Below are 72089 nucleotides of genomic sequence, written 5' to 3'. Positions count from 1 at the left end.
TTTACAATCAGAATTCCATTCTACTTGGGTTAACCTGCATTTAGCGTGAATGTGCACCTGGGCAAGTTAATGGCATTAGCGCTAATGCGAATTAGCGCAAATCCCGCCACCCATAAAGTGAAAAAATGGTTTGCAAGTCCACAGAATCCACAGAATCTCAAAAGCCAGTTTGCTGCAGAATCCGCAAGTCGGATTAATTAGAAATACAAACTCGTTTGAACCCATTGCCGGTTTCTCCGACTTCTCCAGTTCAAGGGGCATTTTTTGTTCCCCTTGAAAAGCCACCGTTTTGTACGGAAAATGTTCACTAGCAACCGATCAGTGCAGCATGCAGCTACTGCATGCTTAATTTGTGGAAGAGTCTGCTGGACCAAAAGAAAGAAAGAAAAAAAAAGAAGACCTTTGCTCTCCACAATATGCCTTTGCTTTACATGTCTTGCCCTCTAGCAAGACTCCAGTTGAGCAAAGCGCAAAGCAGATGCCAGCTGGAATGGTGTGTCCTGAAGTCCCCTTTGCAAATTGAGACGTGCAGGGAGGGGGGAGGGCCTGATCGCAAACAAACCACTCAATTGCAGGAAGTCAATAATTTTTATCCAATTAAGCATGACTAGAGGCCGGTGCCAACCTGCTCCAATCCAGCAGGTTAGGTGCAGCTGTAGCGGAACAATGGTGCTATTTCTTCCGCCAGCAGTCTTTCGATGAAACACAGCCCTGCCTGGAGGCCTGACACTGCCAGAGATATTGTTATTCCCCTGCCCAGTAGAGAGAAGAGAGATGTCCTCAGTTCCTTGGCTGATTCAAAATGATTTGATTTCTGCTTTGAAAATGGAAATGCCTTTGGATGTCCTCATGTTTGCTGGGGGGGAAATTAAAGGGGTCCACAGCTAGGGATGTCACGGGTGCCCGGAAATTACTCATTTCCCTCGTTGCATAAACGGAGGCGACGGAAATAGCGCATTTCTAGGGATGTGCTCCGCTTCTAATCGGACCGGAGAAGCAGGAGCGGAGCGGGGGGCTTCGCCTGCCCTTAAGGCGGAGGCGAAGAGGATTGGGGAGCCGGCGGAGCGTGGCGGAGAGGATCGAGGTGAAGACGGATCCTTCGCCTCGATCCGGAGCTCTGCTGGAAAGGTAAGTGGGGTTTATTGGGCCCTGCCACTGTCGCTGTCGCCCATGCGGCGACAGCGGCAGGGCCCGGTAACCCCCCACCCTCCTCTCCCTTATCTGCCTCCGTCCGCGGTCTGTCAGCGTCTTCAATTGAGCCCGTGGTTCCACCAGGAAGTCTGGGCGGCCCAGACTTCCTGGTGGAACCGCGGGCTCAATTGAAGACGGCGACGGACCGCGGACGGAGGCAGGTAAGGTCCGCCTCTCCCTTGGTCCTTTACTGGGCTCTGCCGCCGTCGCCACATGGGCGGCGATGGCGGCAGGGCCCGGTAACCCCCCCTATGGGGGGGGAACGGAGCTCCGATCCGGATCCGGAGCTCCGAGCGGAGTGGGCACAGGTGGAGTGGGGGCGGGACGGAGCGGCCCGATCCGAAAATGGCGGATCTGAAAGTGAAGCGGAGTGGGGGGTCCGTGCACACCCCTACGCATTTCCCCCTTTGCATAAATGGCAGCCATAAAGGCCCCATTTATGCAAGCGTAAAAGTACGAATGGAGCGTTTGTACTTTTATTCTTGCGTAAATGGGGCCTTTACAGCAATCATTAACACAACGGCGGGGGGGAAATATGTAATTTCTGGAGTGGGGTGGCTGGCTGTTGAGCACTTGTCTGGCCTCGCTGAGCCTCAAAAGAAGCCCACATAGCCCATTGAATAGGGGTGGATAGTGGCAGCAATGGGGTGAGCATATGTCGAATTGGATGGGGGTGAGTTTGCCTGTCCCCAGCCACAGGAGTCTAAAATCCCACCCCCAAATGATAAGTGAAAATATAAGTGAAAATTTGTCATATTGATTTTATTAATTCAAAATAATTAACTGCACTCCTACAAACTTACTCTTGGGCTGTTTCTACACCAGCCCGAAAATCTGGGCTGGTCATGGCCAAGTCCCTGTGCATTCAAATGACCCACAGGGACTCCCGGGAGGAAGGAGGGACAAGAACGGGTTTCCCCAGTGATAAGTACTCCCTGAGAAAGCCCGATTCTTCCCACAGTCTCAGGATCATCCCAAAACCACGAGAGGTGTGGCCACTGATCCCAGCTTCTTCCCTCCTCCCTGCAAGTAGCAGGGATCAGTAAAGGGAAGGAACCAGGCCAGGGGTGGGGAAAGCAGGGTCAGTTTTTTTTTTTAAAAAAAAACCTGTTATGTTTAGTTGGAGCGCATGTGCGCTCATCTCCTTTAAAAGAAATGGCAGGCGCGACACCGTCGTTCCTCCTGGGATGTCACGCTCACATGAGGACTAAGGGGAGGATCTCGTGATCAGGATCTCGTGAGATCCTCCCCCTCCCTCCCTCTACACCGTTATGGTGTAGAAAGGGCCTTTGATGCATGGCTACAACTGAAACAAGAGCTTACAATCCTGCCTCCACGAAGCAGGGTTTTCAGACATGCAAGAATTCTTGGACATGGCTGAGATGTCAGGGGAATGGGCTGGAAGAGGCATGACAGCTTTTGCATCCTTATCTGCAAATACATGAGTGGTGTGATTAGGAAGTTGATTGGTGGGAGATTCAGAAGAGAGAAAAGGAAGGACTTCACTCACTCTCCCACCCATGTTCCCAAGCAACTGATCTACATAGGCATACTGCCTCTAATACTGGAGACATTAGGACTAGTAATACTGGAGACATTAGTCATTAGGACATAGAGATATTAGGACTAGCAGCCATTGATAGCTTTCTCCTCCAGGAATCTATCTAACCCCCCTTTAAAACCATCCAAATAATTGACCATCACCACATCTTGTGGTAGCAAATTCTATAGTTTAACTATGTGCTGTGTGAAGAAGTATTATGAGAGAGGGAGGAAAGATCATTATGTTCACCCGGGGAGGGCAATGCTTCATAACCAACATGTGCAGGTGCCCATGTTGGAGCACATAATAGAATCATAGAATAGCAGAGTTGGAAGGGGCCTACAAGGCCATCGAGTCCAACCCCCTGCTCAATGCAGGAATCCACTCTAAAGCATCCCCGAAAGATGCTTGTCCAGCTGCCTCTTGAAGGCCTCTAGTGTGGGAGAGCCCACAACCTCCCTAGGTAACTGATTCCATTGTCGCACTGCTCTAACAGTCAGGAAGTTTTTCTTGATGTCCAGCTGGAATCTGGCTTCCTTTAACTTGAGCCCATTATTCCGTGTCCTGCACTCTGGGAGAATCAAGAAGAGATCCTGGCCCTCCTCTGTGTGACAACCTTTTAAGTATTTGAAGAGTGCTATCATGTCTCCCCTCCATCTTCTCTTCTCCAGGCTAAACATGCCCAGTTCTTTCAGTCTCTCTTCATAGGGCTTTCTCCGCTGTGGCACCCCGGTTGTGGAATGAGCTCCCCAGAGAGGTCCGCCTGGCGCCTACATTGTACTCCTTTCGTCGCCAGCTGAAGACCTTTTTATTCACTCAGTATTTTAACACTTAATTTTAACTTAAATTTAAATTATACTGTTTTAACTCTGTATTTTAACCTTATATCAATTTTGCTGCATGGTTTTATCCTGGTTGTGCTTTTTATACTGTATTTTGTATTTGTGTTTTTAACCTGTTGGTTGTTTTATGATGGTTTTAATTTTTGTGAACCACCCAGAGAGCTTCGGCTATTGGGCGGTATAAAAATGTAATAAAATAAATAAATAAATAAATAAATAAATAAATAAATAAATAGGGCTTTGTTTCCAGACCTCTGATCATCCTGGTTGCCCTCCTCTGAACACGCTCCAGCTTGTCTGCGTCCTTCTTGAATTGTGGAGCCCAGAACTGGACGCAATACTCTAGATGAGACCTAACCAGGGCCGAATAGAGAGGAACCAGTACCTCCCGTGATTTGAAAGCTATACTTCTATTAATGCAGCCCAAAATAGCATTTGCTTTTCTTGCAGCCATATCGCACTGTTGGCTCATATTCAGCTTGCGATCTACAACAATTCCAAGATCCTTCTCATTTGTAGTATTGCTGAGCCAAGTATCCCCCATCTTGTAACTGTGCCTTTATCCCTATTAAATTTCATTCTGTTGTTTTCAGCCCAGCATTCTAGCCTATCAAGATCACTTTGAAGTTTGTTTCTGTCTTCCAGGGTATTAGCTATCCCACCCAATTTTGTGTCATCCGCAAATTTGATCAGCGTTCCCTGCACCTCCTCGTCCAAATCATTAATAAAAATGTTGAAGAGCACTGGGCCCAGGACTGAGCCCTGCGGCACCCCACTCGTTGCCTCTCCCCAGTTTGAGAAGGTTCCATTAATAAGTACTCTTTGAGTCCGATTCTGTAGCCAACTGTGAATCCACCTAATAGTTGTTCCATCTAGCCCACTTTTAGCTAGTTTGTTAATCAGAATGTCATGTGGCACTTTGTCAAAAGCTTTGCTGAAGTCAAGATATATGACGTCCACAGCATTCCCACAGTCCACAAGGGAGGTTATCCTATCAAAAAATGAGATCAAATTAGTCTGACAGGATTTGTTCCTGACAAATCTATGTTGGCTTCTAGTAATCACTGCATTGATTTCAAGGTGTTTACAGATTGACTTCTTTAATATCTGCTCCAAAATTTTCCCAGGGATGGATGTCAGACTGACTGGTCTGTAGTTCCCAGGTTCCTCCTTTTTGCCCTTTTTGAAGATAGGGACAAACGTTAGCCCTCCTCCAGTCGTCCGGCACCTCACCCGTCTTCCACAGATAAACCTTAGGTCTAGCTAATAGGGATGTGCTCCGCTTCTAATCGGACAGGAGAAGCAGTAGCGGAGCGGGGGGCTTCGCCTGCCCTTAAGGCGGAGGCGAAGAGGATCGAGGTGAAGGTGGATCCTTCGCCTCGATCCGGAGCTCCGCCGGAAAGGTAAGTGGGGTTTACCGGGCCCTGTCGCTGTCGCTGTCGCCCATGCGGCGACAGCAGCAGGGCCCGGTAACGCCCCCCGCCCTCCTCTCCCTTACCTGCCTCCGTCCGCAGTCCGTCAGCGTCTCCAATTGAGCCCGTGGTTCCAGCAGGAAGTCTGGGCCGCACTTGCGGCCCAGACTTCCTGGTGGAACCACGGGCTCAAATGAAGACGGCGACGAACACGGACGGAGGCAGGTAAGGCCCCCCTCCTCCTTACCGGGCTCTGCCGCTGTCGCTGCATGGGGGGCGATGGCGGCAGGGCCCGGAACCCCCCCTATGGGGGGGGGGACCGGAGCTCCGATCCGGATCCGGAGCTCCGAGCGGAGCGGAGTGGGCACAGGCGGAGTGGGGGCGGGGCGGAGCGGGCCGATCCGAAAATGGCAGATCTTAAAGTGAAGCGGAGTGGGGGGGGCGTGCACACCCCTACTAGCTAAGGCCTTAGTCTAGGCACTGATCCAGGGCTTGCAGAGCCTCAGATGTCACAGAGAGATACGGCCAGGTGTCTTCAGCATTCTGGTGACACCCAGCTCCAAACTTCAACCCCCCGCCCCCCGTGAAGGCTGGTTAGAAGAAAGCAAGGCCAAAGGAGTGATTCATGCAGAGATGCAGCAGGGAGCCTCTTTTGTCAGCTGCTCCACAGTGTAGGTGCCACAGCAGAAATGGCCCGGCTAGGTAAGTTTACCCAGGGTTTAAAATGGTTGACTTTCTGTTAAAGGCGGACTTCATATACAATGAAATAGATACAATGAAAATGAACAGAAAGGGATAGAAAGAACATGATGCTGAAGGGGAGGGAAATGCATTATGGTAGAAACACTTTCCCTTCTCATGGCCTCTGAGCTCACAGGAGATGTCATTTAAAAAGCAATAATAATGTTGGGGCACCTTTAGCAGTTCTATCACTGCCAGGATGGCCATATGGAAAGGAGGACAGGGGCTCCTGCATCTTTAATTTTAGGATGCTTTTAAGATGCTTTTAGGGTTTTTTTTAGATTGTTTTAACAATGACTGTGTTTTTAATCAGTATTTTATGTATTTTATACTTATTGTTGTTCCCCACCTCGATCTAAATGGAGAGGCGGGTGAGAAATAAATGTGTTGTTGTTGTTGTTGTTGTTGTTAACAGTTGCATATAAAAAGGGAATTTCAGCAGGTGTCATTTGGATGCCTGCAGCACCAGGGGAAATTCCCTCTTCATCACAACGGTACTGCAAAAGCTGTACTAGAGTGACCAGGTACAAAAGAAGGCAGGGCTCCTGCAGCTTTAACTGTTCTGATGAAGAGGGGATTTCACCAGGTGCTCCAGGCATACAAATGGCACCTGCTGAGAGCCCGTTTTCTACACCACTGTTGAAGATACAGGAGCCCTGTCCTCCTTTCCATATGGTCACCCTAAATTCACTGCACATTCATGGACATGCTGGGTGGAGAATAATGGCCTTTGCAGTCTGACGCATTTGGAGGGTGTGTTTCCACAGCTGAGGAAAGGTGCCCTAGTGCAAAATTTGGGAATGATGAGTTCTCTATCATGCTAGTCCTGGCCATGCACAGGCCACACAATAAAACCAAGCTGCTATTGACAACAGAAAGGAATGGTTGTTTGGGCTCCATGGGCCGGTGATTATACATTCCTGCTCTGCCAAACATGGCCCTTTCTATTTCTAATCATCCTAGATGGGCCTCAAAAAACCAATCCTGGCCACCCCTGCAGCTCCTTTATTAGGCTCTGCTTGCCTCTGGCCTAATGGCTACATTCAGCCCTGGCCAGATGGTTTTGAAAAAGGCATTACCGGACAGTTCTCTCCTGCCTCCGGGCCTGAATGGTGCACCTATTCATGTTCTAATCCTTGCGCTCATTGTCATTTTCCTCAGCCTCATTATCCTTCATTTAGCCACCTTAGTTTACTTGTCGGTCCATTTTGTCCCAGTCTCAGGGCGCTGCGTTTTTCTCGGTGGGAAACATCCAACTATGGTCAGCTCAAAAGGAACATGGAGATTTTGCTAGGTTGGAGGAGAAGGAAATGATGGGCAGTTCGAGGAGGCCTTAAAAACACACACAACCGTATTGCTACCTAACAAGCCTGGAAATAAAACCCCTATGAGCTACTGCAGCATGCAAACTACAGGATCTCAAGAGGTCCCAAAAGCACTGAGACTGAACCACCGTGCTGCCCAGCATCTGTACCACAGGATGGGTGGGATAGCTAATACCCTGGAAGACAGAAACAAACTTCAAAGTAATCTTGATAGGCTGGAGTGCTGGGCTGAAAAGAACAGGATGAAATTTAATAGGCATAAATGCCAAGTTCTACATTTAGGAAATAGAAACCAAAGGCACAGTTACAAGATGGGGGATACTTGGCTCAGCAATACTACAAACGAGAAGGATCTTGGAATTGTTGTAGATCGCAAGCTGAATATGAGCCAACAGTGCGATATGGCTGCAAGAAAGGCAAATGCTATTTTGGGCTGCATTAATAGAAGTATAGCTTTCAAATCACGGGAGGTACTGGTTCCTCTCTATTCGGCCCTGGTTAAGTCTCATCTAGAGTATTGCGTCCAGTTCTGGGCTCAGGGGTCTGGAAACAAAGCCCTATGAAGAGAGACTGAAAGAACTGGGCATGTTTAGCCTGGAGAAGAGAAGATTGAGGGGAGATAGGATAGCACTCTTCAAATACTTAAAAGGTTGTCACACAGAGGAGGGCCAGGATCTCTTCTTGATCCTCCCAGAGTGCAGGACACGGAATAACGGGCTCAAGTTAAAGGAAGCCAGATTCTGGCTGGACATCAGGAAAAACTTCCTGACTGTTAAAGCAGTGCGACGGTGGAATCAGTTACCTAGGGAGGTTGTGGGCTCTCCCACACTAGAGGCATTCAAGAGGCAGCTGGACAACCATCTGTCAGGGATGCTTTAGGGTGGATTCCTGCATTGAGCAGGGGGTTGGACTTGATGGCCTTGTAGGCCCCTTCCAACTCTGCTATTCTATGATTCTATGATTCTATGATCCCGGGGTCGTCCCTGCCTGCTCCCGGAATATCCTGTGTGTCATGGGGGTGCTCTTGGATCCAGAACTGTCACTTGAGGCACAGGTGAACTCAGTGGCAAAGAGCACCTTTTATCAGCTTAGGCTGATATACCAACTGCGCCCTTATCTGGACAGAGATAGCCTAGCTACAGTGATCCATGCTCTGATAACCTCTCGTTTGGATTACTGCAATGCGTTATACGTGGGGCTACCTTTGAAAATGGTCCAGAAACTTCAACTGGTACAAAACAGGGCAGCACGTTTACTAACAGGGACTGGACAAGGAGACCACATCACGCCAGTCCATTTCCAGCTTCATTGGCTGCCAGTCCAACCTGATTCAAAGTGCTGGTATTAACATTTAAAGGCCTAAACGGCTTGGGGCCAGGCTATCAGAAGGAACATCTCCTCCCATATGTACCTGCCTGGACTCTAAGGTCATCCTCAGGGGTCCTTCTCCGCGAGCCCCTGCCAAAGGAAGTGAGGCAGGTGGCTACTAGGAGGAGGGCCTTCTTTGCTGTGGCACCCCGGCTGTGGAATGAGCTCCCTAAGGAGGTTCGCTTGGCACCTACATTATATGCTTTTAGACGCCAGGTGAAGACCTTTTTATTCTCTCAGCATTTTAACAGTCTATGAATAAATTTTAACTTGGTGTTTTAAATCTGTAATTTTGCATTGCTGCTGTTTTTACCTGGTTGAGCTTTTATATTGTATTTTATATTATGGTTTTATACTGTTGTTTTATACTTTGAATGTTTTTAATTTTTGTGAACCGCCCAGAGAGCTCCGGCTATTGGGTGGTATAGAAGTGTAATAAATAAATAAATGAACACGGATGACCCCGGGACAATCCCGGGATAAACTTTAGGTCTAGCTAAGGCCTAAGTGATGGACTGAATGGGGGCCAATAAACTGAAGCTGAAGCCTGGCAAGAAAGAAGCTCTGTGGGAGTGAGGCTCATTGCCTGTTCTGAATGGGTTGAGTTCCCTTTGAAAAATCATGATCATGGCCTGGGGATACTCCTAATCCATCACTGTCACTGGATGCCAAGTGGCCATGGTAGCCCGGAATGCCTTTTACCAGCTTCAACTGGTTATGGCCTCTCCTAGGCAGGATCTACACTACTGCTTTATAATGGTATTGAAGTGCACTGATAACTGTTGGGGCCCATTGACACATACCATATACCGCTTTCAAACCACTTTCACCATGTTATATCCTGCTTGGTGTTGATAAGCCCCTGGCCTCAGAGGGATAACTTGGCCATCGTGGTAATGGCAGTAGTAACTTCAAACCTGGATTACTGCATTGCACTCTGTATGAGGCGGCCCTTACAAAAACTGCTCCAGAAGCTGGAGCTAGTGAAGAATGCAGCAGCTTGGCTGTTGTCAGGAGCTGGCCCTTTTCAACATGCAACACCTTTGCTGAGGGAACTGCACTGGCTGCCCATTGGCTACTGAGGCATGTTTAAACTATTTGTTTATATAGGGTGGCCATATGAAAAGGGGGACAGGGCTCCTGTATCTTTAACAGTTGCATAGAAAAGGGAATTTCAGCAGGTGTCATTTTGTATGCATGCAGCCCCTGGTGAAATTCCTCCTGCTGCTTTAACTGTTGTGATGAAAAGGGAATTTCACCAGGTTCATACGGGAGCCCTGTCCTCCTTTTCATACGGTCCCCCTATGTTTATAAAGCCCCAAACAATTTGAGAACAGGATACTTGAGGAACAGCCTTCTTCCTTATTAACCTGCCTGGTCACTGAGGTCATCAGAGGAAATGTTCCTGGTGGTTCCGCATGGACCTATGGTCCAATTGGAGTCCACCAGGAGAGGAACCTTCAACGTGGTGACTCCTTTCCAATGGAACTCCCTGCTTCTGGAGGTCAGGCAGGCACCAACACTGTTGTTTTTGGCACCACCTGAAGACATCTTTATTTCAAGAAGCCTTCCTTGATTGACAAGTGATGTTTTTGTTTTAATATCTGCTTATTCTGTTTTTTTTAAAAAAAACCCAAAAACTTTTAATATGGTCTTTTATTCCTTTTATCTTTTATTGTTCACCACTCCAGAATCTTTTTAGATGTGGAGCAATATATATAACCATTGTAGATTAAATAAATAAGTAAGTAAGCATTGATCCTCTACATTTATTAGTTGCTTGCTCTGTCCCTGGAGACGGTCCAGAAAATCCAGTTAGTACAAAGTATGACGGATAGGGAGTCAATTGGAACTGAGCATTATGGTAGCATTATGGTAGTATTGTATCATCTTCACTGGCTCTCAGTTTATTTCCAAGACCAATTCAAAGTGCTGGTACTAACCTATAAAGCCCTCCAGAGTTTGGGGCCCCAGTATATGAAGGAGTATCACTTCCTGTATATTCCTACCTGAGCCCTGAAATGGTCATTTCTCTGAGACCCCTCAAATATAGGTGGCTACTCAGGAGTGGACTTTTTCAGTGGTAGCCCCCACCTCACCCACCTCACCCACCCAAGCTAACAAACACCCTTCCCAGAGAGGTCTACCGGGTGCCAATGGTGCTATCCCTTCAGCAGCAAGCAGAGACCTTCTTATTATCTCAGGCCTTTTCATCCTCTGTTTTTGCTGCTACGTTGTGGTTTTAAGTAGTTTTCTCTTTGATGATTTTAGTAGTTCTTGTGCTGCTGCCCTGTTTTTAGCCTCTGCTGCTTTCAATTGATTACTGTATTCTACTGTTTCTGCTTTTGTGTGTGTGTGTGCATTTGAGATTTTATTATATATTTTTATTGTCCTGCCCCCTCAGAGCCATCAGGTGTAGAATCTTAGAAACAACTAACAACATAAGTCCTGCTAACAACAACAACAAAAGTTAATGACAAATGAAAGTGTGGATTGGTAGTCAATCCACACAGATGTATATCCAAACTTGTGTTGAGGCCAGAACAATCGCTCTTTCTTGTGGTCAGGCATGTCTGCGCACCGCTATTCCCAAGCAATTCAGAGGAAATTCACACCAGATCATGCCAAAGTGATTAAAATGTTCTCTGGAATTAGAATGCTTTTCATTTGCAGGTAGAAAGTGTTACAGAGGGGCCAGGTGGACTTTCCTGCAGATCAATGTAAGTTCCTCGGTATGGGTGTCACCACAAAAAAGGCTCTGCAAAGTTAAGATTTTTAATTTGTTATATCCTGTTACACGCTACATACCTTTAGGAAAGGTGGGCTGGAAGTAGAATATAATTAATAAATTAAATGTGAGTAGCTAGTGAGAGAAAGGGTATGTTACCGGATGGGTGGAAAATGCATTAGGGTAGAAAGTAAAACGTCTTCTGTTCCCAAGTGGTACAGAGGAAAATGACTAATTAAAGAATAATATTTCATTGGCTGCCAACTCAATCAAAGTTGAGATAGACAAACCAGCAATTACAGGAAGGAGATAATCAGTTATGCATTTGAAAGACTATCTGCCAAGCAACTTGTCCTTTAATTAGATGTGCAAATTTGAAAGGGGGGAAAATGGATTGTTCGGAAGTGAAGAAAAAGCAATAATCACATGGAGAGTGAAGTTTCAGTTGGGTTTATCTCCATCTAGCAGGATCCAATTAAAATAAAACAATAAATCACAATTGTTTAGATTGTATTCCGTGATTGCAATTAAAAACACCACATTAGCTACCCCAGATGGAGAAAGATGGCTGAGAAGGGGGAGGAGAGTTTTAAAAGTGAATAAATAAATAATACATATTAAAAATCCAGAGATGACTCAGGCCTGGTTTTCACTGATAAATTAGGTTCTGGGTTGTAGCATTGCAGCCTCCATAGAGGCAGGGCTTACAGGATTCAATGCTGCTCCATTACGGATTGGTGAGAAATGTGTTGGGCTTCCATTTTAATGGATGATTTAAATTTTAATGGATTACCCAATCATAGACTCATAGAATAGTAGAGTTGGAAGGGGCCTATCGAGTCCAACCCCTTGCTGAATGCAGGAATCTACCTTAAAGCATCCCTGACAGATGGCTGTCCAGCTGCCTTTTGAAGGCCTCTAGGGTGGGAGAGCCCATGACTTCCCTAGGGAATTGATACCATTGTCATACTGCTCTAACTGTCAGGAAGTTTTTCTTGATGTCCAGCCAGAATCTGGCTTCCTGTCCCTTGAGCCCATTATTCCGTGTCCTGCACTCTGGGAGGATCGAGAAGAGGTCCTGGCCCTCCTCTGTGTGAAAACCTTTCAAGAACTTGAGGAGTGCTATCATGTCTCCCCTCAGTTTTCTCTTTGTCAGGCTAAATATGCCCAGTTCTTTCAGTCTCTCTTCTTCACCTCCCAGAACAAAACATAATTTGTGGTTACAAATTTATACGTTTCTGAGTTTGCGATGCATTTCACACACACACACACACACACACACACACACACACACACACGCGAAATGAAATATTTGCTTTCTATCTGCCAATAAGTGAATTTTCCATCTTGTTTCTCTCCATTCCTGCATCTGACAAAGCAGGTTTAGCCCATGAAAGCTCATGCCTTAATAATGAAACACCATCAGTCTGTTTCACAGACTCTTTTTCTTTTCATGCTACAGACTAACACAGCTGCCCCATTTGAATCCATTTGAAAATATGTGCACATTTGAAAAATGTGCACAAACATGCTTTAATCAATGGACTCATGTATACAAAAATGTGTATGTTTAAATGCGTGCACCAAAAATATGCATTTTTTGTTTGTTTAATGAGAACAAAAAATATACAAAATTCTACGTGGGAGGAAAAATACAGCTTGTAATGTGATGCTCAATGAACGATCCAGAGTTGCAAAAATATGAACATTCATGAGATTAAGCTTGCGAGATTCACCCATCCCTATGCTCCATGCAATAAGAAAAAGTCCCTTTACATGGAAAACTAGTGTGTCGGGAAGAGAGTGAGGCTACAACTCTTCTGTCTCCTGATAACTACTTTTCTATGTGCAAGGGTTATTTTTCCCAGTGTGGAGAAATGTTCAGTCATATGAGCATCTACTTACAGTATGAAGTGGTAGACCTTCACTGATTTATCTCTTTAGTGTGAGAAGGAGGCCAAAGTTCTGTAAATAGCTGCCACTTAACAGTGTATGTGGAACTTCACATGAGAATTATCCTCACAACAACAGCAACAACCCTGTGAGGTAGGTTGGGCTGAGAGTCTGTGACTAGCCCAAAGTCACCCAGTGGGTTTCCATGGCTGAGTGAGGACTAGAACTCAGATTTCCGGACTCCCAGTCCAACACTTTAGCCACTATCTCCATTCTTGTGTTTCCTCTTTGCTCTGGCTCCCTTTCCCTAAACACATTCGCTTTAAATGTCCTTTTGTTTTTAGAAGTGTTTACAGTCCCTTGCACTTATTTACCTCTCTGCCTTTCTTTCTCTTTAGGCTTGTACTAAAGTAGCTATCTAGGACCTGAGCTCTTTCCGACTTTTTGAACCAAAGCGCTATTAGTAATCCTTGCCCCTTTTCTCTTGAAGCTCCTTTTTCCTTTTGCACGGCCCCTTTCTCTCCCTGAAAACTCATCTTTCACCCAGGTTTCTCCTTCTTAATTTGGCTCCCCTCTCTTCCACTTAAGAGCCTCGTGTGGCGCAGAGCGGTAAAGCAGCAGTTTCTGCAGCTGAAACTCTCCCCACGGCCTGAGTTCGATCCCAGCGGAAGCTGGTTTCAGGCAGCCGGCTTGGGTCGACTCAGCCTTCCATCCTTCCGAGGTCGGTGAAATGAGTACCCAGCTAGCTGGGGGAAAGGCAATAACGGCTGGGGAAGGCAACGGCAAACCACCCCGCTATAAGGCCTGCCAAGAAAACGTCAGTGAAAGCTGGCATCCCTCCAAGAGTCAGCAATGACTCAGTGCTTGCATGAGAGGTTCCTTTCCTTTCCTTCTCTTCCACTTTCCTTTCTCTTGCGTCTCCTCGCTCGCCACTTCCCTTCTTATCCACCCTTTAAGATGGTAATGCTGCAGGCAGCGGCTGTCTGCCCTTATTGATTTTTGCTCAGCGTTCTGATGCAGACAACATATTAGGCCTGCACAGCCTGTGACCTCTGAGGCAGGATGTAGCTCAACAACCCTTTGTGATGTCGCCCAGTTTCATATTTCCGAATCTCAGTAGCTTGTAATGCCGCAAATACAAAGTGAGTACCGGGGCACTGAACGTTTTCTTCTTCCTCTCTGGCTTGGAATTTAAATCTAACCCTGAAAAGCTCTCCCATCAACCTGCCTGCATTCAAATCTTTTCTCCCCATCGTTGCATATATTCCATGTCAAATAGGGTGACCATATGAAAAGGAGGACAGGGTTCCTGTATCTTTAAGTTGTATAGAAAAGGGAATTTCAGCAGGTGACATTTGTATGCAGTGTATGCATGCAGCAGCCGGTGAAATTCACTCTTTTTGGGATTAATCTTTTTTATTGTTTCCAAACACCAATAAATAAAAAAACACTACAACACCAAATATAATACATATAAGCACACATACACAAAAATCAAACAAAGCAAAAACAGACAAACAAACAAAAAACACAAAAATAAAATGTTCTTCCAATATTCCCCCAAGAAAGGATGTAACAACGCTGTTGTTATATTTTCTTACTCTATCACTGTCAAATCCAAATCTCTAATTTCTCTCTTAACATTTTCTACATTATTGGTTGAATGCACAGATGTACAAGTCATCTTTTTCTCATCCCTTCATAAAGGTTCCCATTCAGTTATAAATCTTAAAGTTGATTTTTCTCTCATAATTGCCGTGAGTTTCACCATCTCCGCTAGCTCAAACATCTTCAGTAGCCATTCCTCTGTTGTGGGCATTATTTTGCCCTTCCATCTTTGGGCATATAGTAATCTTGCTGCTGTCATCATATATAAAAATATAGTCCCATGGTTCTTTTTCATCTGCTCATCCATAAATCCCAAAAGAAAGTATTCTGGTTTCAGTTGGATATTAATTTTTAGGATTTTTTGGATTACCGAGTGAATATTGTGCTTGTCAATGAGGAATGACAAAATTACTTCATCTCAGATGAGATATGGCAAGCACTTGTTGTGGCTACTGCAGAGGATGAGGTATTGCTGAATTTTATAAATGCCATCACCTATGGTTGGCCAGTTCATTAGCTCCCTGCACCATATTATCAGTTCTTGGCAGAACTGTCAGTAATAGATGCATTTTGTTCAAGAGTCAGAGGAATGTGAACCCTACATCACTAAGAGCGGGTATGATTGAAAGAATACACAAAGGTCATCTGAGCATTGAAAAATGCAACAGGAGGGCTCAGGAGGTTTTATATTGGCCAGATCTGAGTACCGCAATAGAAAATAGTTCAGAAATGCAATACATGCCAGACATAGCCTAAGAACGAGAAGACGCCTATATAGATAGATGGTGAAATACAAGGGCCATGGTATATAGTGGGAACTGATTTATTTAAAATGGCAGGCAAAATCTATCTGTTAGTTCTAGATTACTTTTCACACTTCTCATAAATCACTTCATTGGATAGCACAGATACTTCTCAGGTTATTCAGCGCATTAAGTCATTTTTTTTTAATGTGAAAAGAAGGGAGAAACAAATTCTCAGGATGCTGAACTTCTTATTGTAGATTGTAAAGTCCGACGCATTTCAGCCTGTACCTTTTCAAGGCCTTCTTCAGGGGGCAGTAAACATTTAAAATACATACTTTAAAACATGGTAGGAACAACATGTAAGAAAAATATATTCTTATTGTAAAATTAGATTGACATATTGCCACAGGGGCCTATGTACATATATAAATTGTTTAAAGCATTCTTCAAATTAAAGCATTCTCCCCCTGCTTTTATCTTTTTTCTTTTAAGCAACATGGGATACCCCATATAGTTATTATGCCTAACAATGGCCTTTGTTTTTCAGGGCATGAATTTAAAACCTTTGGATTTTGGCACATAACATCTAGCCTAAGTTACCCACAGTCTAAGGGCATGTGGAAAATGGGGACAAAATCATAAAACAGCTATTGAAGAAAGCTAATGCCTCAGGTGGGGACCCCTATTTAGCCATTTTGAATTACAGATCAGCTCCGTTAGCCACCTGCTGAACTCTTGTTTAACCAAAAGCTACGAACTCGGTTAACAGTAGTGATAGAATCAGGTCAAGAGCACGATAGTGCTGTCTACAGATGTAAGAGAACGGACAGGGTTAAGCAAAAAAATATATGCTATAATAAAGGGTCCAGGCCATTGCAGGCATTGAACCCGAACGGTAATGTCCACATTTTCAGTGGTAACTCAGTGTGTGTGTGTGTGTGTGTGTGTGTGTGTGTAGGCTCTCTCTAGAGAAACTGCCCACCTGATAACTTACTTTGCAAGAGTCTCCTGCTTGTAAATGCAGTCTCCAGGGCCACCTTGCAATGCTTTATTTTGCAATCCTCAAAGCATTGCATTCAGGCCTGGTCATCTCTGGAAAGGTTGCCTGCTTGATCTCTTATTATGGTGTGTGTTTGTGTGTGTGTTAATGGTGGCACACATCCTTCTGCCTCAGGCAGCAGGACAACTTGTGTCAGCACTGGTATTATCCATATATTCTCTCTGGGATCTCATTTGAAATATGCAAACTTTCTGAGAGTGTTATCTTGTCACCTCACATTCCTATCCAAGGCCTAATCTATTCCCGCACCAATTAGCTGGAGAGTGGTGCTGGAATAGGTGAATAACCCGGGGAGAGGGGAGGGAGCCTGCAGGCCAGTCTGGCCATGGGAGCCTGCTGGACATGAAGGATGATAAGAGGGCCTCCTGTTCCAGTTAAGCCTTGCCTAAGCAACATAGTCATTCTGAGCTCTGTGTGTTTCCATATCCTTTGGTTGCCCTTTGGTCTGAACTTCTGGCTTGTTCCTGGCTTGTCCTTCAGTCCCTCTCCCTCTTGAATTGCTCATCAGTCCCAACTTCCGGTTCAACTCTTGACTCCAATTCCCTGGTAAAATTCCTGGCACATCTTAGACCCCTGTCTAAGTTGAAGAAAGATGCTATAGATAATACAAAGCTAGATGGACCAAATCATTATAACAGCCTCCTATCTTCAGACACTGCAGTAAGGGTGTTAGAGGAATCTATTTGGGAGGTGGAGCTCAACAAACTTTCATCATCTTGGCCCCCTAATTTTCATTCAGTTTTCTGCTAACTGGCCCAGCTTGGCCTGCAGCAAGTTGGGCCAGTTAGCAGATTTCCCATATTTTCCAACTTGTGCAAATTCCGACTGCTATTTGTGCAAATTTTGACTGCAATTTGCACAAAGTACGCAAATTGGCACAAATCTCAGCTGTAAATTGTGCAAATCTCTATTTGCCTCAATTGTGGCCCCCATCTCCACCGTACCCCACAAAGCCACAAATAGCCCAAAGAATTCAGAGCAAGCCCACGGTTCGGCTCGTAAATGTGAGCCAAGTCAGGTAGGTAGTGAAAATCCATCCAGCCCCATAGGGCTGGATTTCCAAATGACAGACATCCCTATGCTGCAGCTAGTGCAGAATACAGCAGCTAGGATGCTCAGTGGAACACCTAGACCTACTCATTTTACACTTGCGTTAAAAGAACTGCCTGGGCTGTCTATTAGCTACTGAGCCATGTTCAAGGTTTTGTTGCTGACATACAAAGCCCTAAACTACTTGGGACAAGGATTCCTGGCTGACCTTCTTCCCACATGTATATTCAGTTGACCACTAGGATCTTCTGAGGAACCTTCACTGGTCATCCTGTGGCCAGTGCAATGTCAGCAGTACATAAAGAGGTCTTCTCAGTGGTGGCTCACCCCCTTTGAAAGACTCACCTACGTGTGATCTGAGAGACAGAAACAGTGGCAAGTTTTGAACACCTCTTGAAAACTACTATTTACACAGGCTTTCCTTGACCAGTGAGATTCTGTTCCCAGCTTGTTTTAGTGTTATGAAGATGTCATGTTTTAAAATGCTCTCAACTGTCTGTTGTTGTAGTGGTGGTTATGGTGGTGGTAATTTTTGTTGTTACGTTGTATTTTAATGCAAAAATAGGCATTAATTTTAGGCATTATAGCATATTAAGCAGTACAGTATTGTAAATAAATTAATGTGTTCCTAAATTGTGCAAATCCAGACTATGTTTTTTGATGCTGCTACTAAAAAATCTTGGAAAATATAAATAAAAAAGAAGCTTGCACGAGGGAAAGCAAGCTGCAGCCAGAGAATTACTTAGGCATGTCAAAGTTGGTTTCATACAACCAGCCTTGCACCTTGTTGCTTCTTGGGTTGCGCTGAGCATCAATGCACAAAGGGGTATTTTTTTTGCTTCTACATGCAGCCTCCTCTATCCTGGCCAAAGACTGGGAGGATTGAGAGGAAAACAATGTATTTTGTCTCCGTATTCAAATATAGCTTGGTAATGTCTTTTCTGAGCTGAGCCTTTCATTTGGTTCAAAGCGGAAGAGCTTTATGCTTCACACCTCTAAAGGAATTTGCCTCCGGCAGGCCTTTTATTTTTCACATCATGTTTCTCAAACCATTCTATTCAAGGGAACCGATCACCTTGAAAGCATGTACACATGCATCCTCACTGCGTTACTACCAGAGCCTCAAGCCATGGGGAAATAATCACAAAAACGTTGAGGACCACTCCGAGTTTCCAGCTGGCAATTAGGCAAATAAATTAAATCTGGAAATGTTTTGATTGGGCTGGCGACGGGCGAAAGCGAAAAGTGAGAAAGTTCACACATCTTCGTCAGGTTCCAGGTCATCCCGTTGGTCTCACAACAGAATAATCAAAGTGCCCTGTGCTACTCCATGTAACTCCGGCTGATTATATGACAACACTTTAAATCCCATACAGTACAAGAGGGAAAAGAGAAACCCCTCCCCTCCCCCAGCCTGAGAAATGTGAGTTTTAAGCAGGGCATCAAATTCCACAATGCTTTCCTCCTCGAGTGTGAATTTTCTATGCCGCAGCTTCCTCTCAATTATATACCCCCCTTTTCCACTCTGCCAAGAAAATTGGCAGAAAGAAAGTCGCCTGCAGGATAGAAGAAGGGTATTTTTATCTGGCCTACCACTAGATGAGAAAAAAAAAAAAACCCACGCTTTATCTGAAATTCAGCAGAGGACTGGCCTAAATTAAATCCAATCTCCACTTAGCTTCCAGCCTCTATTAAAGCGACTTCTGAATGGAATTTTTAATTTTTTTAATTTGATGGTGGGGTGGTTTTTTTTGGTAAGTTTACACTTGCATAAACTGAGAGAGAAAGCGAGAATGAATGTGACAAAGAGGCAGCTGTATTAGTCTGTTACAAGTGCAACAGAGCCCTGTGGTATCTGGAAGGCTAATGCACTAACTAGAGGAAGCTGGTGTCTCTGATGTCAGTGGGGCAATGGATCTGCTCTGGGTTTCAGTTGGAACCAGGCAGAACCCTAAAAAACCTTTAGAGTTTTGACTGGTTCTGAATGAAACCCGGAGCGGATTTACTGCTCCGCTGATATCAGAGCCACCAGCCTCCTCTGGCACCAACTGATACCTATGGGAAACCCACAAGCAGGACATTAATGTGAGAGAGATACGACTATTGGGCGGTATAAAAATGTAATAAATAAATAATGGAATAACCCTCTCTTGCTGTTGTTCCCCAGTGACTGTGGTATTCAGATGCATGTTGGCTAGTAGCCATTGATAGCCTTATTTTCCATTTATGTGCCTAGTCCACTTTTAAAGTGATCTATTGTATGTATGTATGTATGTATGTAGGTGTAAGATATGCATTTATTACATTTCTATACTGCCTTATAGTTGAAGCTCTCTGAGTTGTTGGCTGTCGTGGGTCTCCTTCCCTCCGGCATTCACACATGCTGGTTAACTGACACAGAACACTCAATCAGTGAGACTTCTTTTATTCAGAGAAATCTCACGGTGAAAAGTGTAATGGTTACACACTTCCAAGAATACTTAAAGCTGATTGAGGGACAGAACGCTCTAGGCTTCAAGATAACATTCAGTCAAAATGCTGTAACAACCCACTTTTCCCAGTTGCCATCTCAACGGGAAACGGGTTCCAAACCTGACCAAGGGAAGGGAAAGATTCCTGATTCGCTCCTTCAGGCAATCTCAATGGGGAATTCTTGAAAGGCTTAAAAAACCATCCCAAGGGAGCGAGTTTAAATACGGCCACACGTCGGCAACTCAGGGAACATGGCTAAAGCCTAAACGAGATCTCGGGGTGGGTAAAAATCTCTTTCTCCACTATAACAATTTACTTGGGCCTCAGCTAGACCTAGCAGTCTAGCGGGATGGAGGGGTGAAAATATTGTGATATTTTTATCGCGAGATCTCCCCCTCTGTTTACGTGCGGCGTGCGCTGACCTCGGAGGGCGAGGATGTCGTGGCTGCCATTTTAATTTTTTTCTTGAAGAAGAGCACACGAACGCTCGTGCACAGAAAGGTAGGGTTTTTTTTAAATTTAAACTTAATTTCCCCCTCCCTTCACCCCACCCCCAATGGGAGTAGAGCTCCTGAGGAGCTCTGCGCCCCATGTGCGGGTCCTGGCTCCTCGCGAGGAACTGCAAGGGATCGGGAGAACCCGCAATGCCCATCCACACATTCTGTGGTCTCAGGATTGTCTTGAAACCGTGGAAAAAACAGGCTCAAAAGCGAGGGCGAGATCCTGGGGCAAGGGAGGGATCATCCCTCCCTGATCCTGGGATCCCCTGTGCGTCATGTGGATACATAGGGACAATCCCGGGGATCTCCCGGGGATTTCACAATGTCTAGCTAAAGCCTTGGTCATGCGTTAGACAAGCCTTCACCAACCTGGTAGTCTAATACAACCACATGTATTAGACTACAATGCCCATAATCCTATATGAGAGATATGTTGGGTACATCATATCTGGAGGGCACCAGGGTGGGTAAGGCTGCATTAGACCATTCCATTTTTCAAATGAGCCCCGCACAGAGCCCCGCACTACGGGGAACCTATTCTAATGCAAATCCCAGTAATGATTACCTCTGTGGCTGCATCCTCCATTTCCGTGAACGCCCTCTGTGCAGAGAAAGGAATATAAATAGCTACCTTCCTGTCTTGCGGGGGAGCCGGGTGGATTAATTAGTGTATGTTTGTACACTGCTTTGTGCCAAATTCAGTGCTGATTGGCTTCCTGCATTTGTCCAGGAGGCAACACGGGTAGTTCGCCAGGTCAGGCATCGGTCCTTTGATGGCCGAAGTGTGCTGCTTGCTGATGTTAATGTGCAATTTGTTTGTTCTGCTGTTTTCTGTTTTGCTATTCGGACTGCTAATCCCAAGCTTTGACTGCCCAAGCTTAGCTCAAACTGAGGAGGGGAACTAGTCAATGCTATAGCTAGAGGGCGATGAGAACCATGGGAGAAGGGCTATGAAGTTTGCACATAAGTGGGAAACATCAGGTCTCTTCCATGAATTTTCAGCCTACAAAAAATAAAAATGAGGTGTGTAGTCCTTTTACTTATGGCAGTGGTACAGATTATGTGGCCCTCCAGATACTCTTGGACTGCAACTCCCATCAGCCCTATTCAGCAAAGCTGACAGTCCAACAACAGCTGGAGGAACACACATTCCCCAGATCCTGACTTATGGAAAAGTCCAGAGGAGAGTAGTGATGCACAAACGTAGCTAGATCTGGAATTGGCTTTGTATTTATGATTTTACATAGGGACATAGGAACCTGCCTTATACTGGGGGCTCATCTACACCAAGCAGGATATTCCACTATGAAAGCAGTATGAAAGGGGTATATAAAAGGCAGGAGCCCCACGACTGCTTTATAGTGGTATTGAAGTGCTTTGACAACTGTTGGGGCCCATGACACATCTACACCAAGCAAGACAGTGGTATGAAAGCTATATATAGTCTGTGTCATGGGCCCCAACAATTGTCAGTGCACTTCAGTACCACTATAAAGCAGTAGTGTAGATCCTGCAGTGCGCTTCAATACTGCTATAAAGCAGTAGTGCGGCTCCTGCCTTTTATATACCGCTTTCATACCACTTTCATAGTGGAATATCCTGCTTGGTGTAGATGAGACCCAGGTCAGACCATTGGTCCATCAAGCCCAGTACTGCTGACACAGACTGGCAGCAGCTCTCTGGGGATTCAGGCAAGAGTTTTTCTTGCCGTATCTGGAGATGCCAGGGGTTGAACCTGGGACCTTCTGCAGGCAAAGCCGGTGCTCTACCACTGTGGTATGTCCCTCTCCCTTTGGGAAATGGTGCTTGATTCACAATACAGTCAAGATACATTTGTCTACTGAACAAGGTAATTATGGACTTTGGCACATCTCTAAGAAGAGCAACGAAAACAAATGCTCTCTGATGACGACGACAAACGATGATGATGATGATCAGAGGTCTAGAAACAAAGCCCTATGAAGAGAGACTGAAAGAACTGGGCATGTTTAGCCTGGAGAAGAGAAGATTGAGGGGAGACATGAGAGCACTCTTCAAATACCTAAAACGTTGTCACACAGAGGAGGGCCAGGATCTCTTCTCAATCCTCCCAGAGTGCAGGACACGGAATAACGGGCTCAAGTTAAAGGAAGCCAGATTCCGGCTGGACATCAGGAAAAACTTCCTGACTGTTAGAGCAGTGCAACGGTGGAATCAGCTACCTAGGGAGGTTGTGGGCTCTCCCACACTAGAGTCCTTCAAGAGGCAGCTGGACAAGCATCTGTCAGGGATGCTTTAGGGTGCATTGAGCAGGGGGTTGGACTCGATGGCCTTGTAGGCCCCTTCCAACTCTGCTATTCTATGATTCTATGATTCTATGATAATAATATAAGTACAGAATTAGTACATTAGGGAGCAGGCTGAGGTACATTTTTTCCTCTCAATCTGCTGGTTTTCTACTTTGTGGATTTTTTTTAAAAAAGTAGAGCATTAAAGATGGTATCCCCCCAACTGCAGGACGAAGGGGAATAGTCTATTCTACCACATGGCTTTACCTTGATATACTGTTGCATGTGTAGACAAGGCTTGTGGTAATGTTCATGAAGTGCTTTGATCCCTCAAAAAAGGGTGCTATTTAAATGGTAAGTTAAAAAACTAAGGAATTCACTACCACAAGACATAGTGATGGCCACCAATTTGGATGGCTTTAAAAGGGGGCTAGAAAAAATCATGGAGGAGAAGGCCATCAATGGCTACTAGTCCTGATGGCTATCAGCTACCTCCAGTATCAGAGGTGATATGCCTCTGTACACCAGTTGCTGGGGAACATGACCAGGAGGGGGGCTTTGTACTCATGTCCTGCTTGCAGGTTTCCCACAGGCAGCTAGTTGGTCACTGTGTGAAGAGAATGCTGGAGTCGATGGACTCTTGATCTGATCCAGCATGGCTCTCCTTATGTTCTTACGATTCTCCCCGCCTCTTACTGATTGTTTCCAACACAAAAAGGAAGTGCAATGGGCTGCCCCAGACTGAGATAAGTAAGTGCTTCTCACTCTATGGCTGTTGCTAGACCAGGGTTTAGCCCGGTGCGAGTCCCGGGCTCGCCCCTGTGCATCCAGATGACGCACAGGGGATCCCAGGCTCAGGCAGGGGTCAACCCTCCCTTGGTCTGGGGTAACCGGAAACGCTTGTGGCCAGCTATTTCCCGTGGTCTTGGGCCACGGGCATGTAGCCAGGTCCACCGTTGTTCCTAGCTACCGCAATTATTCACGAGTAGCCGGGAAAAGTGGCGGACAAGTCACTGGGCCCATTGGGGCAGGGGGAGAGATGGGGGGTGGGGAGATCGTGGGGGAAAGCGGAGATCGATGGGGGGAAGTGGAGATCGCTGGGGGAGTGGAGATTGCGGGGGGGAAAATGGAGATTGTGGGGGAGGAAGCGGAGATTGCGGGGGGGAAGTGGAGATGGGGGGAATCATGGCCAGGGTCAGGAAATCGGGGGCGGGGGGAGCGGGGAACCCTTTTTTTAAAAAACCCACATACTTACCTTTGTCGCTGGTGCACTCCTGCGCACCCGGCCCTTTAAGACAAAAAAAAAAAAAAAAAAAATGGCAGACGCGATGGGGCTTCCCTGTAGCCCGATGCATCTGATGTGTAGACTGGGGTGACGGCCCGTGCTACTTGTAGCGCGGGCTCGCCCCTCCTCCCACACGGATCACCAGGTAGGTCTAGCAATGGCCTATCTGACTAACTTGTTTCTCAAACCTGAATGCACGTATCTGAGATTCACCAGATCAAGAGAGAATACAACCGATCCTACTCAGTGATAGATTTATAAATCTTTACTAAGTGTTCCGGGCTTCAAGAATTAACGTATGGGTATTGGTGTCAGAAACATCTCTGAAGCCAGACAACACAAGTGAGGTATCAAATAGGGTGACCAACTATCAGGATTTCCCCAGATTAGTCCTGAATTTTGTTCTGTCCTGGGTGTCAGGCGGGATTTTCTGTAATTTTCTATAATGTCCTGAAATTACACGTTTTCTGGAGGTGCGTCATTTCCCCCCACTGGTCCAATCGGGGCCTTGAAGGGGAAAGTGTGTCGTTCCCAGACATTATAGAAAAGGGCCCAATTGGAGCACTGGGGGAGGGTCAGGAATGGCGCTTTACTTTAAGGCAGCCTTTCTCAACCTGGGGCGCTCCAGATGTGTTGGACTACAACTCCCAGAATGCCCCAGCCAGCGCAGTCCAACACATCTGGAGCGCCCCAGGTTGAGAAAGGCTGCTTTAAGGTAAGGTTGGCCCTGGGTTGTCTGTCTGCAATGATCTTCAAGTCTCGTTCCAAAAGTGCTGGTCTATTGCACTCTAACTTAGCGAAGCTATATTGAGAGAGCGGCAGCTAGATCATCAACTGCTGCAATTCAGTGATGATCCAATGAAATTATACTCATCAATTTACACTAGGTGAGGCTCAGGCCTGCATTTCCCGAACCGAAGGCTTTGTTTTAAGATGACAGAAATAAAAATGAGCATAATCTGTGGTTCCATTAGAGCCATGTTTCCTCTTAATGTACTGGAGGTGTTTGGATATGCTGTTCATATCGGCGGAGCAAAGCCACACATCCTTAGGGTAATGGAAAGAGAGCAGGGGAGAAATCTAATTTTGCCATTGTTCTTCAAAAGGCCCGTTCTCGGGTATAACAATTGCATTTGATGACATCAGAGCATATGGCAGCAGGGCTTGATTTGATCAAAGGTGGCATTAATGACGGTGCAAGCACTGTGCTATAGTGCAGGTGGACAGAAGATGCAATAAGAATTGTCCAGGAAACGAACCGAAACAGTTGCTTCAAATATAGCCTGTTTGATGCTCTACCTCTCTCTCTCATTTTCCTGCCTGAGCACTGGATCCCCTGTGTGTCACCTAGATGAACAGGTTTGACCCCTGGATGATCCAGGGATACACCTTAGGTCTAACTATGGCCCAAGTCTAGGCATGGTATGAACAGGTACTATGATGACAGCCATCATTCTTGCAATATCCAAAACTGAGGGACGAAGAGAGTTTCTAGGTTTCATGAATCCATCCCGTGGGCCAATTTAATTAGAATTATCCAGTCCACGTCAATCCAAAATCAATCTGATTTGACCCACATCCAGCAGAGTGCTGCCCCCCAGTACCCCTTCTCTGTCCCAAACTTATCTTGGCATGGAAGGGGGCATGGGAAGGCCTCCAGAATTCCATTGCAAGACTCCATTATGCCCTAGGTGGTGGCACAAGCATGAGTAGCAGCATCTAGCTAAGGTGGTAGCCATGGGAAATACAGTAGCATCCAGGGCCATCAATTCCCACCTAGTTCCTCATTTCTGTATTCTCTTGTGTTTGCTTGCAGCACTGTCCAGAGACACTAGGGCCATAGCTAGATGGGGTGAAATCCTGGGGCGATCCCCGGGATTGTCCGTGTGTGTCCACATGACACGCAGGGGATCCCAGGAGCAGGGAGGGATGATCCATCCCTTGCCCGGGATTTATTTATTTATTTATTTTAAAGGGAATCTTGCCTTCTCCTTTAAGCTCGCTTTTCCCACAGTTTCAGGATGATCCTGAGACCGTGGAATGTGTGTGCGGGCATTGCGGTTTGTACCAGTTCCTCGCGGTTCCTTGCGAGGAGCTGGGCCCGCTCACGGGGCGCAGAGCTCCTCAGGAGCTCTGTACCCATCGGGGTGCGGTGAGCAGGGAAAGTAATTTAAAATTTTAAAAACTCACCTTTTGTGCACAACCGTTCATGCGCTCTTCTTCTTTAATGAACAACAAAAAAAGGCGGCTACGATGTCCTCTCTCTCCGAGGTTGTTGCGCTCCACATGTAAACAGAGGGGGAGATCTCATGATAAAAATATCGCGAGATCTTCACCCCTCTGTCACGCTAGACCCGTAGGTCTAGCTGAGGCCTAGGAAACATGGGAACCACATCTTCCATGGTTCTCAGTATTTTCAGATGTTGGCACCCAAGGTTATGGGAGAGCCTTTGGGAATGAATACAGGCCTTACCATGGTTCCTGCTGCCATTGCCACAACTGAGTAAGTGAGGCAAGGAGGTGGAGCAGGGAAGGCTCACAGTGGGGTCCCACAATGAAGGTCCAATCCACAAAAGAACAGCTGGATCAGACCAAGGGTCCATCTCGTCCAGCGTTCTGTTCACACAGTGGCCAACCAGCTTCTGTAGGAAGCTCACAATGGGATTCTTCTGCTCATGTCCCCTAGAAACTGGTACATGGAGGCTTACTGCTCGTCAGGGCTCAAACGACTTTACTGAATATCTGGAAAGCAGTTGGAAAAATAATAATGGACCCCAAATTAATTTCAGTGCAGGCTTGAGGGTGGGTTTCAGCCCTTCACTACTCATGGAGTTGATTATATTTAATGCCTTCCAGCTAGATGTGTGAATTGTCTTGAATGTGTGATATGTGGTAATTGAAAACTAATGCATCTGAGGTAAAAGCAAGTGAAATGGAAGCTGGCTTATTCACACCTGAGTCGTCACTGATGTTGCAGGTCTGCTTTTGTGAAATGGTCCTTAGTTCTCCTGCCTCTTAGGATAGGAGGGCCAGATCTACACCAAGTAGTTTGAAAACTGTATCTGGAGTGCGTCCTGGGCCCCAACATTTGTCACTACGGTTATAAACCACTTTAAAGCAGTAGCGTATATCCTGCCATGGATGCAGCTTTCATTGCGCTGTCCTGTATTAAAGAAGGCAGGAGTCAGAAGGAATGAAGCAGTGGAGGCTGCTGACTCTGATGTCAGTGGGGTGGTGAATCCGCTCCAAGTTTCAGTCATAACCAGCCAGAACGCTAAAGGAGCTATCTAAGGTGCTTCTGCACCTTGGATAGTTCCTTCATTGTTCTGACTAGGGCCTTAGCTAGACCAGGCTTTATCTAGGGGCCAACCCTGGTATCGTCCCTGTACGTCCATATGACACACAGGGGATCCCGGGATCAGGGAGGGATGATCCCTCCTTTGCCCTGGGACAGAGCCCACCCCCTTTCGGCCCGGTTTTTCCATGGTCCCGGGCCGGGACCGCAGAATACGTGGCCTGTTGCTGCGGTTTGACCCGGCTCCGCATGATTCCTCGCGTGGAGCCAGGAGCCGCGCACGGGGCGCAATGCTCCTCGGGAGCACTGCGCCCATTGGGATTAGGGTGAGGGGAGTGGGAAAAGTAATTAAAATTAAAAAACCTTATCTTTAGTGCACGACTGTTCGATCGCTCCTTCCTCTTTAAGAAAAAAAATGGCAGGCACGATGCCTCTCCTCCTGAGGTCATCGCACCTCACGTGTAAATGGAGGAGGGATCTCGCGTTAAACACAATATGAGATCTTCCCTCCTCCGTCCTGGATTAAAAGGTAGGTCTAGCTAAGGTTTAGATCTGACTTAAATCTGGAGCAGATTTACTGAGGGTGATCATATGAAAAGGAGGACAGGGCTCCTGTATCTTTAACAGTTGCATAGAAAAGGGAATTTCAGCAGGTGTCATTAGTATGCATGCAGCACCTGGTGAAATTCCCTCTTCGTCACAACAGTTAAAGCTGCAGGAGCTACCGTATTTCTTCGATTGTAAGACGCCATCGATTGTAAGACGCACACTAATTTCAGCACCACCAACAGAAAAAAAAACCCTAAGACACACCCGCGATTCTAAGACGCACCCCATTTTTAGAGATGTTTATATGGGGAAAAAAGTGCGTCTTAGAATTGAAGAAATAGGGTATACTGCAGCTATACTGTGATCAGATTTAAAAAAGGGCAGGGCACCTGCAGCTTTAACTGTTGTGATGAAGAGGGAATTTCGCCAGGTTCTCCATATATACAAATGACACCTGCTGAAATTCCCTTTTCTATGCAACAGTTAATGATACAGGAGCCCTGTCCTCCTTTTCATATGGTCACCCTAATTTACTGCCTCACTGACATTAGAACCACCAGCTACAATTGGTTTGAAGAGCTTTTATCTTGAATGTTTTTAAATGATAAAAACGTTTTAGAAAAAAGAAAGGCCACTGCAGCAAGTGCTACAAATATATCTGGCTGGCTTATTTCCCCTTCTCTCAGCTTTATCTTATTTCATTGATATCCTACAGAGAGAGGTTCGGAATGGTTTCATTTGCAGGTTGTTCTTTCTGGGGGCCTCTGTTTGAGGGTGGACAGCAATGCAAACAAATCTGGAATAAATCATGGTTCTGCGTTCAGACATCATGACAAGACATAGTCAAAACAAGCCAGAGTTCATGGTCCAACAACAAACCATGGCTTCTACATCTGGTTTATAGATGGTTAACAAAACATGATGTGTTTGCAGTAGGGATGTCAGAGGAATCCGTCTGATGGGTGGAGCGTGCTGAGCTTTTATCAGTTTAGGAGGTAGCTAGACCTAAGGTTTATCCCAGGATTGTCCTGGGGTCAAACCTGTTCATCTTGCTAGACCTACCAGAAAATCCGTCTGGGAGGCGGGGCGACGGCGCACTACAGCTAGCGCGCGCCATTGCCCTTTTCCACACGTCAACACGCGACGGGGCGAGGGAAAGCCCCGTCACGTGCTCTGCTGTTTCCCCGCTTAAAGGGCCATGTGCGCAGGAGCGCACCGCCAGAAAGGTAAGTGCTTTTTTTAAAAAATAAAGGGTCCCCCACTCCCCCTGCCCCTGATTCCCCCCCCACAATGCCTGATGCCCCCCTGCCTGCTCGCTCAGCCATCCTCCCCCCGCTCGCCAGGCCCTGTCCCCGTCTGCCATGCCCATCCCCGTCCTTCTTCCCCCCCGTCCCCGATACCCGTCCCCGTCCTTCTCCCCCCCCTTCCCCGATACCCGTCCCCACTCGTCATGCCCTGTCTTCGTCCGCCAGGCTGGGCCCCGCTCGTCATGCCCTGTCCCCATCCCTGATGCCCGTCCTTCTCCCCCCCTCTCCTGCCGGGTCCGGTCTTTCCCCCGGCCCCCATCTCCTCCCCCCGTGATTCCCCCCCGGCCTGATGGGCACAGCGCTCCTATGGAGTGCTGTGCCCAGTTCGTGGCTCCTCCCGGCTACTCGCGAGTAAGCGAGCAGCCAGGAAAAGCCACAGAAGTCGCTAGACTTTCCGCAGCCCTGGCCTCAGACCGGGGCTGTGGAGAAACAGGGCCATAAGCGAATCCTCTTATCTCGGGTTAAGGGAGGCGTTAGCCTGGCCTGACCCCGGAATCCCCTGTGTGTCATCTGGATGCACAGGAGGGAGACTGGGCCTCACACCACGGTAACGCCTCATCTAGCAACGGCCTAAGTGCCACACAGGGCATCCAGCGCTCAGGCAGGGACGAACCCAGGATGATCTTGGGATAAACCTTAGGTCTAGCTACAGCCTGTGTCTCCCGGACTTTGGCTAACTTCCCAGGGAGCTGTACTGACTTGATCTGCATTGAGTTGGGCCGGCTTGTAGATTTTTTTTTGATATTTTTGGTGCAAATTGCAGCTGTAATTTGTGCAATTTGTGCAATTTGTGCAAATTGCTTCAACTACGCCTGGAATTTGAACAAATTATGCAAATTATGACAGGGATTTTTGCAAATTATGCCAATTGCAGCTGCAATTTGTGCAACTTTCTATTTACGAAGGAAAAAACATCCCAAAAAACATTGCCAGATTTTAGGAAAAGCCTGCAAATGCAAGCCGAGCCAGGCAGGCTGTGGGAGTTTGCCGGGCCCCAAAAGGCTGGATTTGAAAACAATGGACATCTCTAGTTTCTCCCTAGTTTATCTCTAGGGATATATTTGCTTTAAAGATGGGCGAATCAGTGAGGCTTAAGCTTGTTGAAGATCTGGGGGTTCCACCTTGAAGCTCAGTATGCCTCATGCCTCTTCCTGACTATACACCCCCCCCCTCCATTTGAATGGGAACAGTATGTATTTAGGTGGTGCCATAGCTCAGAGGTAGAGCATGCGGAAGGGTTGATCCCTGGGCATTTCCAGGTAAGGCTGGGAAAACCCCTGCATGAAACACTGGAAGGGTGCTGCCCACCAGTGCCAACACTAATGGGCTATATGGAACAATGGTCTGACTCAGTACAAGGCAGTTTCCTGCGCTCCTTAGTTACTATTTTCCTACGTTCCTAATTGCGTATTTTCGCTGCATTGTCTAAAGCAGTGGTTCCCAAACGTTTTCAGGTCACCGCCCACTTGGTTCCACAAACTCATGCCCAGCGCCCCCCTACCCTACACTATAAAAATCATTATTCAGAATAGCGGTTTTCAACGACCCACTAAGGAAGACAATAACAATAAAATTCAAAACAGTAACAATTAATTGAATATTTATTCAAAATCCAATTACAGTGTTTAGTTTATTCAATTAAACTTGATCCAGTGGTATCATCTTTTCACAGTCTGATAGTCATTTAGCAAGAATATTAGATATCACATTTAGTAACTAGGTAGAGTACCTCACTATTCTGTAAATTCTTAATGTGATGCATGGGCTTGATGAAGGGATACCAGTTTCCCAACGTCTGGTTTAAAGTCACTTGGGTCTTAAATCACCACGTTTAGTAATCTGGAGTCGATTTCTTTGCTTGGAGAGAAGTAGGCAGACCACACTAAAACCACATCCCACCAAATATGCAAACAGGAGCTTCTGAACCACTCTCCATAGTGCAGGATAGTGGGGCACACCAAGCAGGGTATGTCTCTTCATTAGCGTTTTGGTGGTTTTGAAATATTTCAATTCACCGTTAAAAGGACTCTTCCTAAACGGTATTAATGCATGCGTGGATTCTTCTCCTATGTGGCTTGGGACCAAACTACCTTCTCCCATAAAAATGTCCCTGGGTTTAAGACCTTCTGGAGAGGCACTTTTCAGAAGAGACCACCTCGAACGCCCCCCTGCTGCCCCTTTGCCTCTTAGTGCCCCCCTGCCACCCGCTTGCCTCTTAACGCCCCCCTATGCAATCCCACCGCCCCCAAGGGGGCAGTACCGCCCACTTTGGGAACCACTGGTCTAAAGCATGAAAATGCACATTATTTCCAAATGCGCATTTTGAAAGTGTACATTTTCCTGCAGTACACATTTAGTGACTGAGCATTGCAAAACTGGCAATGTGCAAGCTTTGCCTGCAAAAATAAGCACATGTTTGCATTTGGAGGTGCAACTGGGGTAAATTCTGTCCTTCAACAATTGGAAAACAAACTCTCAAACATCCCTAATTTAGATACTATGACAATCCAGATTTCAACAAACCACCCCGGAGTTTAGCAGTATCTGCGAAACAGGCCATTATGTTAAAAAATACATATTTTAATAAGTATTTATATATACATTTTCACGTTGTTGTTTTTAAAAACAGATTAATACAGAAACTAGATGGAATGAACCTATGAATAGAATCATAGAATCATAAAATAGTAGTTGGAAGGGCCTATAAGGCCATCGAGTCCAACCCCCTGCTCAATGCAAGAATCCACCCTAAAGATGACAGATGGTTGTCTAGCTGCCTTTTGAATACCTCTAGTGTGGGAGAGCCCACAACCTCCCTAGGTCATTGGTTCCTATGAAAATGACCCAGGCCAGAAGTAGAGTGTTCTGCTCATTCCTAGATGAGAGACAGAGATTGGTCCATATTCCCCCAGTGAGCTTAATGTCCAAGTCAGGATTTGAACTCAGGTCTCTGTAGTCCTCTATCCAGAATATAAGATTACAGTGTGCAGCCATGGAAGGCTCTCTCTCCATCCCCTTTCCAAGGACACACTTTGTATGGCAGAGTTGGGGAACCTCTTTCATTTCAGAGATGCTCTTGGGGGCTGCATTCTGGTGGAGGGCGTGGCCAAAGGAAAAAGAGGTGATGCCAAAATACAAACAGTACCAGCGTAGGTTAGCTTCAAGCTCTGACAGCCAGTAACTAAGGAAAGGCAGTTTAACCATATAGAACTGGAGAAAAAAATGTGCAAAAACTGGAGAACTACCAAATGATTGGCAGCCAGGAGAAAGGGTGCGTGGCCATGATTAGGATTCTGGGAGGTGTGGATTTGGCCCACGGGCTGGAGGTTGACCACCCCTGTTGTATGGAATGGCTCCCCTGCAGAACAAAGCCGGCTAAAATGCGTGCAGCATTGGCCTCTTATGCACTAGCCTTTTGTGTTCCATCTTAAGCACAGCAGAATGTTGTGCAGACTTCTACTGTTACTTTCTACTGTTAGTTTTTCCCTACCCTGTGCCTGCTTACCCTTCCCTGTACCTGTTGGCATTCTCTTCCCCTCCTTATTGTTTTACTATGATTTTATTAGATTGTAAGCCTATGCGGCAGAGTCTTGCTATTTACTGTTTTACTCTGTACAGCACCATGTACATTGATGGTGCTATATAAATAAATAAATAATAATAATAATAATAATGGAGGTAGGAAGTCAGAGGAAGATTTGTCTGTGCCAGTGATGGTAAATAGCCCTTAAATAAGAGATGTCTGATGCTGATCAGAGCCAGGTCCAAGGTTTCGCCGCTGCTGTACCTTTTAGACAATTCAAGGAGACAATTCAGTGCATGGCTTTTAGCACTGTCTGGCTTGTGTGCGGTTGACAGGTATCGTTCCTTGTGCTCAAGTGTCTGTGTGCCTTTCTTTCCAGTGCTCCCGGCAAGTCACAGCCGGTAAACGGTTAATTAAAACCCATCTTTCCGGGTACCTGGAGGGAGGGCACAGTGCTCTCCCAGAGCCGTAAGCAGCAGTTATGGATGCAAGTTGATGCATATTTCATTTTGCGCTTGAGGCTGTGCAGAGCGGCAGAGAAGGTTTGGAGAAATCGCTCGGGCTGGCCAGGTAGTCCCCAGCGGAGGCTGGTGGCTCCAATGTCAGTGGGGCAATGAATCTGCTCTGGGTTTTGGTCAGAAGCAGACTGGACTCTAAAGGAGCTACCCAACTCTGAAATGATTATGGTGTGGAGAAAGGGGCTAGGGAGACATTTTGCCTCCATCTCACATAATACTAGAACCCATTGAGTAAACGCTTGAAGCTGATTGGTGGGAGATTCACGACAGACAAATTGAAGTCTGGATAGTTACACTGGATAGTTAAACTATGGACTACACTACCACAAGATGCAGTCATGGCTGCTTTGATGCTCCTGTCTCTGGGCTATTCTTACTCCATTTCCATGTGCTAGAAACTGAAAACCCCAGTCATCTGCCCCTGCTCTGGCCAGTTGTCCACACTGAATTCCAAAGCTTCAAGGAGACACCCAATGGTTTAACTGGTTTCCTTCAACTGATATATGTGTAGTATCAGGAATGGCTTCACAGTATCAGGCAGCTTCAGTAGAACATAAGAACTATGCTGAATCAGGACATGAGTCCAATAGCAGCCTCCCACCCATGTCCCCCAGCAACTGGCATACATAGGCAGAGTACCTCTGATTCTGATGGTAACATATAGGGCATGTCTACACCAGCCATTAAATCTGGGCTTGACACACAGGGGATACCAGGGGCAAGCAGGACAGCCACGAGGTTTCCACGGGATGTTGGGAACCATGGAAAATCCTATGTTTCCACAGATTTTGTTTTTTGGTAGTGTTAAAAAAAGCCAAGCAGACATGTGGAACTTTTAGAAATAATAAAACAAATTAAGTTTTATTATATAGGAGAAAGAATATAGAGGTTATTATTCAATCATCTTATACTGAGCCTTATCCTTCCTCCCTCCTTCTAAAACCATCACCTCTACTGTTACTTTCTACTGTTAGTTTTTCCCTACCCTGTGCCTGCTTACCCTACCCTGTGCCTGTTTGCATTCTCTTCCCCTCCTTATTGTTTTACTATGATTTTATTAGATTGTAAGCCTATGCGGCAGGGTCTTGCTATTTACTGTTTTACTCTGTACAGCACCATGTACATTGATGGTGCTATATAAATAAATAAATAATAATAATAATAATAAAAGCCCCATCACCAGATATATCTTAGCTGAATCCCTAAACCCTATCCAACTGTTAAACTGTCCAAACTATTCTTTTTAAACCTATTAGAATCCTCCTAACTCACACGCCAACATTCCTTTAACTCTAATTTACCTGGATAAAATCCTACAATCCAAACACATAACATTTACATGAACATGAACATGTTGCAGCCACCAATTTGGATACCTTTAAAAGGGGTCTAGAAAAATTCATGGAGGAGAAGGCCATCAGTGGCTACTAATTGTGATGGCAATGGGCACATCTACACCTAAGGGTGTAGAGGGGGAGGGGGGAGGATCATGGACTTACCTGCTTCCACAATCCTCCCCACGATGTCGCGGCCACCATTTTGTTTAACGGGAGATGGAGAGCAATTGTGCACCACCAAAAAGTAAGTTAAAAAAACCCCGAACTTGCTCCCCCCCCCCCCATGGGCACAGAGCCTCCCCGGACAGCTCCGTGCCTATTTTCAGAACCCCACTACTCACAGGGAAGAAAAGAAGATGTGGGAGTGGCGGCCACACCACTTGTGGTCCTCAGGATGCTCCCGGGACTGTGGAAACATAGGATTTTCCATGGTTCCCAACATCCCGTGGAAACCTCGTGGCTGTCCTGCTTGCCCCTGGGATCCCCTGTGTGTCAAGCCCAGATTTAATGGCTGGTGTAGACATGCCCTATATGTTACCATCAGAATCAGAGGTACTCTGCCTATGTATGCCAGTTGCTGGGGAACATGGGTGGGAGGCTGCTATTGCACTCATGTCCTGATTCAGCATAGTTCTTATGTTCTACTGAAGCTGCCTGATACTGTGAAGCCGTTAAGAACATACGAAGCCCACTGCTGAATCAAACCCAACTCCTATCTTGTCCAGCATTCTGTTCACACAGTAGCCAACAGCTGCCTGTGGATAGCCATAGATAGGACACGAATACAATCACCCGGCTCTGATTGGCAGCCGCTCTCCAAGGCACAGGTGGCGATGTCTTTCCCAGCCCTGTTACCTGGCAAAGCCAGGGATCCGCTGTGATTGTGTCTGGGATGCGGCGAGAGGAGAGGTGGAACCTTCCGAGAAAACAGCAAGAACAGCTCCTTCGAAGTGGCCCAGGGGGACCGACGCCGAACCTGAACTCTTTGACCTGCGCCTGACGTGCCACTTTGAGATCTCAGCAGGCTCTTTGTCAGATGATTATCAAAGCCCTGCCGGGACTCTGGCAAGGGAAGCCAGGCATCTCCAAAGTGGTGCTTAGAATGAAGACGGGATGGTGATTTGTTTCTGAAAGTAGCTCTTCAAAACATGACGGTTTCCACCATTTAACTCCCACCTCAGCCTCCTTGCTGTTTCTAAATTACATGGATATTGTGCTGTACACAGTGGTGTAGTAATTTCCTCTCCCTAGAGAACAGTAGTTTTATTAGGGGCATGGTGGGGGGGGGGAAGAGGTAGGGGGTTTCTCACTGTGTTTCCTAGTAGAGGTCACTTTCTAGTGTGTTTCCTAGAAATCAAATCTAAAAGAGTTCCTTCAGAGTTGTCACCATTATTCTAGATCAGGCTTAGGGAACGTCTAGCCTGCAGCTGAACAAGCCCACAGGGGTCCCCATTTTACCTTGCCAAGCTTCTTCCCTAGGCCCTGCCCATTTCTCCTGCCCAACACAGAGAAAGGGGAAAGGGCTGAACTCCTATCTACTGCTGACGGCCCTGGTTAGGCCTCATCTAGAGTATTGCGTCCAGTTCTGGGCTCCACAATTCAAGAAGGACGCAGACAAGCTGGAGCGTGTTCAGAAGAAGGCAACCAGGATGATCAGAAGTCTGGAAACAAAGCCCTATGAAGAGAGACTGAAACAACTGGGCATGTTTAGCTTGGAGAAGAGATGATTGAGGGGAGACATTTTAGCACTCTTCAAATACTTCAAAGTAGGGGTGTGCACGGACCCCCCGCTCCGCTTCACTTGCAGATCCGCCATTTTCCGGATCGGGCCGCTCTGCCCCGCCCCCGCTCCGCCCACTTCCGCTCCGCTCCGCTCGGAGCTCCGGATCCGGATCCGGAGCTCCGTTTCCCCCCCCCCATAGGCTTGCATTGAAAGCTAAAAAATTATACAACTTTTTTTCTGTTCAAGTTAGAAACCTCACGTTTGGCACCATGACACCTCATGGGGGTATACACATGCACGCCAAATTTCAAAGCAATCCCATCATCCCCTGATTTTTGGGGAATTTTTGAAAATCGGGCACCCCATTCACACCCCTTTCCATAGCTCCGTCAATTTGCACGTTAGAAACCTCAAACACGCCACCATGAAAGCTTATCCAGGGATACATACGCACGCCCAGACTCAAGGCAGTCCCATCATCCCCTGATTTTTGGGGAATTTATGAAAATTCAACACCCCTTTCCATAGCTCCGTCAATTTTGCACGTTAAAAAAAAACCTCAAACTCACCACCATGACAGCTTATCCAGGGATACATACGCACGCCGAGACTCAAGGCAGTCCCATCATCCCCTGTTTTTTGGCGGGGCTTAAACCTGCAAAATTTGGAACTTCCAAAACTCCAAGAGAGCGCAGGAAGGACTTCTCCCCTGAGTCAAAGCCACACACACACAACATCCCTGCGAGGTGGGCAGGGGAGGAGGGAGGGAAGGCAGGCAGGCATGCAGCTGGCATTTCTGGGGGCATAAGGAAGTGAGCCAAGGATAAGCCAGTAATGCATATAAAATGGAATAAATCAATAAATAAACAAAGGAGGGGTGGAATTAAAAGCAGCAGTGTTGCTCAATAAACAGCAAGAAGAATTTTTTTAAAAAGGCTATATCTGTCTTTTACCAGCAATAGGGGGACGTGCCCGGGGGAGGGGGAAGTAGCTGCCAGTTCAACTCAAGACAGCCATTGCTTCACCACGAGAGCTCTAAGAAGCAAACGCTCACTTCAACTCATAACAGGCATCGTTCCACCACTAAGAAATGAACGCTCACTTCGACTCATGATAGGCATTGCTCCACCGTTTTACTCTCTTTGGAAGGCTCTAATGGCCTTCCAGTGCAGGAGAGAGTGGGGGCACGTCCACGATGAGATGCCCTAGGGGAGCTCATCCCCTTGCACCACATCTTTTCAGTTGTTCCCCAAAGTTAGGGTGGGGAGCAGTGCTGTGTTTCTATCTCTTATTCTTGGCTTAGTATATGATTTCAGGTTGTGTTTGTGCATTTGGTGGGGCTACTGTTTTAAAAAACACTGGGAAAAGCCCGTTCAGATGAAGAAAGAGAAGTTTCCCAGAATCCCAAGTTACCTGTTTTGCCTATGCCCTCCTCTAACTTTGGGATCATCATGACCGGGAGCTGACTCTGCCCCTCAGCCCTTTGAAAAAGGTATTTTTCCCGCCGATTTTTAAAAAACTTCTAGTGCGCGACCCGCATGACGCAGAAAGTTGAGAGTAGTCTCAAAATGACCCCCATCCACGACTCTCTGTGCACAAGAATTTTCGGAACGATAGCTTAAAAACCAACCCAGTTATGCCCGAGTCTTTCCCTCAATGCAATCCTATGGGCGAAAAGCCGAAAACGCCGTTTGAGCTGCGCGGTTGACCCGATTTTCAAACAAATATAGCACGCGACCCGCACGACGCAGAGAGGTGAGAGTGGTCTCAAAATGACCCCCATCCACGACTCTCTGAGCACAAGAATTTCCAGAACGATAGCTTCAAAAAGAACGTAGTTATCCGCGATTATTTGCCGCAATGCAATCCTATGGCGAAATGTTTTCAAGATGGCGACCGGAGCGCTCCGCCTGAACTAGGAGCTCCGAAAAATGGTCGCTTCTCTTCGCCTTGCTTCTAGGGGTCCGCGGTCTGCTCCTACTCCGCCTCTGGGTAAGGTGGAGCAGGCCAATCCGCTACTGCTTCTACGCTCCTAATCGGAGCGGATCACACCCCTACTTCAAAGGTTGTCACACAGAAGAGGGCCAGGATATCTTCTTGATCCTCCCAGAGTGCAGGACACGGAATAACAGGCCCAAGTTACAGGAAGCCAGATGCTGGCTGGACATCAGAAAAAACTTCCTGACTGTTAGAGCAGTACGACAATGGAACCAGTTACCTAGGGAGGTCGTGGGCTCTCCCACACTAGAGGCATTGAAGAGGCAGCTGGACAACCATCTGTCAGGGATGCTTTAGGGTGGATTCCTGCATTGAGCAGGGGGTTGGACTCAATGGCCTTGTAGGTCCCAACTCTACTATTCTATGATTCTATTAAGCCCCTTTCAATGCTCAGCGCTGAGAAAGGGAGCCTCTCTCAATACTGGGTAGGGAAAATGCCCCTCTTCCATTGATCTGTATGATTCAACTGAGCAAGTGGGGCTGGCAAGTGTGTGTGTGCATGAGTATAGGTACATGTTTGAATGGGGTGTATGTAAATGTGTATGGGGGTATTATTTAATTTATTTATTTTAAGCTTTTGTATCCCGCCCTATATCACTAGGATCTCAGGGCGGCGTACAGATAAAATCATACAATATAAAACAATAAATACACATAGCTAAAAACTGGCTCCACCCACATTGGGCAATGGCCTTGCCCACTTTGAATGGTGCCCCCACCCATTGCTGTCATGTGACCCCCCAACATCCCAATCTTGGATCAATTCAATCCCCAGGAAGATCAGGATTTGTGCAGAAGGTAGATCTTTAGAAGTTTTGGACTTCAGCTCCCAGCATTCGTGCACATTGGCCATGCTGGCAGGGGCTTCTGGGAGCTAAAGTCCAAAACATCTGGAGATCTACTTTCTGTTCACCACCACTCTAGATGGTGCTTGAAACAGGAAATCCCTTCCCATTGCTGCTACAGCAGAATTGCTGCCCACAGGAAAGAGCTGTTTAAGAAGACACCTGCCTGTGGTTCAGTACTGGCTACAGGATTTGGATGGCCCTTGGGCAAGATATCCTCAGTGGGCCCCTTCCTCCGTAAGCCTACCTTTTAACCACCATTTTCACCAGCTGCTATGGCTCTTCATCCTCTTTTTCATCATTGCTGCCACTGGGGTGATCGACAAGTAAACAGTGACATCTCCTGTTCCTCCTTCTCACTAGGGCGTTGCTCCACCCCGTTTCGGGTCGCGGGAGCGGAGCGACCTGCTTTGCCTCTCCTAAAGGTGGAAGCGAAGCGAGTTGGGGGGCCAGCAGAGTGATGCAGAGCGGCTCTTTCATTTGTGAAGCGCTCCGCGTGTTTTCGGGACTCTGCTCGCCACTTTGGAATTTTCCCCCCATAGGATTGCATTGGGCAAAAAAATCACCTATACCTTCTTTGCTTTTAAAGCTAGATCCCTGAAAATTACTGTGCTTAGACATTGATGGTTGGGGGTCATTTGTGTTGATTTTCAGAACTTTTCGTCATGCGGTTTGCTTGCAATTAATTTTTATTGAATGGGTAAAGCTGGAGCGGGGAACCTATTTTTTTAACGTTGATTGGCAGGTTCATTTCCCAATCATGATAAGTGATCACCTGATGTGAAGCATCCTCCAATCCCAATGTTGGGGGGGGGGAGGAATAAGCAAAATGGGATACTTAGGGCCTTGCTAGACCTGCCGGCTTACGCCGGCAGGGAGGCGGGGCTGAGGCGCGCTATCGTTAGCGCGCCTCCCCCAGGCTTACAGACGGCGGAGACGCAGGGAGGACGGAAGCCCTGCGTCGTCCGCCATTTTTTTTTATTTTAAAGGGGCCGGGTGCGGCCCGAAGACAGCGGACAAGGTAAGGGTTTTTTTAAAAAATATTTTTATGGGGGGGGGGCGAAGTCTGGCAGGGTGGGTGGCAGGGTGGGTGGCACGGGGGGAGGGCGGGTGCGATCGCGCCGCGTGCCACCCGAGCCCGGGCAATGCCACCCCATGCCAGGCATTGCCCGGGCAGCGCATGGCGCGATCGCACCCACCCTCCCCCCGTGCCACCCACCCTGCCACCCACCCTTCCAGCCTTCGCCCCCCCCCCGCCGATGGGCACAGCACTCCTATGAGTGCTGTGCCAGGTCCGCGGCTTTTCGCGGCTCCTCGCAAGTAAGCGAGGAGCCGCGAAAAGCTGCGGAAGTCCGTAGACGTTCCCCAGCTCCGGCCTGAGGCCGGAGCTGGGGAAAAGGCGCACCATAAGCGAATTCGCTTATGGCACGTTGGAGGAGGCCTCAGTGCGGCCTGTCTCCGGATTCCCCTGTGCGTCATCTGGACGCACAGCAGGTAAGCCGGGACAGAAGGCACGCTAAGGCCTCGTCTAGGAAGGCCCTTAGTAATTTTTCTTTCTTTGTCTTTAGCTTGGACTTTTTTCAGTTTGTAGTGGATTGGTGAAGTAGTAGCCCCAGCAAACTCTCACACACAAATAATATACAAAGTAAAATAACAGATAGGCAACACAGCACTGCAAGGTATCTACCATAACCTTGGTGAACAACTGAATAGATGTGGTGCTAGTGGATGATGTGCTGTACGGCATGTGGACGTGCCCAGTGCCCACTGTCCTTGAGGGTCTTCAGAACCCTCCAAAAGGGAACCAGTAGAAGGGAGCCAAGGATTTGTACAAGTTGATGTGTGATGCAGCTTCTCAAAGGCAGGTACCTAGACAGGACCGGCCGAATGACTGGTGGCACAGTCCACTGTTCAACTGGGGACATCCATTTCCCCCTTAAGGGGAATAAAGTCAGACAGTGTTTTTCTTCTAATTCTTCTTGTTGTGATTATTAGTATTATTATTGTTATTACAATTATTGGCTGGGCATACCCTGGAGTGTGTGAACTGTGATGGAGGGGTGTGTGTGTATGTGCATCTTGAAAAACCAACACATTATAGCACTTTGAAATGAGTGGATGGCATGAAAGAAATTAAGTTTTTAGAAGTATTGTGAACCAAACGTGGCAATGCAAGGTCTGAGTTGTTTATCCCATGAACAGCTATGTGCTGTACGCTCACCCAGTTTAATAATTTTCTATCAGATTTCCTTCAAAATGGGCATGAATAAGGATCAATGTGGAAGCTCTCCTGGTGCCCTGTTGCATGTGTGTATCTGGAAAAATGACGGAGACACATGCATTTCTGTAAATGGGGGGGATCTTTTAAAAATTCACCAAAAATCAGGGCATGATCTGATTTCCTTCAAAGTGGCCACACCTAAGGATCTATTTAGAAGTTCTCCTGGTGCCCATTTTCATGTTTCTAACTAGGACATAAAAAAGTTATAGGCATTTGACATTTTCAATGCAAGTCTATGGGGGGGGGGGGAAACGCAGAGCTCCGGATCCAGATCCACCGTGGAGCGGAGTGGACCAGAGGCAGATCATCCTAAAGCGGAGCGGACCCAAGCCAAAAGTTGCAGATCGGGATCCAGAGTTGATTGGAGGGGGTTGGTGCACAGCCCTACTTCTCACCACCACTGTTATCTGGGCCACAGCAAGGAGAAAATGAGAACACATGTTGCAGAGGTGAAGAGAAGGAGCAAGCTTACGGGGCAGTCTTGTTATTCAACCCCTGCTAGGTTGTGGGCCCTGGGAAGATGCCCAGCTGGGCCTAACCATGACAACACCCCTACTAGAGCCAGTGTGGCATAGTGGCTAAAGTGTTGGACTGGGAGTCGGGAGATCCAGGTTCTAGTCCCCACTCAGCCATGGAAACCCACTGGGTGACTTTGGGCCAATCGAAGACTCTCAGCCCAACCCACCTCACAGGGTTGTTGTTGTGAGGATAAAATGGAGAGGAGGAGGATTATGTATGCCGCCCTGGGTTCCTTGGAGGAAAAAAGGTGGAATATAAATGCAATAAATAAATAAATAAATAAATAAAATAAATACTACAGTCACACAGTGGTAAAGGCCTTCTCCATTCACAACATATACAGAACCTGTTGAAAGCATAAATGTCCTGTAATCTCTCGCTTAAGGGGGATGAAGGCCTCTTCTGCCCACTTTTGGAGTCATGACAACTCTGAAGACATATGGAAAGTGGGCAGTTATCAGACCAGCTCCATTTTCCTCATTTAATCTCTTAAGTACATTTACAGGCTTAAACATTTTGAGTTGCTGAATCCCCATCAGCAATTTTGAAAAGCAATTATTTTGAATCTGCTCCTATATATATATATATATATATATATATATATATATATAATCTTTATCCGCAAGTCTCTGCCTGGCAACTAGTGCAATATTAGAAATAGGATGAATCGTTCCAAAATAATAATTGATAAGATTTATGACCTTAAAAACATGATTAAGAAGCTTTTGGTAATGCAACCGCCATTTAATTCTGGCCATAGGGGACGTGGGGTTTTAATGAAAGGGTGTTAATTAGGAATTTGCTATCTCTAGGATGGTGGCTGAGGCTTTAGTCAAGGAAAAAATAGAAACCCTGGATGATCAGTTATGCATTTTGCCCTAGAACTACCCCAAAACTTGCTGTATGATTTATAATGCCGCACAAATCCCTTCTGAAAAGGCTTTTTTTTTTTTTTTTTTAGGGAAGTGCCCCTGTTTTCTTTTACAGCCACCATAGCAAAGGTATGAGTGACAGATCTATTTCCTCTGGTCTTCAAAATGCTGTCTCTCTCTTCTTCTTTTAAATAAAAAAAGAATAAACGATTGTCTGTAGCTACTGAATGACATTTAGGGAGAATATTCATCTGTAACGGGCCCTGCATGCAGCCAAATTTCAAAAAACATCCTTTCTGGTTATCTTGAAGGCAGGGATTAAGAAGAGCTGTTCTCCCCCATCAACTTGGCTCTTTAAATTCATCTCCTTTCAGGAGTAGCTAAACATTGCTCTGTTTTCAAGTGTTGGCCTGATTAGATTGTGTTCAGATGGACATAGGTGGGAAACGCAGGTGTTGAGAAGGCTATCTATGGATACTAGTCCTGATGGCTATCTATTACCTCTGGTATAAGATGCAGCATGCCTCTGTATACCAGTTGCTGGGGAAGATAACTGAAGAAAGAGCTATACAGGTGTGATTCCCATTGGCATCTGGTTGGCCACTGTATGAATGGAATGCTGAATGAGATGGACCCTTGGGCCATAGCTAGACCTAAAGTTTATCCCAGGATCATCCTGGGTTCGTCCCTGCCTGAGCGCTGGATGCCTTGTGTGGCACTTAGATGAACAGGTTTGACCCCAGGACAATCCTGGGCTAAACTTTAGGTCTAGCTACGGCCTTGGTCTGAATCAGCAGGGCTCTTCTTACGTTCTTATGGACAATAGCACTGCAGTTGCAGTAACAGCTGCTCTAGGCCCTTGAGTCAGAGGTCTTTCTTCTCATCTGTCCTTTTTAAGAAGACTGAACATGGGACAGTCAGTGCACAATGCACATACTCTACCAGTGACCTATAGGTCCTCCCTTTTCTAGTACAGAAGAACCCCCATTATGCAAATCTCCCAATTATGTTAATTCAGACACACATAAGGTTGGTGCTCCTATCAATTGGGATATGGCAAATGAGTTATTTGGTTTGTTGTTGTTTTTAAAAATTTTTTTATTGCTTTTCCACATTAATTAAACATACAATAAAACATTACAATAAAAGAAAACATCAAAACAACCACTACATACATGTTGAATAAATGTTGAATACATATATGTTGAATAGATATTAACTATAAAATATCATACCATACACAATCATTTTTAACATAAAAGTGCACCCCCCACCTCGGGAGCTATTCCTGATTCCAAAATCTTATCATTTCTTCTGCTGGCGGTTTCCCACTTCCCCTGGTAAACACAAATATTAGGAACTGTTTCCAGATTCCTTCAAACTCATTTATTTTGGTTATACCTTTTCTCCACTTAATATTACAAGTCAGTTTATCATTAATAGCTATATCCCATACTTCTTTATAACATTCTCCAATAGAGTAATCCCCTTGAATCTTCCAGTTCCTAGCTACCATCAATCGTGCTGCAGTCAGCAAACTCGATATCAGCTCTTTAGTTTCTTTTCCACATTTTAAATCTTCAAATAGTGACAGTAATGCAATCTTTGGTGTTTGTTCTATTTTCATTCCCACTATTTCTTCAATTTCAAAAAACACCATCTTCCATAATCTTTGCACATATTTGCATTCCCACCACATGTGTAAATACGTTCCTTTCTCCCCACAACCTCTCCAACAATTTGCTGAATGCTGCTCATTTATCTTATTCAATCTTATCGGGGTTAGGTATATTTGGTTTGTTGTGATTGCCCTTAAAATATGTCCCTAATCAGCTGAAAGGATGAGAGAAGATTGGGTGGTTTAAATGATGCAATGTGTGACTAGGGGAGAGAGGTTAAAAAGGTATTGAAAATTGTGACATACTTTATGGCCAATCCTCTTCGACACTAATGAGCCTAGGAATTTTTGCATACAACCTACATGGAGAGAGGTTTCAAGAGGCACGCAAGAGGTTCTGTGTTCTGCTCCTGGTCAATATATTACTAATTTGGTGATCTTATAATTAACTGGTTTTATTTGGCACTGTAACTAAGCACATCTAATGCTGTTAAAGGTTTATTTTATTTTATTGGGCATTAAAGAGAGAGGGCCTTTTCTGTGGTGGCCGCTCAATTGTGGAACAATCTCCCTGACGAGGCCTGCCTGGCGCTGACATTGTTATCTTTTTGGCACCAGGTCCAGTCTTTTCTCTTCTCCCAGGCATTTTTTTTTGCTGTTTATTCGTTCAGTCGCTTCCGACTCTTCGTGACTTCATGGACCAGCCCACGCCAGAGCTTTCTGTCGGCCGTCGCCACCCCCAGCTCCCCCAAGGTCAAGTCTGTCCCCTCCAGAATATCATCCATCCATCTTGCCCTTGGTCAGCCCCTCTTCCTTTTGCCTTCCACTTTCCCTAGCATCAGCAATATGTAATTAGCCTGGGTTTGTTTTTGTATATATTTTTTTGTTTTAAATTGTATTTTTTTTGTGATTTTAAATTTTTGTGTATTGTTTTTAAGTGTTTTTATCCTATGTAAACCACCCAGAGAGCCTCGGCTATAGGCCATTACACAAATCTAAATAATAATAATAATAATAATAATAATAATAATAATAATAATAATAATTTAAACAACCCGTTCTTCTTGTCAAAACACTGCTTTTGGTTGGTAATATGATTTTTTTTTTAAAAAAAAGTTTTTAAAGGGTTTCTATTTTGCGTGATTGTTTGAATCGGCTTTATACGCAATTGTAAAGGTTTCCCCAGAGTCACAAAAAATTAGCTTTGCATGTCCCATACCTAATTAATACTATGTACATTTCCTAACTCCTTATAATTTACTCTGGTGCGGCATGCATGAGAACTTGATTGGAAAAAAAAATAATGTAATCTCAGAATCAATTATATGAAAAATTACCACTTTTCTCTTTCTGAATATTACCAAACATTTTAAGCAAATGGTATTTTTATAGGCAGTACAGGTATAAGAGTAAGAAGGAGGGGGAGAAACTTGGGATGTGTAAATCATCAAAATTCATTTTTATCGAGATAGTCCAAATTCCATTTTGAAATTTATTTTGACTCCTGTCAGTATCAGGTTGTGAACTATGTTTCACTGAAAAATTCATCTGTATTTTTGTGCTCATTCCCCAAATGTACTCATCAATGTGCATATTTCAAATGGATGCATTGTTGTTGTTGTTTTTTTAAAAATAGGCATTTAAAATGGTTACTTTTTTCTCCCAATGTTTAATGGGTTTGTGAGCATTTTTCAAAAGTACACATTTTTTTCATTCACGATTTTTTCAAATACACACATTTGTTTTTTGTTCCCCTGCAAATCACATCACATTGCAAGCTCAGAATGTATATACTTTGGCTGCAGATTGCATTTGGGTCTGTGTTCAGTTCCAGGGGCTGCAAACTGGGCAAATTCAGATAAAAATGTACTAAAACAGATTTCTTATACATTGGTCCACCTAGTTCAGTATTGTTGACTGACATTTTTAGCGTGACCATATGAAAAGGAGGACAGGGCTCCTGTACCTTTAACAGTTGCATAGAAAAGGGAATTTCAGCAGGTGTCATTTGTAAATATAGAAAACCTGGTGAAATTCCCTCTTCATCACAGCACTTAAAGCTGCAGGAGCTATACTAGAGTGACCAAATGTAAAAGAGGGAAGGGCACCTGCAGCTTTAACTGTTGTGATGAAGAGGGAATTTTGCCAGGTGCTGCATGCCTACAAATGACACCTGCTGAAATTCCCTTTTCTATACAACTGTTAAAGATAGAGGAGCCCTGTCCTCCTTTTCATAGGGTCACCCTAGACATTTCCACTTGTACAGTATAGTGCCAGGTCATTCATTCCAAGACAAGTTCAAGTTCTCCACATCACTTCCAAGAATCTACAAGCTTGTTCATCTCCCAGGCCTCAATAATCAAATCATAGGATTTGAAGGTACCTTGAATTTATTTATTTATTTATTTATTTATTTTATTACATTTTTATACTGCCCAATAGCTGAAGCTCTCTGGGCGGTTCACAAAAATTAAAACCACAATAAAACAACCAACAGGTTAAAAGCACAATTACAAAATACAGTATAAAAAGCACAACCAGGATAAAACCACACAGCAAAATTGATATAAGATTAAAATACAGAGTTAAAACAGTAAGATTTAAATTTAAGTTAAAATTAAGTGTTAAAATATTGAGAGAATAAAAATTGAAGTCATCTCAGTGCAGGATGCAACGACAGCATACCTGCCAGGTGACCATCCAACCTCTGCCTAAATATGCCTACCATTGTTGTGCAATTTGCAAATCTGATAACCAGGTTGCGTCCAACTGGGATTATCAAAAAATCAACTGATCCATACGTCATTGTTAAAAGTATAGGAAATATAATTTTGAATACTTAGATATCAAATTTCAAATACATTCATATGGCATCTGATGAAGTAGTCCGTGGTCTGCTAAAGGTGATGCAATAATAAATGTGTTAGTCATCCAGATGCCACAAGCCTCTTTGCTGATTTAGATTTCCTGACTGTGATTGAACCTTAATCAATGGTGACATGCTGCTGATGGTGCATTGCTCTGTATCCCCTGGATGTACACGAAGACGGCTGACTTTAGACGTCTCCTGGAAAGAATCCTGAAGATTTCATAGCTCTCTAACCAACTCTTTTGGGAAGGGTTAGCCAGTTGAATCAATGGAATATAATCCAGAATGGAGTGGGAAATAGGAATATCTGTTGTACTAGTGGTTTCTGTCACCCTCTAGGTAAAAGGAGGCACATGTGTGAGAGCCTGTGTGGTGTAGTGGCTAGAGTGTCGGACTGGGAGTCGGGAGATCCAAGTTCTAGTCCCCACTTGGCCATGGAAACCCACTGGGTGACTTTGGGCCACTCACACACTCTCAGCCCAACCCACTTCACAGGGTTGTTGTTGTGAGGATAAAATGAGGAGGAGGAGGGTTATGTACACCACCTTGGGTTCCTTGCAGGAAAAAAAGGTGGGATATAAATGCAATAATAAATAATAAAAGAATAAAATGCGTGGAGTCAACAACTGGATTTTATTATCCCAGTTGTTTTTAATTTTATGTTGTGAGGACCTCTACCTCATTGGTAGAATCCAAGTTTTGCTTGCATCAGGTACAATTTTCCATACAATTTCTAACGTTGCCAGTTAAAGTCCTGCAGTAGAATGTGCAGAATGTGTTGCTCTCCAGAAGTTGTTGGACTGCAGCTCCCATCAGACCTAGCCAGCATAGCCAATACTGGGGATGATGGGAGTTCCAGTTGGGAGGGCCAAACATTCCCCATCTCTGGTTTTCAGGTAGCAAAGGTCATGGAAAGTCCCCTGGTCCAATTCATTATAAGGTTTTTCGTATGTCCAACAGCTGTCTTGCTAATAGACAACCAATGCTCCCCATAGCGTGGACCTCACCGGAACAAAGAATCCTTGATTACGTGAGCCACTTTACTCCACTTCAAGGGCTCAGAAAACCAGTATTGTGCACCATGTCGATTGACATCACTGCAAAGGTGAAATATGGTGCGTGGCTCTATTTTGTGCAAGGTATTTGGAGGAAAGACTGAGTTGGCCAGGAAAGGAATGAAAGCACAGGATAACCAAGTGAGAGAAGACTCCTGTAATATTGCTACCAAGTTGCAGGTATTAGACAAAATATAGCTATTGGTCTAGAAAATGTAGTGCATTTGCAATGTCTTGGACAACTTGAGAAATACAATGTTGAGAAGGGAGGCATCTCTGTGTTCCCAGGAAAGCTCTGTTAACTTTTGTCCTTCAAAAAAGAGGCAGTCTTCAACTGTCTTCCCTTCTAGTTTTAGTATCTACCCGCTTATGCTCTTTCTCTGTTCATCTTTGAACTTTCGTATATTGGCTAACAAGGCACTCCTTTCTAAAGCCTCCGATCTTCAATGCTCTTGCTTTGAATTTAGACGGTGCCTTTCCTCAAAAGGTCAACCCTCGCTTCCCACTTGGAGGTGTAGTGCAAGGCTGTCTAGAAGTTGGGAAAACCCTTCCTAATCCTGATTTGATGACAAAGAGATGTTTATTAATTGGGAAACACCTGCCTCCCATGTGGAAACATGGCGCCGTCTAAAACGGATTCACCAGGCAAGGGAGCTGAGAGGTTGCCTGTTGTTGATATGAATTCATCCCTTTTCATAAAAAGAAAAGATCAGTATCACACCAGATGTCAGGCTGCCACAATGAGACATGCTGCCTATTGCACGGGATACGCCGCTTGTCAAATCACATCACTCTTGCTCTAAACCCAAGTTGACAGCTCCTGAATCGAATACATCGGCGATTGAATTAAACTTGTCTCCGAGGAAATCATATCAGGATTAAGTCTAATATATAGGAATATACAAATTGCTTCACGAATCTCCGGGCTGATAAAATAAGGGGTGCCAAGGAGCATTAGCTGGGATTATAGAAAATGAGTGAAACGCTGAACGTTATGTTGAGTGTGTGTGTGTGCGTGTGTGTGCGGACTGAGGACAGTACAATGCGGAGATATGCCACGAGAGGCAGGTCGCAAAGTGCCCCGGATACGTTGGGTACCTGTCACTGAAGGCCAAACCGCCCATTCTTCAGGAGATGGGAGTGTTTTTCCCTCACTACAATGCTGCTTCCTAGTGCAACCCTAGATTTCCAATAGGAGTGAATGGGAGCCGTTCAATCCCTGTCTGTTGCCCATATCTGGGGAGGGCAATGTCAAGGCTTTATTTGCCCTCTGTGATGTCATCAGACAGCCAAGTTTCTGATCACATGGCACTGTGATTATTTATTTATTTACATTGTTGGACTGCAGCTCCCATCAGACCTAGCCAGCATAGCCAATAGCAGGGATGATAGGAGTTCTAGTTTGGAGGGCCACACTTTCCCGCATCTCTGGTTTTCATATGGCAAAGGCCATGGAAAGTCCTCTGGCTATAATGACATACATGGACCAATGATATTTTATCCCACCTCTGGGGATAAAGCTCTCCCAATGCATCTCTCCCCCCCTCTCTCTCACACACACTCAGTACAATACATATATCAAACAACAAGCTTTTAAAACAAGACCAATACATTAAGGTCATGAATACAGCCACAGTTAAATCACGAAAGCTGGCATAAAACCAGCAGTCAAATGGTAAGCAGAACACAAATCATCGGGGGGGGGGGGATATGGACTTCCCAATGCAGGGAGTTTCAAAAATGTGGGGCCACCATAAAAAAGACCTTGCTCTTTGTACCCACCTAACTGATTGTTCTTAATGGTGGGCCAGAGAACAGGGACTCTGAGGATGATCTCAGGACCCATTCAGTTCCGATGGGTGTAGGAGGTCCATCAAGTAAGTGGTTCCAAACTGCTTCTGTCAAGTCACTCATTCAAATAACCAGTTCTGTCAATTGGTTCCATAACTGGTCCCATCAAGTAACTGGTTTCATCAACTGGTTCCATCCAGTAACTGGTACTGTCAACTAGTTCTCTCAAGTAACTGGTTCTAAACTGTTTATGGCCTTAAAGGTCAAAGCTAGGAAACTAATAGGGAACCAATGAAACTGGTGCAAAATCCGTCTCACATGATCTGAATGCCTGGTCCCCACAAGCATCCTGGCAACCAATTTCTGTAGCAGCTGAAGTGTCTGATACGTCTTTCAAAGCAGCCTCACGCTATTATCATCGCTTTCACAGTGTGATCCCTGATTGGTTGGGAAACCAACCAACCAACCAACCAACCTGAAGAATATCAAAGAAGCAGCAGCATATTGGGGCTGCCAGGGGGCTGGAAACAAACAAACATGAAAGACCCCCAAATGGCAGAGGGTTTTGAGAGACCTTTTGCACTCTTCGAAAGCCCATGTTTCACTTGGGGGGAAAAAAGTGTTTGAGTGTGACCATTCAGCTCAGCATTGCTAATAACAACTATGCTTCTGTGCCGTTCCGGTTGATTTTCGTGGATCTTGTGCAAGGGCTGAATGCAGCGGATTGTGCCCTCTGACTTCTCAGAGCTTTCAGGATGAAAACATGGGGGGAGGTGAGGTGTTGAGGCCTACAAGAGCAGACTGTGACCTCTGCTCCCGACACCATTGCTCCTTGTTGAAATAGTAATGAATTTCTAGGGGAATATACAGGGGCACATGACAGGTTGCACGCTAGGGTGAGCTAAGACCTGTGGCGCTGAATAATTTAGAAGCCGTAGGCTCTTGTGTTTGTTCATTTCCAGATACCTCACAGGACAGAACATTTTTCTCCTCAGCTTGTCTCCCACATAAAAGGGCAGGAGTCCCAGTTGTCACATTTGCCGTTGCGTCTTCACAGCGCCGTGAGCGGGGGTAGGAAGACAACCCTTGTACAGCTAGAGAGGGGACTAGCATAGAAAACTCCCCTTTGAAGATGTTTCTGGCTGAAATGCTACTTTGGAATGTAAGGGTGACCTTGTTCGAGGATGCCAAAGGTCCATCTAGCACCACATCCTGCTGTTAACAGTGGCCAGCCAGGATATGTTTCTGGGAACTCACAAGCAGGGCATGAAGTTGAGAACATAAGAACAGCCACGCTGGATCAGGCTAAGGGTCCATCTAGTCCAGCACTCTGCTCACACAGTGGGTGACCAGCTGCTGACCAGGAACCCAACACCATCCTCCCACTCATGTTCCCCAGCAACTAGTGTATACAGGCTTCCTACCTCTGATACTGGAAATTGCACTTAGGCTTCAGGACTAGTATAGGGTGACCATATGAAAATGAGAACAGGGCTCCTGTATCTTTAACAGTTGCATAGAAAAGGGAACCTCAGCAGGTGTCATTTGTATATACGGAGAACCTGGTGAAATTCCCTCTTCATCACAACAGTTAAAGCTGCAGATGCCCTGCCCTCTTTTAAATCTGGTCACTCTAGTATAACTCCTGCACCTTTAACATATACAAATGGAAAGGAAAGGAAAGGAGGACAGAGCTCCTGTATCTTTAACAGTTATATAGAAAAGGGAATTTCATGCAGCACCTGGTGAAATTCGCTGTTCATTACAGCAGTTAAAGCTACAGGACTCTTGACCAGATACAAAAGAGGTGGAGTGAAAGCAGCAGGAAGAGGCAGAGCACTCAGAGAGGACATCTCATCCTAGGTCCCTTCAAACCATATGGTTGACCATATGAAAAGGAGGACAGGGCCTTTGTATTTTCAACAGTTGCATAGAAAAGGGAATTTCAGCAGGTGTCATTTGTATGCAAGTAGCACCTGGTAAAATCCCCTCTTCATCACAACAGTTAAAACTACAGGAGCCCTGCTCTCTTTTGTATCTGGTCACTCCAGCATAGCTCCTTCAGCTTTAACTGTTGGGATGAAGAGGCAATTTCACCAGGTACTGCATGCCTACAAATGACACCTGCTGAAATTCCCTTTTCTCTACAACTGTTAAAGGTACAGGAGCCCTGTCCTCCTTTTCATATGGTCACCCTGATGTAGTTATTATTCTAGTCAATCAACCATCAGTCAAATATCCAATGCCCCACCCCTTTCTCAATGGAATGTCCCAAATATACAACACCATTTTTTGACAAGGAGAAAAATAGGCATTACACTGAATGGGGGCAGTTTCACAGATATTCAACCAAAGCTCAATATGCAGTGAGTAACTTATATCTAGCTCTGAACAAGCTTTTTTTAAAAAATGAATTTCCATTGAGCATTGCTCCCCTTGAAAAAGAATGCCTTCAATGTTACACTTCAGTATTCCGATATTTATGAGGTTTCTTTTTTCTATTTTGTGCATGGCAATCATTTTATAACTTTACAAAACTGAAAAGAAATCAACTGAAGTTTTATCTCCCCCCCCACCACGCTAGTTTAGTGGTAAGTCTAACCGTAAGCTTTCCTGAGCTATAAAGGGATACAGGGAACGAGTATAAAAACTCTTTCTTCTCACCCAGAAAAAGATGGAGTGATATGAGCCATAGGAAATTAGGGGGAACTGAATAGGGGGAAATATTCCAACACTGTGGGGCGTCATGCTTGGAATACTCAGTGGTAATGAATACTTTACCTTTTGTTCGCTAGGACTGCCTGTTTTAACAATATCACCTTTCAAGCTAACTCTGTAAAAGCCATTTCAATGCTTAGCCCATGCGCCTGAGATCTTTAGAAGTGCGCTGACTTGCCCAGCGATGTGGAAGCACAAGCAACTCCTGTTGGGAGTAAATGCGGGTAAATGTTATTTGACCCTTCGCATTCGTGCCCAGACTTGAAATGACAGCCACAGTTTGCAGAAAAGAGAGCTATTTTATTTTATTTTTCCACTTTATTTCTCCACCCCCTCCAAAACAACTGACAAGGCAGCTTCTACCCCAGACTCTGTCCCACAGGATGGAGAGATGGGGGCATTGAACTTGCACTGATGGAGCCATTAGACGATGAGAACAAGGGTTGACCTATGGGCGAGTAAGCATTGAAAACTCACATCCGCTGGGCTTATTTGAAGCACAACCGCCGTTTTGGATCCCTAGAGCTGTACAGTTCAAAGCCAAGAATGAGACCCAGGACACGTGAGAAGGTGGTGGAGGGTGCAGGGCAGGGAAAGAGGAAAGGAAACGCCTTCAAGAAAGAGCCTCAATCCCAGCACCAGATGCAAACCGAATTGGTGTGCGGGATTGCAATGAGGCATATTCATTCCTGTGTTTTGAGAGGGGAAATCCATACAGACTGTTTCTCAACATAATAGGATATCCTGAAATATGCTTTAATGGGCGGCTGATGCTTTTTTGGGGGGTCCCGATAATGCAACACACTCCTCTGTTACAGAACCAGCTCTGTACGTTTTGTTTTCATTCTCTTCCACCTAATGGCTTTCTAATCTCAGGAGCAATTTTTAAAAGTGGCACCTTTTTTGCTGCTCAGCAGATGGGCTCTTTGATGCACTCATAACCACTTATTTTAGTGCCAGGGGAAACTTTTTCTTGTATCTTTTAAAAAATGTATTATTCCTTCAGCATGGGCCAAGCAAAATAAGAGTCCAGGAAACACGATGAGGGTTGTTTCTGCCATGCAACTTGCTATAATCCCCGACAGAAAGTGCTATAATCAACAATTTTTTAAATTAGATCCTAACTTTATCTCCGACCACACAGAAAAATAGACAGAGACATTGGAGGCACCTTGATTTCACTGTAAATTTCTACGGGAGGGCCTGCAGTGCAGTTGTAGAGCATTTGCTTTTCATACACAGAGTCCCTAGGTTCAATCCGTAGCATCTTCAGGTAAGGCTAGGAAAGAATCCCTCAATAATATAGCCAGCTCTTCTAATGGATCCTTTCGCTCCCCTCCCCATGGGAGCCTTGTACTGACATTTGTCTCCCACTCAATTTACAGATGTTTGCAACAATCTGAGTGATCTTTGGGAGGTAAAAAGCAAGGCCTCCATTCTACAGTGGCCGTGGCTCAGTGGTAGAGCACCTGCTTTGCATGCAGAAGGTCTCCGGTTCAATCCCCAGCATCTCCACGTAGGGCTAGGAATGAATTCTGGCCCAAACTCCAGAGGGCTGGTGCCAGTAGGGATGTCAGACAAATCCGCGATGGAACCAAATGAGTTTGGATTTTGCAGCAGACTGGCTTTTTGCCAGCTTGGTGGAGTCTGCGGATTTGCAGAGCATTTTTCTAACTTTCCAGAATTTTGCGCAGATTTAGTAATAGAAAATTACTCAAAATAATACACACAGCAGCTGAAAACATGCATTTCCCCCCCTAGGCTACAGCATTCACATTTATTTATTTATTTATTTATTTATTTATTTATTTATTTACTGCATTTCTATACAGCCCAATAGCTGAAGCTCTCTGGGCGGTTCACAAAATCACTTCCCCTATCCAATGCAACCCAGAATAAAACAACAGGTCAAGCTTGGCTGGCGATTCTTCTTCCTCCTCGGTCATCCCCTTCAACTGTCTACGGAAGAAACAGAGGAGATTTGGGGGAGATTTGTGCATTTCTGCGATCACAAATTTGCACAAGTGCGAATTTACATAAACTCGGAACATAAAAAATAATAATCTGATTCTGTCAACAGAATAAAAGGTGCCTGCTAAGTGATGAAACACAGATAAAATTAGTTTTACCCAATCCACGCATCCTTACCTCACAGTCAGTGTCAAACATAATGGGTTAGCTGGACCAAGGGGCTGACTCAGTAGAAAGCAGCTTCCTATGTTCCTAGGTTCTGTGCTATGCTGACACTACTTGTTACCCACTGCTCCAAAGATTGCCTGCCAGCCATGCATGGTGCCCTACGATATGCTTGAGACCTAGGCCTGTGCAAAATTGGTTTTTGTTTCATTACTCCATTGATTTTCAGCTTTTAAAGAGCACCTTTGTTTTCATATTCCTTTGGGCAAAACATAGTAATCTTTTTTTTAAAAAAGTAGTTTAAGTCTTTAGTGCTCTCTGTGTTTAGGGTACTTAAGTTCTGGGAAATTTGACGGTCAGTGTAGAGAGTGGTGTCTTTGGAGTGTGGTATGCACGTAGTTGATGTATATTAATCAATACTGATAATAAAGAAAGTTCTAGATTATTGATTGTGTGAGAAAAAGGGAAACTGCGTATGTGAATGAGTGAAAGGATTGGATGAAAAGTTTCAAAAAGGTTTTTAAATGTTTTATTTGAAACAAAGCTTGTGAACTTTTAAAATAAATTTTGATTATTATGTTTTTAACTACCACAAAAATCCCACGTGTCTGTTTGGCATTTATCATCTGAAGTTTACACATTTAGCACCCACTCTGACAATAATTCACCTCAGCACATATAACTCACAGTGTATTATTTTATATATATTGAAATCCTTCCCCATTTAAACCCCTTTCTCCACATAGTTTGGAGGAAGGTGGTTTTTATCCCTTGCCTCAGGCGTATCAAGTGGTGGTGCTTGGCTTGAGCAGGGAGTTGTTCAGAGCCTGTGTCATGGCATAGTAAGTGGTCCATGCTGGTCCATGAGAGACAGAGGGCTTGTCTATACGGCAGTTAAAGCTGCAGGAGCTGTGCTAGAGCGACCAGATACAAAAGAGGGCTTGCCATTATTTTAAATGAATGCGTTGACCCAGTCGGGCCAATACATGCCTTTGGACGTTCCTTGTGTCATATGCTAATCAAGGTTGATCGATGTGGAAGGTGTTTGCTTATGAAAAGGCCACATGGCCATGATCCAGGCAGCCGTGTTAGGCATGCCCAAACGCATGCCTGCACTCAGTGACATGTTTCTCTTTAATTTTCTTGGAACAGCATATCCTGCGCATAATGCCACATAACATGCTTTTGAAATCTCTCTGTGTTTCCTGTTGATAGACCGAAGGACAAAATTCTGTAAGGTATGTTGAACCAGAGGCACCAGTGCGGTAGCAGTTCACAGGAAATATATTTGTGGATGGGTGGGAGGGCGATATGTTCATGTCTAGCTCTTGGAGATATCCCATATTAAATTGCAAGAAGGAGCAGCATAATTTAAGACCATTGTTGTGCTTACTTTTTAGATCACATAGTAATTATAACACTGTTATCAACACAAATAAAACACTCATCTCTTCTAGGAGCTCAAGGGATTTGCACCTTTGATGCGCAGATCTACCTAGTAGATTAATTGGTTGTAATAGGATTGAGTAGAAATGGCTTATTCCATTTTCTGTTCATTTTTGTGAGTGTTGAAAAGTGCTTCGGCACCTATTGCAAGTGCATCACAATCCTACACTATTCTCCTTTGAGCCACTTCCTCCCTCCTCCTCCACCTCCTCCTCCAAATCTTTTGTCTCATTTAACCACCTCACCATTTAATCCTACAAGTGTCCTTGACCATTTCATCCTGGTACTAGCCCTATTTGGGCATTATGCACGAGTAGGGCCATATCTTGATGGCGGCACGTTGACCTACAAGCCCTGAAACCCCAGAGTTTGCACTCCTTCGCATTGTCCCCACACGGAGGAGCTAATATAGGGTTTACAGGGGAAGAGCAGGGAATCTTCACCACCTCCCTCCATTTTTTAAAAAAAGCCTTTGAGTTTAACTGCATTAATAGAAGTATAGCTTCCAAATCGCGCTAAGTACTGCTTCCCCTCTATTCGGCACTGGTTAGGCCTCATCTTGAGTATTGTGTCCAGTTCTGGGCTCCACAATTCAAGAAGGATGCAGACAAGCTGGAGCGTGTTCAGAGGAGGGCAACCAGGATGATCAGGGGTCTGGAAACAAAGCCCTATGAAGAGAGACTGAAAGAACTGGGCATGTTGAGCCTGGAGAAGAGAAGATTGAGGGGAGACATGATAGCACTCTTCAAACACTTAAAAGGTTGTCACACAGAGGAGGGCCAGGATCTCTTCTCCATCCTCCCAGAGTGCAGGACATGGAATCATGGGCTCAAGTGACAGGAAGCCAGTTTCCGGCTGGACATCAGGAAAAACTTCCTGACTGTTAGAGCAGTCTGACAATAGAACCAATGACCTAGGGAGGTTTTGGGCTCTTCCACACTAAAGGCCTTCAAGAGGCAGCTGGACAGCCATCTGTCAGGGATGCTTTAAGGTGGATTCCTGCATTAAGCAGGGGGTTGAACTCAATGGCTTATAGGCCCCTTCCAACTCTGCTATTCTATGAAAGCTTTGCAGTTAGAGGGAAGTGAGGAGGCGGATCCCCTTCTCCCCTCCCCCCTCCCCCATGCCCGACAGAGGCTCGCTGGATCGTCTCCCCCACTCCACTTTACTTTTTAAAAACATTTTTCTTTTAATGGGATGCTCTGGGTTGGCCTACTCGCTGGCCTGTCCCCTGTCCCTGTCCAGCTGATGCGACCAATCAGGGGTCAGCATCAGCTGAGGCACGCCCCTGATGCAGCTCCGGATCAAGGCGACAGACGGCAGATGCCGTCGTCACCTTGCTGCAGGCAGAAAAAGTCATGATAAGTAGCCAACCTTTTAAAACTGGAGCTTCAGGGGACGACTGTGTCATATAAACGACATGCCACTCGTGGATCTACCCCTGGGGATTTCCTCTTGTCAAGATCTACCCTAGGACACACTAATACAGGGAAGAAGGACTGGGCTGCACACATGAGTTCTACCCCTAATATCCCTGACATCCTCGCATCGACTGGGAAGATCTTTAGGGGGCTTCTGTTCTTCTTTGCTTGCCTCCAGGGAGATGGAGAACCTTGAGTACTATTTTTATTGGAAAGGTAAGATCTAAACGCAATCAGTCAACGATGCCTCCACACAACTAGGAACCTTGCTTTATCAGAGTTCCTTCGCTCGCCTTGTAGGGTCCTGTTCAAACATGCACGAGAAGCCTCCTCGCATACACTGGGGATTTGGAGTGCTTCTAGGGCAGGATCTACACTACTGCTTATAACGGTTTATAATGGTTATGACAACTGTTCAGGCCCAGGGCCGGATCTACACTACTGTTTTAAAGCGCTTTATAACAGTTTTATAGCGCTTTAAAGCAGTAATGTAGATCCGGCCCAGGACACTTTACAAATACCATTTTCATACCGTTTTTAAAGTGTTATATCCTGCTTGGTGTAGATCGGCCCCTGAGGCTTCTTATTGTGCAATCCCAGTGCCTCCTCCATGGAAATCATGGACAGACGGACAGTGGAGGCTGGTGGCTCCGATTTCTGTGGGTCTGTGTATCCATTCTGGGTATTAGTCAGAACCAACCAGAACTCTAAAGGAGCTATCCAAGGTGTTGAACTCTAACCTCCCCCCCCCCCAAAATACATCCTGCTCCTTCGATCGCTGCTTTACAATTCTGGCTGGTTCTGCCAAAAACCCAGAATGGGTTTGTAGCCCAGTGAAATCAGAGCCACCAGCCTCCACTGCAGGGGGCAAGCATTCAGATCGGGAGGGAGGGCTCTTGAAACATGTAATAGCCCTGCATGAAAGAAAAGCTGTGATCCTCTTTATGTTACTCTGGATCCATTCTTTTCTGCTTGCAAAGGTTGGGTGTACTGCCAGTGAAGTGGGGTTCACCATGTGGATTTTGCAATGACTAGATGGACGCTTGGGGTATGTCTACAGGGGGCGATATCCACATGATGCACAGGGGATCCCGGGAGCAGGGAGGGAAGATCCCTGCATTTCCCTGGGATATTGCCCTACACTTGTATCCCAATTTCCCCCGCGGTCTCAGGATCGTCCCAAGAGGTGTGAGCGGCCATCCCGGTTTTGTCCTGGCTCCTCACGAGTAAACGTGAGGGGCCAGGAACTGGGCATGCGGCACGGAGTACCTCAGGCTCTCCGTGCCCATCGTGGGTGGGGAGTGGAGTGGGAGTATTTTTTTAAATTTTATCTTTTTATTTTCACATTCTTTTTTTAAAAATGGCCACCGCAATGGGCGCGATGCCCGGGATGTTGCGCAGCTGCATGTGGACTGAGGGGGAGGATCTCGTGATCAGAATACCGTGAGATCCTCCCCCCTCCCTCCTGGAATTCCGGGAGGTCTAGACATGCCCTTGGTCTGATCCAGCATGGCTCTTCTTCTGTTCTTCGTACTCACAAAAGCCCTTGAAGGTTTTTTGTTTGTTTAGTTCTTAGTGTGTGCAATGAATGATCACAACCAGAGATGAGGGGTTTTTTTGTTTTGTTTTTACCAACTAGGAGATGTTCATCCATTCCTGGCCACAAATAAACAAAGCCACATAGGTCACCAGAAACAATAGAATTAAACACAGTGAAGGTGAATATGGTAGAGGATAGTGAAGGCTCATCTGGAGGATCATAGAATCATAGAATAGCAGAGTTGGAAGGGGCCTACAAGGCCATCGAGTCCAACCCCCCTGCTCAATGCAGGAATCCACCCTAAAGCATCCCTGACAGATGGTTGTCCAGCTGCCTCTTGAAGGCCTCTAGTGTGGGAGAGCCCACAACCTCCCTAGGTAACTGATTCCATTGTCGTACTGCTCTAACAGTCAGGAAGTTTTTCCTGATGTCCAGCCGGAATCTGGCTTCCTTTAACTTGAGCATGTTATTCCGTGTCCTGCACTCTGGGATGATGGAGAAGAGATCCTGGCCCTCCTCTGTGTGACAACCTTCCAAGTATTTGAAGAGTGCTATCATGTCTCCCCTCAATCTTCTCTTCTCCAGGCTAAACATGCCCAGTTCTTTCATAGAATCATAGAATAGCAGAGTTGGAAGGGGCCTACAAGGCCATCGAGTCCAACCCCCTGCTCAATGCAGGAATCCACCCTAAAGCATCAGTCTCTCTTTATTTATTTATTTATTTATTTATTTATTTATTTATTTATTTATTACATTTCTATACTGCCCAATAGCTGGAGCTCTCTGGGCGGTTCACAAAAATTAAAATCATAGTGAGAGTGGCTCCTAATATTGACTAAAAATGGATTAATTATTTGGTGCGGCATTTCTTCAGCTGCATTGAATGTACAACTTTCCCACTCCCCCCCCCCCCCAGCGTCTTTGTTATTCCAGTGAGTTTTTAGCACATTGGGCATTTAAGATGAGCCACATAATCACAGACCCGCTGCAGACAAAGGTATCACCATTCAAGGAAGCTTAATACTGAGGTTTTCTCTTTCTTCGCTCGCCTGGCAGGATGTTACCTCTCCCCGGAATTTCCAGACTGATAGCTACAAGCCGCAATTCATCACGGAATGAGAAAGGCAGAGTGGAACGTACCTGGAAAAGTGACACACACACACACAAATTGAGTCATCGCAGTGCTCCGTTGCCAGGACGGCAGCTACCGCAGATTGTGAATGATTTTGTTTTCAGATAGAAACATCGACCCTCATTCAGGTCGATGCTTTTAATAATTGCCGTTGCTTTGGCATGGAAAGCAATTTGCTCCCTCTCTCTGTGAGGTGTCATGGAGACACAGAATGTTCAAGGTATAGCAACAGGGTGAGCCCAAGGTGAGCGGATGAAGCTATATCCTGCCAGGTAACAGTATTGCTTACTAGCTACATGCAATTAAAGGAGGAATTTAAAGGAGGAATTTGTTTGCTTTGCATTGCAACGTGAACCTACATAATACGCGAACTGAAACTCAGTAATCCTTCAAAATTTCACATGCCTCTGAACATTGGAAGGGAGTCCTCTGATCAATTGTTTTTGGTATATTAGGGACAGTACACACAAAAATGCATTACGTTAGAAAAATCTCTTTAAAATGACAAAAGAAGAAGTGAATATTAGGTAAAGCTGTGAACAAAAATACATGCTTTGGGAGAAACGTGCAGAAAAATGAGCATAAAATCTCATGCAAACTTAAAAAAAAAATCTTCAACATTCGATATGAAACAAACTTAAGACTGGAAAAATCTCATACAGCACCATGTACATTGATGGTGCTATATAAATAAATAAATAAATAAATAATAATAATAATAATAATAATAAGAAGAAGAAGAAGAAGAAGAAGAAGAAGAAGAAGAAGAAGAAGTTTGGGACAAAATGAATTTAAGATTGACAAAAGGAGAAATTGAAATTGACTGAGAAATTACTCAACACTACCACCACCCAGAATGGAATACCAGCACATCGCATCACGCAATAACCACATCTTCTGTCGCCTGTGAGTTATTATTTGGGCTACTCCTTCCACGGAGCCAGATTTGTCTCTGGCCCTGCCAGTTGCTGATCTTAGAAACTTAGAATAATAGTGTTGGAAGGGGCCTATAAGGCTATCGAGTCCAACCCTATTCAGTGCATGAAACCACCTTAAAACATTCTTGACTTATGGCTGTCCAGCTGCCTCTTGGATGGGAGAGTCCACAACCTCCCTAGGTAACTGGTTCCATTATCGTACTGCTCTAACAGTCAGGAAGTTTTCCCTGATATCCAGCCAGAAGCTGGCTTCCTGGAACTTGAGCCCGTTATTCCATGTCCTGCACTCTGGTGTCTAGTGGTTCGAGTTTCCTCCACCGCCACTTATAGATCTCTGAGTTTCACTGCATTTCAATTCAAATTGCAAAAAGGCATTGGGATGACAAAAAAGAGGGAATTTTGGCTTGGTCCTACCAGTCAATGCTGCTGGTGGTAGAAGCTTAACACATGTCTAGGCTGAACACAGGTCTTCTCCCAGGCATTTAACAGCATATGTTGAGTTTTTTTTAACTGACCCAGAATAGTTGTTTTAAATGGATATTGTATGTAATCTGTTTTTATGCTTTTAAGTTTTGTATATCAGTTTTTAATATTCAGTGTTTTAATCTGTGTAAACCACCCAGGGCCTTGTTAGATGACGAGGTAGCCCGGTGCGAGTCCCAGCCCAGCCCTTGTGCATCCAGATGATGCACAGGGGATCCCGGGCTCAGGCAGAGGTAACCCTCCCTTGGCCTGGGATAACCGGCACTGGTTGTGGCCTGGTATTTCCCACGGTCTCGGACTGAGTCTGATACCGCGGGCGTGTAGCCCGTTCCGCTGCTTTTCCTGGCTACCGTATTTACTCGCGGTAGTGCTGCGGCCATCAGACCAGGGTGGGGAGATGGGGGAAAACGGAGCCGGGGGGGATGGGAGATCGCGGGCAGGGGGGGGAGATCGGATATTGCAGGGGGGGGAATCGGAGACCACAGGGGATGGGGGAATCGCGGTCAGGGTGGGGAAATCAGGGCCGGGGGGGGGCCAGGGAACCCTGTTTTTAATATAAAAAATCTCTACCTTACTTACTGGTGCGCTCCTGTGCACCCGGCCCCTTTAAGATTTTAAACAAAATGGCCGACGCAACTGGGCTTTTCTTTACCCTGCTGTATCGGACGTGTGGATAGGAGCGACAGCCTGCCCTACTTCTAGCACAGGCTGGCCCCTCCACATGCCCGGATTTTAAGGTAGGTCTAGCAAGGCCCCCAGAGAGCTTCAGCTATGGGGTGGTATATACTACTACTAATAATAATAATGAATAATACCTAACTGCACCACTGCTGCCAGTGTGTACACTGGTGGCACTATATAAATAATAATAAGAAAACAAGAAAGCAGAAAACCAAGCTAGCAAGCAAATCCATCCCTTGGAACCGAGAGAAATTAGGTCAGGCAGTGAAATCCCATCCTCTTTTTCTCCACTTTCCTTTTGGGGAGAGTGAAGAATATCCAGACCCAATTTCATTTCTTGTTTCCCGGCTCCCACAGGCTCTAAACTGATATGGAGAGATCAATCACCTGCCCAGACAGCCGGCTTTCAAGATCCCCACCGGAATGGACAGACAGCAAGTAAACTGCATTTTGCCAAAATTTGCCCTGCTTCTGGCAAAGGTCAGTTATAGCTGCAGGGCTCCAAAGCTGTAAGAAGAAAATGATCTTATCTTCCCATAATAATCTCTAAAGAGACAGCCGCTCTCTCTGACTTAAGTTGGGCCCAAGAGCGTCCCGTAAAAAGGATGCATTTGGCAGCCGTGTCCGCATTTGCCTGTTCAGTAAGCTTGATCCTAAGGATGCTTTTAGGATGCTTTTAGTATGTTTTTTAGGAAGTATTAACAATGTACACTTTGTTTTTAATCAATATTTTATGTATTTTATACTTATTGTTGTTCCCCTGCCTCGATCAGGATGGAGAGGCAGGTAAGAAATTATTATTATTATTATTATTATTATTATTATTATTATTATTATTATTATTATTGAGGCTTTTTAAAGAAATCCATCTTGCATTTCGCAGATTGTCAAGTCTCTTGTTTGTTGCCTGCCCATGGATGAAATTTGATTTTTTTAAAACCAGAATGTCATACTTCTTGTGCTAATGCGCACTTACTCTAGTATTGGGCAGAAGACGGGATCTAAATAGATAAATATAATAATAATAATTGTGGCAATGTGCCAGTGTGCACTAGTTAATGCGAATTAGAGCACCCACTCACACAAAGTGGAAAATTGGTCCACAAGTCCATAGTATCTGCATGACTCAGAAGAAGCTGGTCTGTTGCAGAATCCATTGGCAGTTTTTCTGACATACCTATTTGCTCCATAAGGATTTCGCCATAGTCATGACTCCCCTTTAGGGGTGGGAAAATCCACAAAGCTTGAGCTTAGCAAAGTTCTCAGAGTTACCACTCAAAGCTTGATCTGCCTCATTTCCGATCACAATTCTGAGCTGTTGCTGTTTGAATGGGAAAAAGGAGGCATGAGAGGAAGGAAACCTAGGGTGACCCTATGAAAAAGAGGACAGGGGCTCCTGTATCTTTAACAGTTGTATTGGAAAGGGAATTTCAGCAGGTGTCATTTGTCTATATGGGGAACCTGATGAAATTTCTTCTTCGTTACAACATTTAAAGCTGCAGGTGCCCTGCCTTCTTTTAAATCTGGTCACAGTATAGCTGCAGTATAGCTCCTGCAGCTTTAACAGTTATGAAGAGGAAATTTGACCAGGTGCTGCATGCCTACCAATGACACCTGCTGAAAATCCCTTTTCTATGCAACTGTTAAAGATACAGGAGCCCTGTCCTCCTTTCCATATGGTCACCCTAGGAAACCCAGGTGGTGACTGTGGCCCTTTCTACACCTAAGGGTATAGGGGGGGGGGGGCGTCAATCCCGGGATCGGCCCTGTGTGTCTAAACAGAAGTGCGACATCCCGGATGGGAGGAGGGACGTCGCGGCTGTTGTGCCAGCCATTTTTAAAAAAACAAAAACAGGAGCTGGAGCCCACTTATGTTTCAGCGCAAAAGTAATTCAAAAAACGAAGCCCCGACCCCACTCGCCACACCATCCCTGATGGCCCTGGACTCCTCCAGTCCCGGATCCTTCCCTTTGCTGACCCCTGCTACTTGCAGGGAGGAGCGAAGAAGCTGGGATGGGCACCCACATCGCCTGCAGTTCTCGGGATTGTCTTGGGACCATGGGTAAAAATGGGATAACTGAGGTCTCAGTTATCCTAGGGAAATGGAGGGATCATCCCTCCCTGATCCTGGGATCCCCTGTGCGTCATTTGGATGCACAGGGATGATCCCTGGAAAAAAGGCTGGTGTAGAAAGGGCCTCTGTTATGTTACTCACCAGGACCGTTGTTATGATATTGTCGGCTCCCCCCCCCTTTCTTTTCTTTCTGTCCACACTCAGAACAGGCTGGGGCATGAAAAGGGACGTGAAACTGCAATCCAGCATCAGCCAGGTCAAGAGCTATGTCTCACTCAGATCTTAGGCAAGCGTTTCACCTATGAAATGAGGAAATCCCAAAACAGAGTGACGACTTTCCAGTCTTCATTGATAAGGAAACGTTGACTGTTACATCAAAAAGGAAATATGGGCTCAGGGTAGGGTGACGAACTGTCAGGATTTCCCCGGATTTGTCCTGGTTTTTGTTCTTTCCATGGTGTCAGGGGGGATTTGCTATAATTTTCAATAATGTCCTGGAATGACACACCTTCCCCTTTAAGGCTGCCATTAGCATGGCAGGAGGGAATGACATGCTTTCTTGAGGCACATCATTCCCCCACCCTGAGCTCCAATTGAGGTCTTAAAGGGGAAAGTGGGGCATTCGTGGACATTATAGAAAAGGCCCCAATTAGAGTGGATGGTGGTGGTGCAGAATGAAATCCTTTCCCTTCCTCCACTCCAATCGGGTTCTTTAAGGTGGTGGGGGAATAACGTACTTTCTGCAGGACTCAGAAAGCTGCTTCCCCCCCCACACACTAGGTGTCCTCTTTTTTGGTTTCCCAAATATGGTCACCCTAGCTCAGGGTGACTACTACAGCCGCATTCACTTTCAGGATGACGGATGCTTTGTATTGGGATAAATCATCCCACTTCTTTTCTAAATGATTCTGACCTTCCTCAGCAGCATTGTACTAGGCCTGCTGTGAACAAAATGGTCGCCTCGTGGTGGCCACTTGAAATGGCATCCATGTGTCATCAGCTCAACGCATGGATTAGCTGGTGCCTCGTGATTGGTCTCCACCTGGATGCAATTTTCCAGTAGCTGCTCTATGGAGGCCATTTTGCTGTGTGAAGTGGATTTCAGTGGGAAGGACCAAATGACTATATCCAGTCCTATCACTGTCTTGATCATGGTCAGCTCTAGAAGACAAGGTTGGGGTCGAAATGTGAATTTGTGGATGTGGCTGAAACTAAAGTCAGATCAGTCTATTACTTGGGATGTCTGTTCCTTTGAAATCCGACCCTTTTAGAGCTCAACAGACTTCAAGAAAAAGTTCTTGCCAGGGGAACTTTTTCCACATTTTTAATTTTTTTTTATCCAAACACAGATTGGAGTAATTTGTGCAAATTGCAGCTGAAATGTAAGTAAATCGCAGCTGAAATTTGCGCAAATTGCACAAATGCAACTTCATTTTGTGTAAGTGCAACTTCAATTTATGCAAATCTCTATTTGTAGAGATTTTAAAAATACAAAAATCTGCAAACTGGCCCGACTCAATGCAAATTGAGTCGGGGCAGTTTACAGAACATGGGCCAAAGTCCAGGGGCTAAACACTCCCCAAATGGATTTCTCCAACAACCCTAGCTAGAACATGCTTTGCACGAGGAAGGTCTTGAGTTCTATCCCTGGCATTGCCCATTAAAAAGAGCAAGTAAATGGTGATGAGAAAGGACTGTGCCTGAGATCCTGGAGTTCCACTGTGAATCTGAGACCCTGGACAAGGGCTAGATGGCAGTTACCAAATGTGTCCAGTTCTGGGCACCACACTTAAAAAGGATGCCAACAAGCTGGAGGGGGTTCAGAGGAGGGCAACAAGGAGGAAACAAAGTCTGGAAACAAAGCCCTATGAGGAGAGACTGAAAGAACTGGGGCATGTTTAGCCATGAGAAGAGAAGGCTAAGGGGAGACATGGTAGCACTCTTCAAGGACTTGAAAGGTTGACGCACAGAGGAGGACCAGGATCTCTTCTTGATCCTCCCAGAGTGCAGGACACGGAATAACGGACTCAAGTTACAGGAAGCCAGATTCCGGCTGGACATCAGGAAAAACTATCTGACTGTTAGAGCAGTACGACAATGGAACCAGTTACCCAGGGAGGTTGTGGGCTCTCCCACACTGGAGGCCTTCAAGAGGCAGCTGGACAGCCATCTGTCAGGGATGCTTTAAGGTGGATTCTTGCATTGAGCAGGGGGTGGACTCAGTGGCCTTATAGGCCCCTTCCAACTCTAGTATTCTATGATTCTATGAAATTCACACTAGTGCTAATGTGGACTATATTATGATAGTGTAAGCAACCTCTAGCAATAGTGCTTGCTGGCATGACTGGTCTTCCAGCAGAACCCATTTCACCAGCAAACAGTATGGGCGTTGTGTTAGAGTTTCTCAAATTCCCCAATGGGTTAAAAAAGGTTGGGGGACCCTGCTGTTATGCAACGTATTTCACATAAACTGAATTGGATACTGCCCATAGTTAGGGTGACCAAATGGAAAGGAGGATAGGGCTCCTGTATCTTTAACAGTTGTATAGAAAAGGGAACTTCAGCAGGTGTCATTTGTATGCATGCAGCACCTGGTGAAATTCCCTCTTCATCACAACAATTAAAGCTGCAGGAGCCCTGCTCTCTTTTATATCTGGTCACTCTAGCTACAGGGCAGGGCTCTTTCAGCTTTAGCTGTTGTGATGAAGAGGGGATTTCAGTGGGTACTGCATGCATAGAAATGCCACCTGCTGAAATTTAAGGCTGTGCACGGACCCCCCGAACCGCTTCGGGTCAATCCGCCCCTCCCCCGATCCACTCTGTGGAGCAAGATCCGGAGGGGCAGTTCGAGATTTTGCCCCCCCCTTCCCCACTTACTTGCCTCAGCAGCAGGCGGTGAAGGCAGGTAAGTGGGGAAGGGGGGACAAAATGGGGGCTGAACCCCCACCCTCTTACCTGGCTGCTGCACAGACTGTAGCAGTGGCAGGCAGCGGATCCATGTAAGTCCCCCTCCCCACCACTTACCTGCCTCCGTCGCCAGCTCAACTGAGGCCCCAGCTTCAAGCGAATGGAGGCAGGAAAGCTCCCCCCCAACTTACCTGCATCCAGAGCTCTGGATCGAGGTGAACCGCTTCGCCTCAATCCGCAGCTCCCGCGACCCGATTCACCTCCGCCTTTAACAGAGGTGGATCGGGTCGCTCCACTCTGGATTCGCCTATTTGTGAACTGCCCAGATTTTGTGAACTGCCCAGAGAGCTCCGGCTATTGGGCGGTATAGAAATGTAATAAGTAAATAAATAAATAAATGAAATATCCGTTCGGAGCGGAGCACACCCCTGCTAAAATTCCCTTTTCTATGAAACTGTTAAAAGTACATCAGCCCTGTCCTCCTTTTCATACGGCCAGTCTGAGCTGGTACAAGGCAGGTTTCTCTGTTGAGCTGAGCTCATATTTAAGCCCAAGCTTGGTAGACATTCTATTTTTAATCTCTCTGGTCTTCTCTCACTTTCTTTTTCTAACTGTCTTTCTATTTTTGTTTATATGGCTCCCGTATATCCATTGAGCAGGCACCTTGGTCAACGTATGCCAGAAACCATGCATCCATAAGGGTGTAATTCATTTGTAGGCTTTGCTTTTCTGACATGCGGCTTCCACTAAAAAGCTGCCTACCCAGGACTTGTTATACAGGAAATAATTTGCTCTGGGAGCTTGCGTTGCCGAACAGGCAGAGGGCAAATTGAATCTGAGATTTGCCTGCGACAGAACAAGGCAGTCTCTGGTGCAGATCTGTTGCTTCAGATATCTTCTGTGGAATCAATTGGAGAGACAGATTCAGCATTTGCTTCACTGGAATAATTCCACCATGTCCCACTTCCCGCTGCTGCCTTTCAACTCCGTTGAAGGAAAACACTCTTCCACGGAAACAATAGCTCTATATGTATATATATATAAAAAGCCAACCTGAAATGATGTCTTTCTTTTTCCAACTGCCTGGCCTCGCCTCCCAGGTTCCTAAACGGAACGAGCAACGAGACTGAATGCCCTGCTTTGTATGGTGCTAATCCTAACCACTTGTGCTAATGTTTAAAACAGAGCAGCAAGATCAGGAGAACAAGGTTAACGTTTCATATCATTTATGATTGCTTCCAGGTGTCTGAAGTCCCAAGAACTCACGGTTTTAACTCCTTTCTTGGCTCAGCTTGGGCCAACATTTCCTGTCCTTGGGAACACATGCCGGCTGAAGATGCAACTTTTGGGTGGGTGGGTGGGTGGAAGATATTTTCCTTTCTCATTCGTATGTATTTAAAGTCGAACCAAACCCGGCTGGGCGTTTGTGTCTGTTGCATCCTTGGAACTGTAAATCAAAAGGAAGCCGTAGAAAAAGAACAACATTCCCAGCCTCCCACTGGCTGCAAACATTTTCCTTTGGACGGAGCTTTGTTTTCAGGGAAGAAGAGACGAAAATGCCCAGTGGAGAGTTAAGATGGGTCAATAGTAAGGAAAGCAACCACAACTGAGCCATCTTCCCTGGCAAACTGCCCTGGGGAGACATCAGCAGCCGCGTGGGGCTTTGTTAACTCTGGAAGCCAAACAAGAGCTCTTAAGTCCAAAGTAAGCAGACCTGGGGGAGGAAAAGAAGAGAGCATGTGAGATAAGGGTGATATCACACCAGGAAGAAGGTTCATATATGGATTTCTGTTAAAGGTTGATGAGGTTTCCAAAGCATCTAGCTCCAATGATTTACTGCTTACTGGCAGATGTTTTGGGTGGCTGCTTATTAATCACTAAATAAGAGGAAATGCATCACCAAAAAAGAGGACACCGATTTGAATGAAAATTGCATATGCAGATATAGATAATTTAAATAGAAATGCAATTCATCTCGTAGGTGAGGAATGGGGCTGTGCACTACTTCTGAACTGCAGCAGGGCATTTTGGATTGCTTTGGTCCGAATGTGAAGTGGGTCTGGAGTGGGCTGAAACAGGCTGAAGCAGGTCCAGAGTGATCCAGATCCAGATCCAAAGTGAGTCGGTCTGGGTCCGAAGCAGGCCGAAGCGGACCTGGGCTGATTCAGAAGTTCCAAATTGGCATTCAAAGCAGATTGGGGTTCCGTGCAGAGCCCTAGTGAGGATGACTGTTGTCAGGTCACCTGTGTCCCTGTCAAATCAATCTGCTGTCCACATTATTTACTGCTGATAGGTAACAGTTAATGGGTTTTTTAAAAAACACACACACAACAACCTTAAATTGGAATTGGCAAATGTTTGAGCAATTTGCCCAAATTTCTGAGCAATTTGTGCAAATTATACCTGAATAGGCTCAAATTATTGCCAAATGTGAGCAAATAATGCAATTATGGCTGAATCAGCATAATTTGCACAAATTTCAGAACCTCCCCTCATGTCCATGTGCAAAAAAGTTCCTGGAGTTCAGGTGAACAGCCTGCAGCTTGGCTCCAAGATGCAAAGCGAGTCATACATGCTGCAGAACTCCCCTGAATAAAAAAGAACTGGATTTCCCAGTGATGGTATGAAGATTTGAGGCTCACAGAGGGGCAGTAATAAAGTCAGGCTTAGAGGCCTGGAGTTTTTCTGTTGGGAGGGGGAATCCCTGAGAAGAGTAGTTTCATTTTTCCAATTAAGATTCATTGCCTTGTTAAGTTTCATTTCTCTGTTTAAGTCCCATTTCTTCAAAGTGGGAACGGTACTTTCTGTTTTTGGGGTTAGAGGGTATAAAAGTGTGTGTGTGTGAGAGAGAGAGAGCCAGAAAAGGGACAGGAAAAGTTAAGAGTGTAAGGCAGCAGCCACAGGCCTAAATGCAGCTAGGGTAAAGAACTTGAGCTTTTCCCAACTTTTCTTTTAATGCCTTTGTAACACCCACCTCTATTGACTAAATACCTTTAATGGTAACTTGCTTGTTTTACATTACAAGTAAATTGTTGTGTCAAACCTACAGTGTCTGGAGTGTCACCGCCCCCTATGTCTACAGCCTAAACCCCACTTTACTGGGAAAAGAAAGGTAAGAAGAAGGAAGGTGAGACTCTTAAGAGACAGAGATCCTTAAGGAGCTGCTTAGGGAGTCCAGGACATAGGAAGAACCCTGGCAGATGGACGTTCCCAAAAGCCACATGTGAAGAAGCCTATCTGAAATCTGTAAAAGTCTATGGGGGAAAAACAGTATGTGAAGCACCACAGATGTACTCCTGATAGAATACATGTGTTCAAAGGTGACACATAAAATCCAGGAATGATGAAACATGATTGTGGTTCCACTTTCCTGTATGGCCATCCGTTGATGCAAAAACCCAAGATAACACATTTAAAGCTGGATTTCAGTCTTCCACATATGGACAGCAGCAGTGAAACACCATCCCCATTTCCAGTTTACTACTGGGCAGGAATTCCAACTCAACCTCCCCGGCTCAGTCCAGTCAGATCATCAGTCATGCTTTGCTGATGTAGATACTATGTTCTCTTAAGAACAATCTGTGTCACCAGGAGAAGAAACTGCGCATGGGTTCAGGCATTCATGAACTTTTATCTTCTCGCTTCCTTGCTTCTGTCTAATTTCCTTTCTTTTTGTGCAAGCACTGAAGGACGCCGGGGCTTGCATGAACAAATCACAGTATTTGCTAAGGTGCCACTCCTTTTTTATTTATTTATTTTAATGTAATTTTATTAAACACTAAATAAAATACATCAACATAACATCACACACATAAACAAGTCATAATACATAACAAATTACTTGATTATTTAACTGTTAGCATATAAATTTTATCCATAAACATAATCAAAAAAGAAAACAAAGTGCTCCCCCTTCCCTTCGGGATCATTCCTGATTCCAAAACCTTAAGACCTCTTCTGGAGGCGGTTTCCCACTTCCCTTTGATAACACACATACCAGGAACTGTCTCCAAATCCCCTCAAATTCATTCGTTTTTGCTATACCAAGGTGCCACTTCTGAGAATGTGGGATTCTCAAAGGCTTGGAGTGCCAGATCCTATTTACTCAGGTAGGGAACTTTGCACATGCCTAATTTATGTGCCAGAATTTAAATATACATTTGAATTGACTTACACACACACATGCAGAAATCCATAATTGAGAAAACACACACACACACACACACACACACACACACACATATATATCCAAATTAATAAAAACCATAATCAACACAATAGTAGAAATAAAAGAAACAGTCCATAAAAACTATCTTGAAATAATACAAAACTAAAAGTGTTTGTCCACCATACACAGAATATCCCCCTTCACTGCCATCATGGCTTAGAACGAACCCCACAAAAGCCCACAATAACTGGACTGTAACTAATGTCCAAATGCCAAGTAAAGTAAGAACATCTTTGCCTGATGCGAACGAGGTG

The sequence above is a fragment of the Elgaria multicarinata genome, chromosome 2 (assembly GCF_023053635.1).
Source record: "Elgaria multicarinata webbii isolate HBS135686 ecotype San Diego chromosome 2, rElgMul1.1.pri, whole genome shotgun sequence".
Classification (NCBI taxonomy): Eukaryota; Metazoa; Chordata; class Lepidosauria; order Squamata; family Anguidae; genus Elgaria; species Elgaria multicarinata.
The sequence above is the reverse complement of the archived record's forward strand: the minus strand, read 5'-3'. Positions refer to the sequence as shown.